This window comes from Symsagittifera roscoffensis, chromosome 5 (genome assembly GCF_963678635.1).
Source record: "Symsagittifera roscoffensis chromosome 5, txSymRosc1.1, whole genome shotgun sequence".
NCBI lineage: Eukaryota > Metazoa > Xenacoelomorpha > Acoela > Convolutidae > Symsagittifera > Symsagittifera roscoffensis.
Window position 1 is genome coordinate 594838 of NC_087066.1, and position 72089 is coordinate 666926.

Sequence of the window (72089 nt, forward strand, 5' to 3'; positions counted from 1 at the left end):
TGGCACCGTTCGAGGGTGATATTTGATGGTTTTTGTTTTCTTCTTAAACTTTGAAGAATTCTCTGAAAAAGACAGATAAAACTGTCACCCAAGATAAAACTGAAACTGTGTTTTCTTCAGATTCTAAGGCTCAGTACAATATTGATCTTAAATTTGTCTGCTTCGTTTCCTCTGATGCCAACGAGTTTTTTTTCTTCCTAGGCGATTCTTTTTCCCTCTGCGACTTCGTAAGCTAGCACAGCGCCTTTGGTCCTGGCCTCCCTAGTTTTCCCCTGTTTTTCATTTTCTGAATCTTGGAAGCTTCAAAGGATTGGTATTTCTGTCTCCGTTGCCAGTTGGTTTTTTCTAAGTAGGCTACATCTAAATTTTGTTTGGCAGTACATGCAAGATGAAATCGATCGATCCAGTTTGACCGTTGGGTGGGAGGTTCTACAGTATCATTTGGCCAAAAGGCGTGAATTACCCACAGATTCGAGTGTGCCACATAAAAGAGTATTCTAATACCACTGGTATACAAACAAATTACTGACTAGCGTTAAAAGAATAAAAGAGAATAGTTAGGACAGATGTCAGATGTTCGGGTAAACGTCAGAAGATATTCGGAGTAATAAGTTTTAATTGGAGATGATTTCGCAAATAGCTGACCGACTTTTGTTAAAAAACTCAAACAAAAAGTTGTTAAAATTATGAAGAAGAACCAAGACAACCAAATTTGAAAAAGATTGCGACATGCGACATTGAAGAGCATTCGGATAGCAACGTTTGTTCAGATATGAACGTTTCAACTCTGTTTCACTGGAAGAGAAAGGCAGTAGTATTGAAACTAACTTTCTGATAACCAAAGAAGCAGCTTTTTGTCATGGCGCGACCTTCGTGAAGTTGGAACCTGCTTCCTTTTATCGGCGAAAAGTTTTATTTTAGCCATCCTGATTTTAGATCAAGTTATGGGAAAAACTAAGGAGTTATGGACAGGTTGAAGCATCTCGAGTTCGTGTGGATCAGACCGATCTCTTTTGAGTCAGTACATTAAAATTGCCGCATGTTTAGCTTTCAAACCAAAACTAGGTTTGAAATCGCTATAAGAATAGGTTTCTTCTTATTGATTTGAATTTTCCGAGCAAATGCTACAAATAAAACTGAAAGCAGCTCGAAATATGTTCTCAGCATATTGGATAAAATCGGTCAGCCATTTGTGAGTCGATGAATGTCCGTTGCAGAACTTGTGGTCTGTTTTTCCCGACTTTGGTCATTTTTGGTCCACACTGGTTGGTCTATTTATCGATTCTGGTCAAAACAAGTTTTTTGGTCGACCTAAGTGTCTTAATTGGATGAAAAACTCATCCACCCAACTACTCGGGATATAAGTTATCGAGAAGTATCATCATAACTTCCAACAGTGAAAGAGTTTGAGGTCACTTATCTCTTATTCTCTTCTTTCTAATCTTAATCTGGTTTCTAATCTCAATTCTATTTACCGCATTCTACCCGAACTGATTCATTATAAAATAAATTTGCTATCGATTCACATTACAAATTGACAATCACAAATTCAACATAAACAGACTAAGGGTGATTGGGGGGGGGGGGGGGGGGTTGGTTTGTTGTTAGAGTGGAATGGAGGGAGAGGCACAGCCACCTTATGGTCATTTTCTGTCGAAAGGAGACAAAATAAAACTCCATCGAATAATTTATTGTTTTTTTTTTATTTCAATATCTCCATAAGTCTAACACGTCAGGGTGACTTCTTTTATAGTTTCATATGCACAAAAAAGTAGAGAAAAAAAAAGATATTACAAGTCGTTGAATAAAATCATTAACGCTTATCTCGCTGAAAAGTGAAAACAACACATTTTTTCTCTTTTCAAATTGATTTGAGGATGGATTAATCAAAAAGCCAAGCAAGGACACTTCCTCCATTTATCTCATGCATCGAGCTTGCGCCAAACGGGCATGGAACATTTATGAACGAATAGAATACATCTAGGTTAAGTTATTTTTACAAATTACTGATTGAAAAACCGAATTATTAGAATAGAGTTATGCGTGAGCAAAAGATACTGAGTAGAAATTCCAGCTAAAACATTGAAAACAACAAAAAACAACAACTGCTTTGGGTTAAGTGAGCCAACTGAAGCAATGGGAGTTCATTGTGTGGTGTTACTTTAGAGTAATATGATAAGTAGTACAGCTGGGAGCTTTTACAGCCACAAATGGTCTGGTTGTCTGCGGTGGGTTGAGTCTATTCTGCTATGATGGCGCTTCGTTCAGTTCCTCCTCTGCAACATTTTCACTCTGGGGTGCCAGAAGGGATCATCTAGTGTACAGGGACATGCAGTGAAATGATGCCAGATAAATGCCAACCATGAAGCCCAGGGGGGATACTTATCTGGTGCTGTTTCTGTTCATTTACTGCTGCTGGAATTATAACCCAATGATTATTTCGGGCGGCGCTCTTAATTTGTGGGAGCAATCTTCGAACAAGAACGAAGAAGGGAGCATTTTGTGATGTTGTGTTGTTGTTCTCTTTGACACTATAGTGTGTTCCTTGTCTGTTCACACTGTTTGTCTTATGCTGGTATGATGTAATTAGTGATCACATGAGTGTTTGCATGATGAGGGAACAGGTCACTGCAGTTGAGAGTGAGAGCGACAGGGGCACTCGTGAGTCCACACTCTTCAGCGTCGACTGGTCTGAACGAAAAAAAAATACTGTTACTCAAAAACTTTCACCAAAATAAAGGAAAACACCAGCTATTTGTTTTCCAAAAATGCTTGCTCAGATTTTTATCAGTAAAATTAAAATATGAAACAAAAACTGCCCAAGTTTTGTGAAATACCGGGGTTGACCAAAACTTCTACTCATACAATTACCACAAATAAAAACTTTGGTCACAACTTTCCGTAAAAATCCATCATCACAATATATTATATGAAACCTATGATAAACATCTTGCCAATCATGAAAATTATATGATCATTCAAATAATTTCACCAATCATTCAGATAACAAAATTTTTTTTCGTGTTTCGCTTTACACTTTCATGTTTAGTTGGAAAACCCAAAAAACAGAAAGCACAGGTTGAGTAGCAAGAATCTCAAAGATTTATAATTGCTTATAGTTAACAAAATATGCTATTCGACGAATTTATAACCTCGTATAATTGTTACTTTTTCCACGAAATTATAATATTCTATAACAAATTATGGATCTACCTAACAATTCCCCCCCCCCTATGGTACCTAATTAAGAATCTCTCCCCCCTATAATTGAACAAGGCAATTTAAAAAAAGGCAATATTTCTTCCCTAAAGTTCATTTTACATGATTATTTGCTAAGTGTAACAGCTACAGTGCTGCTTTAAATTATCCGGACAAAACGAACAAATTTCTAGAAGGGTTAAATTTCCAAAATTTGTATGAGAGAAAATATTTTTGCGTGATAGTCAAGAAAAGTGATAAAATATTTATTATATATATTATATATTTTATATTTACTATATAAAACCCAAAATTTTTGCTTATAAACAATTTTCAAACAATTTACTCAAAGTTTCGGAGATTTAGCCTTTGTAGAAATTAGTTGGGCTCTGTTTGAGGCTTCTTGTGATATATATTTATCATCAATTAACAAAGTAGTTCCAGCGTAACTTTTGATTAATTGAAAAAAGCCAAAATTAACCAATTTTTGGGTGAAATTGTGGTTGAGAATTTCGGTGAAAAAATGCACCATACTAATTCTGTTGAAACTCTAAGCAAATTTTGATCTCTTCACTTTTGTCTAATCTTAACCCAGTTTGAGGAAAACTCAAGTTTGTTTAAAAGTTCAAGATTTATTCGTTTTGTCTGGATAATATAAATCAGCACTGTATTGCCAATTAGAACTTTCTCGGTTTCAGAATTTGCTGCTTTCTGATTGGCTGAAAATTCGACTAAATTGCTAGTAATTTGCTAGCTGAACCTACTTAACAATTTCCCCCTTTTGTAAAAGGGGGGATTGTTAAGTAGATCCCAAATTATAATTGATTTTAGTTTCAACAAACTTTCTCATTAAAACAAGATGACTGTTTATAATCAATTTTTTCTCCAAACGATATCACACTAAAAGATATCTAATAACGAAATGAAAATTTGCTGTCAAAAACAAAAACTCTAAACGTGAGATGTCTTGTCAATCTTTGGTTCATCTGAACAAAAAAGTTTCCCATGAAACAGAAGTCAAAGACATCACTTCATTCAAATGGTATATAAACGCGGTAGATGAAAAACGACCATTTTTAGAGGGGGATTGCCCTCCCCACAGGGATTTGACCCCCTACCGACCCAAAGGGTCACCCTTTGTCTTATTTTGAGACATTCATATTTTGTTGCGGACACTAAACATTTTCTAAAAGCGCCTCTGACGCCAATATACACTAACTTTGAGTGGGTGCGCACGACAAAAACGCAATCTCTGATTGTTCGTCTCTGATTGGCTAAGTTTAACTAATCAAAATTAAGCAACATGCCTAGGAGTCTCAATCAATTTTTCCAGCAAACGAAAATCAAAACGGACAAAGATCAGTATATTGTATAAAGCTCTTTGAATTTTCAAAACAATTAGGGATGAAATTAACCCTTTTTGAGAAAACATGTTCGAAAAATAAAGTTTATTATCGCTGTCATACCCACTCGTCCTCTCTGTCCCCGCGATCGGCTCTGAAAGCCAACCCGACCAGATCAGCGTGAAATTGTTCCAGGTTTTCCGTTTTCTTCTGTTTTCAGAAGATAAAATTGTGTCTTTCGAACGCGACAATTCTGGTTGTTACGAAATTGTCTTCTAGTGTTGTAATTAGCTCTCTTGTTGTCACCCCGTGTAGTAAAAGACCTGGGCGTTTTTGCTGAATTTGACGTTGGCCCTCGGCTCCTCCCAGGCAACGAAAAATGTAACTTCTTACTTTAGCGTCTGCTTCATCCCATCGGAATGAGTTGCATAGGACTCCCTTTTCTCGGGCTTTCACCACGTGGTTTTCCCAACCAACTCTCTTTTCTTGATTGCGAACCTCCCGATTTTTCCTCTGAGCGTCTGTTTCTCCGTTTATTTTGACCTCATATATCGGTTCTGTGGGCTCGACGAGTGGAGGTATATTTCTTTGAAGATTTCTTACTTCGATCTGGTCTTTGGCAAATAATGCCATCTCAAATATAGCTGCCCACTTCGACCATTCCAGTGGTGGCTCGCTTGAGGCTTTCTCCCAGAATGGGTTGATACTCAGAGGGTTTTTCGAGTATCCTGCCGACTGCGCCATGCCGTACCTCAACGTATGAGCGTGAGTATAATGAATCCGAACGGATTGATAAACCTAGTGTTTTTTTGAATTTGAATAAAACAGCTGTTGTTCAGAAACATAAATTATCGTCTGAAACCTGCTCATGGACCTTAGTCGGCATGCAGCCGTATCAAGGTTAACTGACCAAACAATATATAATTGAATACGTTAATCGAATTAATAAATAACAGCGATAATAAGTTTATCAATCCGTACCGGATGACACTCCGTCTTCTTTAGAGATTTTAAGTTTCAATTTTTTGATTTCTATAGTCCCTTGAGGACTCATATGCATTTTCTCCCTCTTGTCTACTGTTCGCTATTTCATTGGTTCCTCCACTTCTTGATTTTCCATTTATAAGATGTCCATTTTGTTCGGGCTTTCATCTGACGAAATGGGGTCGATAACTTCGTCCGTTTGTTTCGCCTTGTTTTTTGGGCTTATTGCATCCAGAATATTCATGCACGCTTGATATTCTGGTCATTTGTCCGCGAAGCCCATTTCTTGAATGAGCGATTTGAGGCTTGGATTCGTCGGTGGGTATATTTGATCTGATGGCGAATCAATGTTGAAATTTACAAGCTTTTTGTGTGTGGCTGACTCATCAATGGTATTTATCGATATACTGTCCCCAAAAGATTTTGCCAAGGTTGGGTGACGTTGGCGAGTGGAGCGTCTCGATGGTGCCATGTTCGCCTAAGTTGTTGCTGGCGGTGTTTTTTTTGTTGGCGATGGTTCGACGACTTGTCTCCGTGTCACTATGGGTGTTTGTTTCCGTGGTCGGGGCTTGGCTTTTGTGCTTTTCTTCAAAGAAGAAAGACTCATTCCTCGCGGTTTGTCACAGGGACGTCCACCCGTCCTCTTTCCCGTTGGTTTTCCCCGCCGTTTGGCTGGGCTGTTTTTTTTTGTTACTCTGCTCCTTTAGCTTTGTTTGCTCATTGCTTGTCAATTTTGATGTCAGCCCTGTTTCTTCATCTTCCCGGAACATACTATGTTGAGGCGCTGTTGGTTCTCGATGTCTAAAAAACAAAGACAAGGCCCTGATCTTCGTGCCGATTTGTAAGCTACGTAGTCACTTAACCGTGATGGTCAACACGGTCCGTAGAAGAAAGGATTAGTTACAAAACCAACCGCACTATTCCCTAAAAGTATAGGTTGTTTCCCGAATGCCTGTACCCATGCTGTATTTGGTGTGTGTATGTTAAAATTTTTTCCATCGGTTGTTTTATATTTTTGTTGGAAATATTTTACTTTAGTTGCGATTCGGATCGTCTTTCTTGCCACTTGTTCTGATCGTTTGCTCACGTTTTTGTCTGTGGGTTATTGTATTCTTTTAAACTTATTGTTTAATTTATCTATATTTATTCCTATGTTACGTTTGCGTTTCGCACCTGGTGTTTGTTTTGATGTCTTGTCTGCCACACTTGGCCAGTTGGTTGTGGTTGTAGTTGCTGTCGTTGATTGATCGAAACTTCATCCTCCGACCAATGTTGCAAGTCGTGCATGTTTTCAGCTGGCAGAGGCGGCTTTGATAGATTTTTTCGATCTAAACATGCGTGTTTTGCGTTTTCCCAGTTAAGATCGGTGGGTGAACTAGTTGTTGCCAAATGTGACAGAGGAGTATTTGGTTTTCTGCCTATGCGTGATTCAAAAGGTGAAAATTTGGTTACACCATGTGGTGTTATGCGCAAAGTTTTTATTTTTCCAGCAACCTCCGAAGCTAATTTGTATGGTATAGTCGCCGGATCTATTCTCATACCCCCTAAACGACGTTTTAATGTTTGTATCAATCTTTCTACCACCCCTATGGTTCTATGATTGTCAACCGGTGCAAAAATTAACTTATAATGATTTGTGTTACAAAAAAGTTGGAACTTTTCCGCTCTAAATATTTGTGCTTGATCACATATTAGCCGACGGAGTACTCCATTATTTGAAATATACCGTTGCATAAATTCTATGGCGACATCTGCTGTAGTATTCAAAACAACCTTTGCTTTCGGAAATTTTGACCATTTGTCTATAGCAACGAGTATGTAAGCGTCCTTATTTAATTCATCGGGGAGGGGCCCGAAAAGTCTAAATGTACTTCCTCATTTGGTTCTACTACCGAATCCAATTGGATTGAATGATATTTTTCTATTCTTGGTTTGAGGTTTTAACCCTGTTCTCTACAGTGCTCGCAATGTTTCGCCATCTGGACGATTGATCGGTGGATGTGTGGAAACCACACGTTTTGACATAAAACCAGCATTGCGGCCGACCCTGGGTGTGTCAAGTGTAGGCTTTCCAGTTTTGTCTGGCGCAGCTGTGTTGGTATAACGATGCGTTCGTCAATCAGCAGACAGTCCTCCCGTACTTGTAGTCTGTTACGGACTTTCAACCAATATTGTCCGTAGGCGGATTTTGTCGCTTCCCAATTCCCCTTTTTCATAAAAAAGATAAGCGGTCTGAGATTTTTGTCGATTTTGATAGCTGCGGCGATGTAGTTGAGCCCCAGAACCTTCTGCAGTAGTTGTCGGAACAGCGGTGTATCCTCCTCTGCTTCCGTCATTGTTGTCTGATTAACGGTTGCTACTATCCCTTCTGTAATTTCATGGTGGCTAGCTTCCAGTTGTGTGGCTTTCGGTTGTGTTCCTGACATCGTGGGCGGTTCTTCATTTGGGGCACATTCCTCCTGGCTTGCGATGTCGTAGTTTATTCTACTCACAAACACCTCTTGTGTCTCCGGCCGTTCTTCCCTATAATCTGTTTGATTTGCCACCAACATTTTATCGTTGTCCGTCTGTATTGCCACTGTTGTCTTCTTTTTTGGGAAGCGCTGTTTTACTGGTCGTGGATTTTCTTCAGTAATTGTCCGGAAGTTTTTGACTGGTGGTGGCATTGATGATATTAATTCTCTGGCAGCCATGACGTTTATTTGTGTAGTTGCCGATGCCAAAGTGTTGGCTTTTGCTTTTTTTTCATTGGTTGTCGTTTGTGCCACCAAAGATCAGAGAGGATTTCTTCTCTCATTGATGTCCCCTGCCAGTTGATTAGTTTTTCCTCCATTCGATCACGTGTGTTTAGTGATTTCAGTTCGTCCGGAATGAATCCGCCTTTGCGTTGTTTGAGATCCGGTCTTCTATTCATAATCGGTTGTCTGTGGATGAATTTGACGAAATTTGTTGAATTTTTGAAAGAAACTGGTGAATTTTGTCTCGATCTTGTTTTTTTTTGCGTCAGAGCTGACCAATTTGCAGAGTGATTTGAGCAGAGCTGATCCAGTTTTTGTTTTTGCAATTGACTGCTTGCGGAATTTTTGAAAAAATGCTTATTCAAATCAAGTTTTGAAGTGCTAATTGTTGTACTTTTATATTCCGCGCGCTTTTTGATCAGCTGACACGGTGCCAGATTCTGATTGGCTCACTCATGAAGAATGACGTTGTCAATCACCTCCAAGGTATTTATGAATGTATCAATTGATGCAACAACAAATTCCTCATCATACTCGCTTGGGGGTATTGCCAATCCAACTGGACTTCGTGACATATAGTCAATTAGTCCCATTTTGTTACCGGCTAAAAGTTTGATATCGAAATGGAATGGGATCAATCTGGTTAATCTACTTTGACTGGTTTTTGATCTTTCTCTTGCGTTTAAAGAGCTGATTAAAGCTTGGTGGTTTGTGATGACGGTGAAATTTTTCCCGTACAGATAATATTTGTAGTGTTCAATTACCCACACTACACCGAGTAATTCTAGTTCGTTGACTGATTTATTTTCCTCGAGGGAATTAAAAACTCTTGCAGCCTAAGCAATTGCCACCCAACCTTCTGGTGAATATTCTTCGAGTGATGCCCCTATTCCTGATGTAGAGGCATCAGTTACTAAACGTGTTTCTAGATATTGGTTAAAATGTTTTCGTTTAGTTATTTCAGATACTAATCTTTTAATGTTCTCAAATGATGTATTGTGTTCCGGTTTCCAGTTAATTGGTTTATTTTTCAGTGTGTTTTTCAATAGTGGCCTCAATGCTGCTGCTGTTTGTGCTAAGTTGGGGATATACTTGATGATGTGGTGTATAGACCCCATGAATCTTTTCAATTATTTTAATGTTTTTGGAGGGTAGAGCTTCTTAATTGATTCTGTTTTTCTTATCAAAGTGTAGTGCCCTCGCTATTTATAAATTACCCTAGCCACTCATCTTGTTTACAAGCAAACTTACATTTGTCCAACAATATGACGAGATTTTCACCATCTAATTTTTCCAGAATCGTTTGTAGTTTTCGTTTGTGTATATCGATTGACCACAATCAATATGTCGTCTAAATATGCGTAGGTGTTTGAACAGTTTGTAAGTGTGAGATCGATGGCTTTTTGAAATTTAGCCGGCATAACCATGAGGCTGTAATATCCCGTTTGGAAATGGTAGGTTCCTGTAGCGTTGCCACCAATTAAATTGAAATTGCATTGTTCCCGAGTTGGTTTGTCTAACGGGATTTGTGAATACGCGTAGCGCAAACCCAGTGTTGAGAATAGAGTTTGCTGATTGTTGTTCGATTTAATCCCTGTGCTTTGTTGTCTATTAGTAGATCGATGGGCATTTGATATTCAATCTTGAAAATAAAATTATTTATCTTTTTTGAGTTTAACGCCAATTTTACCGTCTGGTCTTTTCTTACTGTAATCACGATTGGACTAATGAATTGTCGATCGGAACATTTATCCAGTTTTATTATGTGTTTTTGCTCCATGAGTTTTTTGAGTTCTTTGTCTACTCGTTCTTGTAGATGAACCGGGACACGGCGTCCTTTCTGCTGTATCGGATTAAATCTTTTATTGAATTGGGTCCGCATTACGTGCCCTTTGACTTTGCATAGTTGTGGATAGTTATCTTTTACCCATTGTTTGATTTCTGGGTTTGGTTGTTCTTGTTCACGTATATTCAGCACGTCCTTTTGTTTCGGGTTTTCTTGTACTAGTTTTATTCCAATTTGAACGAGGATGTTCCTGCCTATGTTGTTTGCTTTTTGGTTATCTACGATGAATGGAGCAGCTCTTATTTTCTAGCCTCCTGATTCAATTGCCACTATCAGTCTTCCTTTTGCAACAATTGTTTCGACAATGTAGCATGCTAAGTTCCGAGCCGTATCTTCCGGTGGAATTTGTTTCAGTGTTACGGTTTTTTTATTTCCTTGTAACTGCTGGGCGGTTTTTCCGTTTAAAAACGACATTGGGCTTCTGGAGTCAGCGATTGCAAGTAAGTCTTCTGGTTTTGTCTTCAGCTTAATGATGTGTCCGTTTAAATCCTCCTCGGACAAATTTATTGCGTGCTTTAACAAAATGCTTCTGATATTGAAATCACTGAAAAATTGTCGACGTGATACTCCTCCCAACCATTTTTGACGTAAAATCAGCAAACGCGACTGGGTCGAGTTCGGTTCCTTGACTCTCTGATTCGGTTTCATCTTGTTCCTCTTCGTTGTTACGGTCTCCCAGATAGTTAACAGTTCTTGAGCGACACACTTTGGCAAAATGGGCCCGTTTGGCGAATTTAGAACAAATTTCATCCTTCGCGGGACATGATTTTGAGTGGTCTTGTCCGAATTGGTTACCACGTTTGTAGAATTGCTTTTGAGTGTTAGAATATTGGTTTCTTTGCTGTTGGGACTGACCTCGTGCATTTTGTTGACCTCGAGGTTATGCGCGTCCCCGAAAATTTCCGCGCCTTCTTTGAGGTATCTGATTGTTTGCAAAATTACCTCGTCCCCGTGTGGTGAAATAGTGTATTGGTTCCTGTTTTGTAGCTGTTATCTGATTTCCCAACGGATTGGTTTTCATTGGGCGGCTATGTCGATCCCCTTTTCTCTGCGTATAGCATACTCATACGCCTCTTGTAGGGTTCTTGTTTGTGCGAGTAACTCTTCGGCTATCTTTTCCTTGTGCATGTGTGCCGTAAACATGTCTCGCACCTACTCGTCCTCTCTGTCCCCGCAATCGGCTCTGGAAGCCACCTCGACCAGATCAGCGTGAAATTGTTCCAGGCTTTCCGTTTTCTTCTGTTTTCTGCAGATAAAGTTGTGTCTTTTGAACGCGACAACTCTAGTTGTTAAGAATATGTCTTCTAGTGTCGTAATTAGCTCTCTTGTTGTCACCGCGTGTAGTACAAGACCCGGGCGTTATGCTGAAATTGGCGGTGGCCCTCGGCTCCCAGGCAACGGAAAATGTAAATTCTTACTTTAGCGTCTGCTTCATCCCATCGGAATGAATTGCATAGGACTCCCTTTTCTCGGGCTTTCATCACGTGGTTTTCCCAATCAACTCTCTTTTCTTGATTGCGAACCTCCCGATTTTTCCTCTGAGCGTCTGTTTCTTCATTTATTTCGACCTCATACATCGTTCTGTGGGCTCGACGAGTGGAGGTATATTTCTTTGAAGATTTCTTACGACCCCATCTTTGGCAAATAATGTCATCTCAAATATCGCTGCCAACTTCGACCATTCCAGTGGTTGCTCGCTTGAGGCTTTCTCCCAGAATGGGTTGATATTCAGCGGGTTTTTTGAGTATCCTGCCGACTGCGCCATGTCATACCTCAACGTATGAGGGTGAGTATAATGAATCCGAACGGATTGATAAACGTAGTCTTTATATGAATTTGAATAAATTAGCTGTTGTTAAGAAACATAAATTATCGTCTGAGACTTGCTCATGGACTATAGTCGGCATGCAGCCGTATCAAGGTCAACTGACCAAGTAATATATAAATAAATATGTTAATCAAATTAAAAAATAACAACGATAATAAGTTTATCGATCCGTACCGGATGACAATCGCAGTGAAATCTGACAACTATTTCGAAACTAGAAAACGATCACCTTTTATTTGACTCTTTCCTGTTAGATTGCGGAATTTGTCTTGATTCTAGGGAAACAATGAATTTCAATTACAAAAAACGCAAAAATGAAACCACAAAAATTTAAATTTGAACCGGTTTTTCCTCAAAAACATCAAACCATCACTAGCTATAAAATGTCCAAGGAATCAGCAGACAGCATAAAAATAACTGAGCTTGACTGACTGATATGTTTCAAAAAAGACAGAATTTTTTCCAGATTATCCAACTTTTATGCAAATTTGAGAACAGATGACGTATATGAGTCACTTAACAGCCAAAAATAACTAAATATGCCTCTTGATTTGAAATTGATGCTAAATTGATGAAATAACTATAACCAATCAAATTCAAGCAACACGGTCAAGTTTTTCAATGAATATTTCCGCCAGGTGAACATACTAATCGAAAAAGATCAGTGGAATGGCTTCAGTATAACAAAAATTCTACTTTTTTGGTCAAACTGGCTGACAATTTTAATGGCTTGAAGTTTAAATTGAAGTACCTGAGCATTTAGTTCGAGTTTGATTGACCAAGAAGCCGTCCAGGTTCAACCAATATAATCATAGTTCAAGATGATGAAGAAACACTGAATTTTGATCATTTAGTGCATAACACCCCCGTATGGCAACAGTCAAATTTGTATTAAATGATAGAACTTGTTTTTGAAGTAGTTTTTGCAATTTGAAAAGAAACGCGGGACAGAAGCTAATAGTTTAAACTTTATAATGATCACAAGACTGCTCGTATTAGGGCAAAGCCCTAAATGTTCCGATTGCCTTTTAAAGTCTATGGAAGCAGTAGTAACTTGAAAAAAAAAACGTTTCGTGAAATGTATCCCCCCACACGCCCTATAATTTATAAAGTGATAGATTTTGCTTCTAGTAACAAACCAGTTATGGCAAATAAGCTTCTTTCACCCAATTTGGAACGAATTCTAAGACATGTTAAATCTCCGAAATTTGTCAGAACCCACCCCTAGCACAAATATTCCATTACCTTCGTTACAAAAATCGGAACAATTACAACAAAAAAGTTCATCAGAGCAATCCTTATCTAAACAATACTTCTCATTTACCCAAAAGAACTAACTTTACGCCAAAATTCCTAGTTCCAATACGAACGTAGCAATTTAAATGCTTGCCCGTTAAACTCAAATGCTAGGTCGGTAAACTTCTAAAAAAACGAAAACCAGTAAATAAATGCACAGAAACAGAAACTTGATTGCAAAATGTGCTGAATTTGAATCTAGTAGTGTCGGTAACCGAGCCAACCGCATAAACTTCGGACTAGATACGGTTCGAAATTTCGATATACGAATGCTGTTAACAAAATAATTGGGCCACGTAAACACTCCACCAATAGGCTAAACGAACTATCGCCACCCAAAAAATCAAAGCTCCCGTTCGAAATATGCCATTCAGAAAAATTAATAATTTTTGTTCAAAATACTAAGTTGATCGACAGAAACATAAACTGAATAATTTCAATTTGGTAGAAATTTTTATTTTTGTTCGTAGTTGTTGAAAAGGTATCAATTATATGGTAAGATTAATGACCAGCAAAAAAAAGAAAGACACGTTTTGAAGCAAATATGAAAAACTTCGGCTTAAAAAATTTCGGGTCTGAAGGAAAAAGTCATCACTTTTCAAAATTTTTTGAGTTTCGTTTTGCTCAGCTTAAATGATTGTTACTGGCAGTGACTCAAACCAATTTGCCTGCACTGAATTGCTTTGACACATTCTTTCATTGCAGCTCAGAACTTGACTGATAATGGTGAGTGGTGGGACAAAAGAGAGAACAGAAGAGGTTATATGAAGCATAGTGTGGTCTAGTTGACAACAATTGTGCGAATAGCGGGTGAACAGATCAGAGGTCACATGGAGGGGGGGGGGGGGTTAGATTGCATACTAAAAGACATAAACTGACCTGTCTTCTCTGAAACACACCCTACTCCAGTTAGAATGAACGGATTGGGGCAAAGTGTACTGGCTGCTAAAAACCCTCTTATTCAACCACACACGCCTCTAAAGAATTCATTAAGAACTGGCACGCGCATAAAAATATCAGTTTCAGATCAGCCCAACTTTATTTCTCTCTCTCTCTCTCTCTCTCTCTCTCTCTCATTCCCAGATGGTTAGAATGAGCTATTTGGCCTTGTCTGACCATCACTCTGTGCTGATCAAACGAATGTTCAGTGTGTGAATGAGTGAGATGATGACTTGCCTATTAGGTTGAAGCTCCTGCTGAGTGTGTTCTCAGAGTTGGGGAGGGAGAGGGAGCAGGTGTAGCATCCCTCCTTGTCAGAGTCGAAGTTCTTGATGGTGAGGGAGAACACTGTCACAGTCTTCTGCCCCGCCCCCACTCCTCCCTCGCCCATTCTGCTGGTGGGGACCAACTCAGTGTCCTCATCCGGTACCACTTTCTCCTCACGCACCCCCTCTTTTCTCTTCATGTCACACTGAGCCCCACCACTCACTCCATCCCCATCATCCTCCCCACCCATCCCTGTCTGCGGTGACTCCACCAGAGTTCTCTTCCACTGGAACAAGGCTGTCTCGGGCTCCACAGGGGGGTTTGCCTCGAAGGCACAACTGATGGTAGTGGAGCCAGTCAATTCCACTGCCACAGGGTCCCTGTTGTCTGTCGATTCTGCTTCCAGGAATCGAGCCGCAAACTTAACCCCCAGAGTTTTCTGCTCGGAGGGGAACTCTCTAATTTGGGGGTAGTCGAACAGACACCGGAATTGGGCTCCATTCAAAGCCTCCTTCACACTGAAAGTGAACTCTGTCGCCCCATCTTCTGGCTGAGGAACAGTGGACGGCACTTGCCTGGAAAAAAGGAACTAGAAGAGACCTAGAAGATAAGAAAGTATCCCTGTACAATATCCCTATAATATTTGTACAATATCCCTATCGCGAAAGAGTAAAATTTTGAGTGAACAAAACCGTGCTATTATTCTTGCTAGACGAGTGCTCTCACCATTTGACAGTGGGCACAATTTTGTCCCCCAGCCGTGTCTCTTCCGAGGGGGGAGTGCAGGTGAGAGTGACTTGTGATCCAACTTCTGCTGCTTCCAAGGGCATGCCGGATAGAATTGGCTGGAAGTTAGCGGGAAGCACCAGCACTCCAAACGCTTTCTCCGCGCTAGACTTGTAAGGACTCCCATGGAACAGTTCGCAGCAGTAGAAACCACTGGAATCTTTCGAAACCTTGTCCACCACCAGAGCACTACTGGACCCAGAGCCAACCCTGTACAACTTATCGTTCCGTTGGCTGCCTGGGATGAAGATGGGTTCAAATATGACTCCCTCAGAGTCTGAACTGCGCATCCACTTGAAGTTGTCATCAAAAGAGTTGGAAGTGTCGCAAGGAAGAGTGACTGACCCCTCCTTCTCCCCCGCCACCGCCAGCCTCGCCTCCAAACTGGCCCCCGCTACTAGTTCGTGACACTGCTTCGTATCTGAAACAATCTACAGCTAGATCAACTGAAGCCGTGTAAAACTGTTGAATAACTACTCTAAGTGGAAAACAAGAGGCTTAGTCTGCAGACAATTGGATATCAACAAACACACAAAAAAAAACGAAATGTTTGCTTCACTATGAAGTTCACAACAAAAAAGTCTCCTCATTAAAATTTCAAGGTTTTGCAGGTCGCCTCACTTTCAATAAAAACGTATCTGAGATAAACGGCCGAGTTTGAGACCAATGGGTCAAGGAATTTCTTTTTTTTTTTACTGGTAACATTTTGTATTTTGTTATTGAAGGCTATGATTCACCCTGTAAAGTAGCAAATGACATAGAATGTGAGCATAACAAAGCAAAAATCAAAATGCTAAATTACAAATCCTAGTGTGAGCAAACTTTGAGACTTTTTCCTCAAAACAAAAAACCACGTTACCTGAATCAGTAAAAAAATTGATCTCTTCAATAACCCGTAAAAAGCAAAACTACCAAAGACGACAGGTGTTAAATGGATACGGGAATCGGAAAATACTGCTGATTTAAATCAACAATTTCAACTTTTGATTTTCAAAAACAAGACTACAAAAATTAAAAAGCTTTTGAGTTTCGAATATTTTTTAATTGATGAAATTACACGCGTTGTTTAAGCAAGCCAAATTTCAAATTATTGTAAGCCAATGGTAGCCAAAATACAATTTATTGTAAGCCATTGGTAGCCAAAATACAATTTATTGTAAGCCAATGGTAGCCAAGTTACAATTTATTGTACGCCAATGGTAGCCAAAATACAATTTATTGTAAGCCAATGGCAGCAAAATTACGATTTATTATGAGCCCATGGTAGCCAAAATACAATTTACTGTAAGTCAATGGTAGCCAAGTTACGATTTTTTGTAAGCCAATGGTAGCCAAAATACAATTTATTGTAAGCCAATGTTAGCCAAAATACAGTTTATTGTAAGCCAATGGTAGCCAAGTTACGATTTTTTGTAAGCCAATGGCAGCCAAATTACATTTTATTGTGAGCGGCCAAATTACAATTTTTTGTTCCGACTTTCAAAATCATCATATTTATGCTTGGGGAGAACATTTTATTTGGTCAAAGTTTTCCAATCAGGCTATCAGTTTTCATTCAAAAACATCATACCCCGCATTGGAGATATTAACTTAATTTTACCTTCAATCATATTACCTAAGTTTTACCTTCATATTTTACCTTCAATCATTTTTGTTTAGCCTTGCGGGTTTGAAAATTGCCAACTTGACTATGCGATGGACTAGAAATTGTGCGCTGTGAAAATTTCATTTATGACGCTGACCCGCACGGAAGTTCTATAGATAATAACGTTAGAATCGATTTTCGTAACCAAAAAAATTGCTATTATTTTCGACTAAAATTACATTCAGGGACCACTCAATCGATTATAATCCATTGTATTGAATTATTCTTAAATGAGTCACATCAATTATAACTCATTTAAAAGCCATCGTAACGGATTTTAGGGAACTATAGCCTGTTTTAATTTTTTTACCAAGTTATCTGCAAATTGTGCAGTTTTTTAGCTTTACTCAAAGCTTACTCCATTTCTAAATCTACTAGCCCCCAATTTATGAGGGGGCGGAGGACTTACCGGCACTCAGTAAAAAGAGAAAATGGTCGATTAAATTACAATTACAATTATACTTTTATCAAAATTATAATTAATCATGAGCACCAAATTTAGATGTTTAAACGATTTATAATCCATTATAATTGTAAATTACTATTAATTTTATTTGATTATAATTTTTCCGAAAGTTTCTCATAATCTCCTATAATAGATTAAAATCTTTTTCTTTGTCAAAATCGCTAAAAAAGAGATGTCTTGTCACTTTTTGGTTCATCTGAACACAAAGTTTTATAGAGATCCCTTCATATTAGATGAAAGTTTCCCGCAGTAGGTGAAATATAACTCTTCCAAATAAATTATGAAACTAAAGCAGTGTGCTGATAATTTGGTGGTCAAAGACTTTTAAAGTGTGCATCAAGAAATCACAATCAAAAAGAAATAAAAAACAAAAACTATATGAGTTTGAATTGATTTGAAAACGGTTAAAACAATTTTCTCAATTTTTACATAAACCAACGTCTACGAAAAGCATAAAAATATATATAAACAGTACAGGTCCAAGGTTGAAGACAAAATAGCAATCAAAAGGGATTATAAACGATTATAAGTGATTAAAATCGATTTTTATAGCAAAATAAATGAGTTAAAAATTTGGATAAAAATAATTAATTATGATCAATGATAACGTTTTATAACTGACAAAATATTATTTCAAAAGAGAGATTATAATCGATTATTAATTGATTAGAATCAATTTTTTCTCAATTAAGGAAGACTGGTACTGAAATCAAGGTTCAGGTTCTGAAGATACAAAAAAATACCGAAACATATCAGATTATAATCGATAATTAACGCTTGAAACTGGATGCGGGTTGATGTGCATGGGGCGTCATTGTGTATCGGGGGAGGGATAATAATACGTAAGAGGGTAAGTGTATGGATGGGGTAACAGAAGGTGGCACGGCAGGGACTGACATACGATTTTTTCTCAGGGAGGGTTGGATGTTCACCATAAAATATTAAAGTTTTTCGATCATTTCTAATTCAAGCCAATTAAATTGTGTTTCTGAGCTCCTCAAATTCACAATGATAAAGACTTCTTTTTGACTAAATTCTAGGTGGGAGTAGAAAACAAGTAAAAGGTATTACAATGATTTTTTCTGCTGCGGCTAGATATAAACCTCAATTTAACGGCTGCTACTTGAAATGTGTTGAAGTTAATGGTTGCAATGTTCAAGTTCTGAAAATATACAGAAATGCTTGAAAAGACCCAAGCATTTACCTTGAAACTTTATAAACTATTAACAGCCAACGGACAGTTGGACCAGAGTCAATGAACACAAGTAAGCTGAAAAAAAACCTGACCTGTTTCTCTTGTCTCAACTTTTGAACTTCCAAGCAAAAAAGAGATAGCCTTATAAATTTTCGATTTTTTAGGCAATTTATGATTGACACTTTTTTTTGATAAAAGTCACCCAATTTGAGAAATAAATAAATAAATTAGGAACCTTACGTTACTGGAGTTCGTTTTGCCGAGTAATCTGATAGTTAATTTCAATTTTCAAATTTAGAGGTTGACCACGTTTTTCGTTTTATTTTAAATGTTTAAAAAAATTGAGAAACATTAGAAAAAGAGTTGTTAGAATATCATAGCTTTTTGAAAGAGGCAATAGAGGCTAAGAAGCGAAGTGTGAGAGTTGAGAGTCTGGTAGAAAAGTGCAAAGCTGTATTTGAAAAGTTGATCTCGAAGAATGAATCTTTGACAAAAATAGCAAAAACTTGTCAATATTCAAGCAAACTTTTAAGTGAGTTGGAAGCTTATTTACACCGGATAACTGTATAACTGATCAAGTAATCCAACAGGCCAGGTCTTACTTTAATTAACTGTCTTCAGATGATAATCTGAAGCAAACTTCTATCGATCAACAGCCCCCGCAAGATCTCTAAAAGCTGCGCCTCTACGATCTAGTCGTCTTCATAGTAAAAGATCTAAGGCAAGTTCAATGACTCCCAGCTAAAGAAAGAAAGAGATTCTGCTTGCAAAGCTGCAAAGAGGGCAGAAAGAAAGACAAAATGAGGCATCTTTGAGATTGAGAGAAGAGGAAGGCAGACTAGAGAATGCGAGAATAGGAAAATGGAAGCTCATCGTCAAGAGAAAGAACGGGAACCGGAGCTAAATTTTAAGGGAACAAAAATATCAGGAACTGCAATATCAGATCAGCAGAGAACAAAGTAGGCTTCAAATCAAAAAATTAGCTGAAGAGAACAGGAAAAAGCTAGCCGAGGCCAAAATAGCAGAAACTGAATTTCAAGATGACATCACTGAAAGCAGGAACTGCAATACCAGATCAGTAGAGAACAATGTAGACTTCAATTCGAAAATTTAGCTGAAGAGAACAGGAAAAAGCTAGCCGAGGCCAAAATAAAAGAAACTAAATTTCAAGATGACATCATTGAAAGCGATCACGATACTCGCAAGTCTGAATTACCATTTGTCATTCAATTATCAGGGGCGATCGGTGAGCGAACTGCTGATTGGGTTGACAATACAGTAGCGGAGACTGAATATGAAACTCTGATAAGTCCAAGCTGTAATGATGGACTGGACATTCGATGGTCAATTCAACAGTTCTGGTTAGTTCAGTTGATCCAAATTTTGCGGGTATGGCTAGCGCTTCATCTGAAAAAAGCGTGCCATTCTTCGGAATGACAACAGCAACACCTAGCGTTTTTATTCCTTTACAAAGCGGTTCGTCGGTAGCTCCCTGTTTTACAGCGTTTGTGACGTCATGTTTACAAAATGTTCCGCTGTCTTCCTATACGTACGTCTCCAATAATGCAGCTAATAGTGTCTTTTCTCAAAGTACATCTTTCATTCGACACTCGATGTGCATTAAAGCATCTGCTGCTTCGAACTACCTAATGAAATCGGATGCATTTATTTGCAATAACATGAATAGCCAAATGCTTCACTCTCAAATTCCTTCAAGCACTCAACCGTCTTGCTTTGCATTCAACTACCAACCTAGAATTTCAAACTGCGTGCCTGTTGCTAGTCAATTTTTGGATTGTACGTAAAATAAAAGAATGCTGCAAAATGCCGGACCGGATAACATGAACGCTTTTACACCCTTCACAAGCGTTGGCGCTGTATACTATACTGCACCTCAAAGTATGCCACAAAATCCGCCAGGTTTCCAACAGCCTGCTCAAAGTCCAGGCTACATACTCGTACAAGCAGTTTCAACAGACACACTGACTCGTCTTTTTTTGCAATCTAACCATGTAACGCTCGAAGACTTAGCCGCCATTTTTTCTATGAACAGGAAAGGCCCATTACCTGAATGAAAGCTTACCCAGTTTAATGGTGATCCTCTAAGCTGGCATGAGTGGTTCCGAAAATTTAGGAGCGTAGTTGTTTCCGCACACTTGACCAACGATGTACAGCTTACTTACTTGAAAACTCTTGTTACAGGTAAGGCAAAAACCGCATCGAAACTTCTGAATTTGCTTTTTGTGGTGACTTGTATCCTGATGCTCTTAAAACTCCTGAGCGTAATTTCGGTCAACGTCACACAGTTGCGAGCGCTCATTTAGATAAACTGAGCAGCTTTCAACCACTTCAGATGCACAACTCCGAGTGTGTGATTGAATTTGCATTTACGATATTGAGCTTGGTGGCAGTATTCAAGTCCTTTTCCTACTACTCACAGCTTGAGAGCTCGTCGGTCCTCAATCAAACGATCGCAATATTACCTCCTAGTATGAAAAAAGCTTGGGCTATGCATGTTGTCAGACGACATTTGTCCCGACCATCGTTAGTTGAGTTCAATGAGTGGTTACAGGAGAAAGCGGACACACACAAGCGTATGCGCACATTATCAGGTAAGCCGAGAACTGAATAAAATACCAAGAGCAAGACCGCTACTAATCTGTTCTCTTCGACTGTGCGCACAGAAACCAGTGCCAGTTTTCTACATTTTTTTGCTTGCAAGGGCAAGCATCAATTGTGGAAAAGCAGCGTTTTTAAAGAGAAGACAGTCACGCAAAGAGCCAAGCTGTGCATGGACAATAACGTTGTTTTGCTCGCCCAGAAACATACCCGTACTTGCAGCCCTTAACATCAGTCTTAAGATATTCAGATGTAGAGACAAGATGTTTAGTGTTTCATCAGACTTTTGGAGTACTTTCATAGCCGGGATCAAAACTCTCCTCTGGCCATTCATTTAGCCCTTGGTTGGGTTTTGAGTGGTCGTTTACCTTCCACGTCTGGTTTAGTCTCCTCTTGCTTCAAATGTAACATTGAGGATGTAACTCTGGTCGATCAAGTCAAGTCCTGATATGAAATGGAGTCATATGGTACATACAAAACCGTTGATGCCAGATCATCAGCCGATAAAAGAGCCACTAGCATTCTTGAAAACACTATGAAATGCTTCGTGCAGATGATATTGTCGAATAACTTTTTCTCCGCACTCATTCAGCTCAAGCCATTGGAGAAGCGCTTAAGTAAAGACTATTCTCTGCGCCTCCGTTATCAGAAAACAATATTTGACCTTGAAAAGGCTTATGTCATTCAAGTCGAAGCGCGTGACCCAAAAGCGCGCGTTAATCGTGAGTGGTACCTACCGCACCACCCAGTCATCAACTCAAACAAACCGGGAAAGATCCGAAGAGTGTTGAACGAAGATTTCAACTTTCATGGACTTTCACTCAACAAATCGCTTCTTGTCGGTCCAGATTTGTGGCAAAGGTTACTGTATGTCTTATACAGCAAATACAGCAAATAAAAGAGATAAATTTGCTGTATTTGCCGACAACGAAGGAACGTTTTTCCAGGTCGGAGTCTGTCCGGACGACCAACCATCTTTGCGTTTTCTATGGTGTGAAGACCCATCAACTGAAGTGATGTTATATCAATACACTCATCAAATATTTGGAGCGCCTTACTCACCAACGTGCAAAAATTTCGTTCTACAACAAACAGCTAAAGAAAATGACTCCAAGGAACCTACAGCCGCAGCAGCTGTTTGCAAAAAAGTTTTCATGTATGACTTCTTCGACTCCATGCCGAATGCTGAACAAGCCGTGAACCTAAGTAGAGAATTAGTAAAGAAGTTTACTAAAGGAGGATTTTAGTTGACCAAATTTATCAGTAATGCTCCTGAGATCTCAAGGAAGCTGAGCTTGACTAGTAAAGAAATCCAAAAAAAGTTAAGGAAAAACTCCTAAGTTCCGATAGCTCGTCTCATGCCTTAGGCCTGAAATGGGATCACATAAAAGACACCCTGGTAGTAAGTCGAGATAAAAGTCTTGATAAGCAGAAAAACATCACACAACGAACCGTCCTTAGTTTTGTGTCATCATTGTTGGACCCCATTGGTCTTGTTGCGCCGTATACGGTACAAGCTCAGCTAAAGAAAATGACTCCAATGAACGTACAGCCGCAGCAGCTGTTTGCAAAAAAAGTTCATGACTGACTTCTTCGACTCCATGCCAAATGCTGAACAAGCCGTGAACCTAAGTAGAGAATTAATAAAGAAGTTTACTAAAGGAGGATTTAAGTTGACCAAATTTATCAGTAATGCTCCTGAGATCTCAAGGAAGCTGAGCTTGACTAGCAAAGAAATCGAAAAAGTTAAGGAAAAACTCGTAAGTTCCGATAGCTCGTCTCATGCCCTAGGCCTGAAATGGGATCACATAAAAGACACCCTGGTAGTAAGTCGAGATAAAACTCTTGACAAGCAGAAAAACATCACACAACGAACCATCCTTAGTTTTGTGCCATCATTGTTGCGCCGTATACGGTACAAGCTCGCCTAAATTTAAAGGGAAATTTGGCGTCCTAAAGTTCAACAATTGGACAATCTTTAGACTGATGACATTAAAGACAAGTCTTTCCAGTGGCCCTCACGCTTACCATTGCTAGGAAAAGTGACCATCCCTCGCGCTTATTTTAATGCGCCTGTAGATACGGTAGAACTAACTATGTTTGGCGACAGTTCGCTGGAAGTATTTTGTGCGGTTGGGTTTCTTCGTGGTCGCCTGTCAGAACCTCAGGAGACAGAGGTCAGTTTCGTGTTTGGAAAGGCTAGCCTAGCGCCAATTAAAGCCATGTCTATACCCAAGCTCGAACTGCAAGCTGTCTTATTGGCTACTCGGCCTTAAGAAGACATTCATAAAGCCTTGAACAGTCAGATAGCCCAAACATTCATGTTTCTGACAGTACAACTGTTTTACAGTGGTTCGTCACAGATGACAAGAAACCCGTCTTTGTAGCCAATAAAGTTGGCGAGATCTTAGAATCAACAACCGTAGATAATTAGTATCACATAGCAACCGGTGATAAACCCGCAGACACAGGTGGTTCACGTGGGGTTGCATCCGAAGCGCCTCGTGAAAACTGAGGGTAAAGGGACCGAGTTTCTCAAAAACTGCTGTCTGGCCATTTCAACCATATGTAGATGTTGTAAATTAAATACGCCACAAAGAATCAGCTGCAGATGTTGTTGGATTCTTTCTACTTATTAACAAATCAGATACAGGAGCCGATAGTCCTATCATTAACTGGGAAAAGACAGTTTTTTTCCTAAACCCTTGCGCATAGCAGCATATGCTCTAAGGCTTGTTCCTAAGCACGCTCACTTCCGTTCGTCTGATAAAAGTGTAACCGACCCTTCGGAGCTTGAATTACTCGAGGCAAAGCGTCTTCAGCTCTCCCAAATCGATTCTTTCCCTGCAGAAATTAAACTGCTCGACAAAGACAAATCCGTAAATAAGTCCAATCGAAAAGTGGTTTGTTCGCCATTCATAGTGCCAAATGGTTTTTTACGCTCAATTGGTCGCATTCGGCGTCTTGTTGAAACCAGTTTCGAAGCAAAGCATCCTGTGATACTAGATGCTCGTCCTATCTGGTTAAACCTTTAGTTCGCTATCTTCATTTCAAGTATCACCATCAGTCGTTTGATTATATGCGCGCAGTCATCCAATCTCGGTTTACCGACTTCAAAATGACATCAACCCATCGTGAAGTTGAAAATAGATGCATTCCATGCCGAAATTGCAAACTTAAGCGCGTCAACCCCATGATGTTGGATCTCCCTCTAGAACGTTTAGGGTACCAATAACCTGCTTTTTGTTACTGCGGAGTTGATTTATTCGGCTCAATTTATGTATTTGTCCGTAGGATCTCAGAGAAGTGGTGGTACTTTCTCTTTACTTGCCTGACGACACAAGCGGTCCATATTGAAACTGTACCTTCTATGGATGACAAATCGTGCGTCATGTGTATTGAGATGTTCATTGCCCGCCGCGGAAATCCGTCTGTCATCTGGTCGGATAACGTTACAATTTTGTCGGCTTCAAGAAGGAACTGATGAAATGCATCCAAGCTTGGAATCAGCAGGCTCCCAGCGAATTAGTACAAAAAGGCATAAAATGGAAATACAGTCCATCTACTGCGCCTCGTCTTAGTGGCTCATGGGAGCGTCTGGTAAGGTCCTTTAAGCGTGCATTCTATCCGATACTGGGAACACGCAAACTAACGCCAGAAGTACTCGATACAACTTTCTGCCTGGTCGAGCAATCTTTAAATGCGCTACCACTGACTTCAAAAAACAGTGATCCGGATAAATTGGAAGCTATTATGCCTAACTACTTCCTGCTTTGACAGCCAAGTGTAAAATTCCTCTCCTTAAGCTTTGCGGAAGATTTCAACCACAGAAAACAAGACAGACGATTTAGTGTGGATAGTAGAGTCAGCCCACCCCCGAGGTTTTTATCCTTTAGCACGCATTAGAACGCTTAACTTCGGAAAAGACGGGGTGGACGATTCCACCGTGCTAAAAATCTTGAATGGTGACATTGCCCGTCCGGCAGTAAGACTCGCGCCCGTCCTCGCTTCCTTGGGGACGGAGGACGTTGACACGCAAATACCCTCTCATAAGCGAGAAAATAAAACCGAGTAAAATGAACTAAAGTATATTAAGGCCAGCTGGCTGAGTAGTTTCGAACAAAGCCTAAAAAGCTGAGCAGACCGCTTCTGCGTATGTTCGAGGCTCTTTTTTCTCTCCTCCCCCCTACCTCACATGAGCATCAATTTTATGGTCTAAAGAGTGCTTTTACAAGGCTTATTAAGAAGCCCAAATATGTTTGTCATGGCCTAATTTATTTGCATGTCAATTTTCATGACAATCGGACAATGCAAACAGTCATTTGAATTATAAAAAAATTGCAGGTGGGCGGAAAAGAAAAAAGAGCTGGTTCGAGCCCCCCAAAAAACTAGTGTTTTTAAATTGAACCAAAATGTATGTATAACTAAAACTAATAAAAAACATAGCAAAATGACCTTGTCTGACCTTGTCTGACAGGTTATTGCCGTCTGTATGTGATTTACCATATATCACAAAAAGGCTGTTATGTTAACAATATGTTTGTCATGGCCTTTTTTATTTGCATACCAACTTTCAAGACAATCGGACAATGCGAACAAAATTTTTAATTATAAAAATTGCAGGTGGGCGCGAAAAGGAAAAAGAGCTGGTTCGAGCCCCCCAAACAACTAGTGTTTTTAAATTGAACCAAAATGTATGTATAACTAAAACTAATAAAAAAACATAGCAAAATGACCTTGTCTGACTTTGTCTGACCTTTTCTGATAGGTTATTGCCGTATGTATGTGATTTACCGTATATCACAAAAAAAACTGTTATGTTAACACGTTAAGCCGTGCCAATTTTGTTGTTTGATTTGTTTGTTTATATCGACAAATTCTGCGATTTTTGCCGTTTCTAGAATTAATTAAATTTGGTTAAGTCATGTTTTACTTATTTTTTTGTGAGAGGGTTTGAGTTGAGCGCGGTCACAGTAATCATTGCAAGACTCTGACATGGTTTTTCCCCTGGCCAGATCTGGCTGCAGGGATGGCTCCAGGGATGGACTTCCATGGACAGGTAACCCGGGCAATGCTATATTCTGTAACTTGTTTTGCTGATCAAACTTGGTTTTTCTCCGTAGTGGCTTTTTCTCCAGCAAAAACTGAACTATATGTTTTCTCAAATTGTCTACAATAATTTTCCATTTTATTCAACCAGATTTTGCCCCATGTGTTTCACATTTCCTTTTAACTCAAGCTTTCTGGCTTCTCATTCATGCTGGCAAACGTTTTACAGCTATAAAACTGTCGCATAATTTTTACAAAAATTTCCATGCAGGATAATGTTCAAAAGCATAATAATAACTAATACTTATATTAGTTAGACCATAAGTTACATGTGCATCCTAATGTCACAATGATACAATGTTACAATGTGCACAACGCTTCTTGAAATGACACCCAATTTTGCAAAATGGATTTCACGATTGCACACACGTAAGCTTTTCAGGATCTTGTTTTGAAGATACTTTTTCCACTCAGCTCTTCCGCGCTCAAAGACACTTCGATGGATGGTACTGTAGATATTTCCATAACAGCGTCCGTAACTCTAATTGCCTTCTTTGTGCTGCAAAATTTACTTGACTTAGCTGACCGATTTGTAACTCAATTCGATAGGTGATCCCTCTTTGCCCGTTTGCACGCCTCTTTGAAATAATTTGCCAGTTTTTCTTCAATATTCTGTATAGTAGAAGTCATTTTATCATCAAAAAATGATCGTTTCTAGCAAACTTATTCCGAAATTATTCATTGAAAAAATGGATCCGCTGCATATAAATCATGAACAAACAAAAAAGATAAATTTTACACTTTCTAAAAACGTTTTAAATTTCTCTTCATCTGAGAAGTCATTATTGCATCACCAAAATCCGATTAGCCGGATAATGTCAGAGTGATTGATTGCAGCACTGATCTTTAAGTGGCTGTTAAGTACCACGGAGAGCAATTTAACAACTCAACCCATTAGCTTTCGCCGGGCCATAATGGAGCTGAAGGCAGATTAATGGAACCATATTGCGTCATTAATAAAATCTTTTGACGTAGTACGAGAGTGGTGCAAATATTTCGAAGAAAATTAGCGTATGTCAAAAGTTTACCAATTGATTTTAAGTCGAGCCCCCCGATTTATCAAAGTTAACAAAGCACTTCCCAGAAACTTACAAAACAACTATTTTGTATTTTATGTAGTTGCAATTTTTTGGAAAGAAAGCACTCTATCTTGTTATAATAAAAATATACTTAGTTTTTTGTAGATTTTTTATTTAAAAAAAAGTGGAATCAGAAAAAAATTGAAGTGAGCCAGAAAGTTTCAATGCTTCTATTGAATCAAAATTTTTCATATTTATCTTAATAAAATGCAATTTAATTTTTCAAATGTATTTTTCTAGAAATTCTTTTTTTTGAAAACTGTCATAAACTATCATGATAGAATTGCTTTTGAAAATTTAGCCATAATCAACATCCAAACCTCCCAAGCTAATTTTTGAGAACAGCACATTCTAAAATGTGGTAGATCGTTTTTCATTATTGTTATTCCGACTACTGGTAGAAAAACTGTCGACATGCGTTTTTTGGGAAATTGTATCAAATATGAAAAAAGAACAAAACTCCAAATCGATGCTTGCCCTCAAAAAAGTTTTCACCATCTTTTTCAAATGGACTAACATCGGGGTGACCAATTGTGGGTTGTCAAACTAAACTTTTTTACGTTGTCTGAAAAGAAATTTTTTTGCCGCAAGAGGATGTTTGTCACTTTTTAGGCTGTAAGAGGGTCTAAAAAAGAGTCCTTCAGTTTAAAATGAAGCTCTCGACGTTTGTATATTGTCAGCAAAAAAGAGTTCTTTAACCAACAGAAAAGCTTACATACATTTTCTATGTGGACAGGTCTGAGTTAAAAATGCATACATTTTTGCACCAACAGTTGTAGTTTACTTAGTCAGTATGTTCAGAAAATTTGGTTTTTCCTGCGATTAGAAAACAGAATAATATATTTTTCTCGTCAGACTCCGTTCTCGTATCAAGGTCAATCGACCAGTACACATCAATGTTATATAATATCAAAACATAAATGGTACATAAATACATAATAAGTTTTGTATGGAGTTTTGTCTATCCATGCCGGATGACATTCCTCCTCCTCGAGAAAATGGTTAAGTTTTATTTGAGTTCTAACGTCCCCGTAGGACTGTTTATCCTGTGTTTTTTCTATCTTTATTTCCCTCCTCTTTGTTCTCCCATGTCGTAGTCATTGATATCATCTATCGCGCCGTGTTCCTCTTCATTGTTTAGTTGTTCGTTTTCTGGATCTTCTATATTTTTTGAAGCTTTGCTATATATAACATCATTGTCCATCTTTCCGACATTGGCCTCCGCTGGAGAAGTTAATTGCCTGGATGAATTGTATGCAGGCTTTGTATTCCGGGGGTTTTTCGGAAAATCCCAATTATTGGGTTAAAATTTTCAGGCTTGGTGTATCTGGCGTTTTCTCGGGCGGTGAATCGATTTCAAAATGCTTCGTCCCTGCTTTGCTTATGTTCTGTATAGTGTTGATTTGGATAGGGTTTCCTAAAGCTTTTGCTAGAGTCGCCTGTCAGGCCCTTGTTGACTTCCTTGTTGCTATTCCAGGCGGTGTTATTTTTTGGTTCTGTCGCATCGGTGAGGGTGAGTTATTTTCCTCCGATGTGGAAGACAGGTCGTCTTCTTTTTGTGGATTAGTTGTCTTTTCGGTCTCCGTTTGGAGACTAATTCCTCTTTAGGTTTGTATGTTAATTGTTTGAAACATCCATTCAACAACCCCAATAGCTCTATGATCAACTACAGGTGCAAAAAGTAGTTTTATGTTGTTTGACCTACAGAAAATTTGGAATTTTTTCCCTCGAAAAACTTTAGCTTGTTCACATCTCAATCTACAGGCTACCCCGTTATTAGAAATTTATCGTTGCATGAATTTTATCGCAATATCTGCTGTTGTGTTTGAAACAACTTTTGCTGTCGGGAACTTTGACCATTTATCGATTGCTACTAGAATGTAAGCATCTCTATTTAGTTCGTCTCGTAGAGGCCCCGCAAAATCTAACTGTATTTTCTCATTGGGTTCGACTACCGGTTCCATTTGGAATGACGAATTTTTGCCTAGGATGGGTTTTAAATTTTTACCTTACTCCGTGCACTGTTTGCAGTTTTGTGCCATCTGCACAATTGCGCAATGGATGTGCGGAAACCAGATATGTTGGTTCAGATTCAACATGGCTGCCAATCCCGGGTGTGTAAGATGAAGACTCTCCAGTATTGTTTGTCGGAGTTGTGAAGGGATTACGATCCTTTCATCGACTAGGAAGCAGTCTTCTCGAACATGGTGGCGATTTCGTATATTGAATCAGTACTGGCCATATGAAGCTTTGATGGCATCCCAGTCCCGCTTCTTGACGAAGTTTATCAGTGGTCGCAAGTTTCTGTCCTTCTTGGTGGCGGCGACGATGAATGGGACTCCTAGCACTCTTTGTAGTTTGCGCCGAAACAAAGGTGTGTCCTCCTCCGTTTCGGTGGCTTTCTCCACAATGGTCACCACGGTGTCCATTATTTCCGTGTGGCTGGCCTCAAGTTGTAGTGAAGTAGTCATTGTCTGGGGTTCTACGTTGGGTGATGTTTCCTTTTGTAGGCATACAGTAGGATCCACGCGGCTGACATATTTTTCTTGTTCCTGCTGAATTTGGTGTTACTATTTGTTTGAGTTGATGTGGAGGATTTCTCGATTTCCATCTCGTTTTTCGGCGTTGTTTGTGTAGCTGTTGTTGCCTGAGTTATCAGTGGCACAGTTGTTTGTGAGCTGCCTCCTTTTGTTTCTGTTTTGGTGTCTTCGGGAATTTTGTAGTTTTGTCCCTGTGATCAGATTTCTTGCGTCGATCACTTTTGTGGTTGGCGTGTGTTTCGGTGACGATTTGTTTTTCTTCATTTGCCTGTCCTTTGTTGGTGGTCGTTTGTGCCACCTTGGGTCAGAGAGACTCTCTTCTCGGTCTGAAGTATTCGTCCAATCGATCGAAACTGCACGACCGCGTGCTTCGTTTGTTTTTAACTCTTTCGGGATGAAACTGCCTGTGAAGTTTCGCGTATGTTTTCGACTCATGTTTTGAAATTTTATCGTGTTGACCGATCGCTCGTTGTGTTGAGAATTTTTGAGTGTGAGAGTGTTGACTGATTCTTAGCTGAAGAAAATTTTGACTGATTTTGAACAAAGTTTGAATTAGACTGAATTTTGTTTTTGGGTGGCATTTAACCGTTGGTGGAATGTTTGTAATGTTTAGTTGTTAATTGAGCGTTTGTTCTAGCAGTTATTAGCCCTTTTTTCCGTGCGTTTTTTGATCAGGTCATATGGTGCTTTGTTGTGATTGGCCAATGGATTTAGGATGACATTGTCAATCATTTCAAGGCTGTTTATGAATGTGGTATTTGCCGCAACTACAAATTCCTCATCATACTCGCTGGGGGGTAAGGGATTTCGTGACATATAGTCTAATAATCCCATTTTACTCCCTGCGAGATGTTTGATATCAAAGTGAAATGGTATTAATCTATCAATCCAGCGGGTGAGACGGCTTTGACTTTTCTTTGATCGTTCGCTGGCGTTTAATGCGCTAATTAGTGATTGATGATCAGTGATGACGGTAAAATGTTTGCTGTATAAGTAGTATTTAAAGTGTTTTATTGCCCACACAACTCCTAATAATTCTAACTCATTTACTGAATATTTCTCCTCAAGGGAATTTAAGAAGCGTGACGCATATGCTATAGCTACCCAACCTTCTGCTGAATGTTGCTCTAACGCTGCACCTAACCCTGTGTTAGATGCGTCACAGACGATGCGAGTTTCTAGATACTGATCAAAGTGTTTGTTTTGTGTGGTTTTTGCCACGAGTTGTATAATGTTTTTAAAAGCTGAGTTGTGTTCAGGTAACCAATTAATAGGTCTGTTCTTTTCAGCGTTTCTTAGTAATAGTCTACTGTTTATGCTAAATTTGGTATATATCTTGTAAGGTGATGAATGGACCCCTAGAAGATTTTGAGTTGGTTAAATCTTTTGGGAGGCAATAATTTTTCAATTGCTTCGGTTTTCTTTATGAGTGGTTTAGTTCCCTCGCTATTGATGGTATAGCCCAACCACTCAACTTATTGGCATGCGAACTTACACTTGTCCAATAAAATTGCAAGATTCTCCTCGTCTAGTTTTGTCAGCACCGTCTGGAATTTTTGTCGGTGAGACTCAAGTGTTCCTTTTGTTATGATTAGAATATCATCAAGGTATGCATATGTATTGCTGCAATTTGTGAGTGTCAGATCCACTGCTTTTTGGAACTCTGCCGGCATATCAGTAAGACCGTAAAATCTTGTTTGGAATTGATATATGTCCGGTGGCACTTCCCCCAATTAGGCTGAAGTTGCAGTGTTCTCGTGTTGTTTTATCCAACGGGATTTGTGAATATGCGTATCGCAGATCAAGTGTTGTGAATAGTGTTTGGTTCGATTTGTCGTACTTCACTACTTGTGCAATATTGTCCAGCAGGAGATTTATGTTTGGCATCTGATATTTCTTTTTGTGTAAATATTTGTTTATTTTCTTCGAATCCAGTGCTAGTTTAACCGTCTGGTCCTTTTTGACAATGATAACTACTGGACTGATAAATTGTTTGTCTGAGCACTTATCGAGTTTAATAATATGTTTTTGATCGATCAACTTGTTTAGTTCAGCTTCAACTCTTTCTTGTAAATGTATGGGTATGCGTCTGCCCTTTTGATGTATTGGTTCAAAGTCCATATTGAATTGGGTTTTCATTACATGATGTTTTGATTTTCCGATACGTACGCATAGTTGTTGAAAATTATCTTAAACCATTGTTTAACCTCATGGTTCGATTCGTCCACTTGTTGTACGTTGAGTACCTTTTGAGTTGGTTTGTCCTGAATTAGCTTGATGCCAATGCGTGGTAGTAAGTTCCGTCCTAATATTTTGGCTTTTTGGTTGTCCACTATAATGAACGAAGCTGGTTGAATTTTCCATCCCCAGACTCAATCGTTAATATCAGTCTTCCTTTAGGTTGAATATATTAGCCATTATAACACGCTAAATTTCTAGCTGTATCCTCCGGGGGAATATTTTTGAATTTTGCCGATGTACTGTTTTGTTGCAAACTTTGTGCCGTCTTTTCGTTGAGAAAAGACATAGGGCTACCTGAGTCAGCAATTGCGAATAATTATGTTGTATTTGTTTTCAATTTTACAATGTGTCCATTTAAATCGTCTTCTGATATTGTTTTGGTGTCCTTAATCTCAAATGATTCTGAAAATGCCATTACCGAGAAATCATCTATTTGGTAATCTTCCCAACCATTGTTTGTTGTGAACTCGGAGTAAGCCACCGGGTCGGTATCCGTCCCCGTGCTCTCTGTTGCTTTTTCTTCTTGTTGTTCCTCATCGATGCTGCCGAGATAATTGACGTTTGTGGAACGACAAACTTTCGCAAAATGTCCACATTTTGCATTTTTAGAACAAATTTTGTCTTTTGCTGGACAAGATTGTAGATGTTTTGGACCATATTGGTTTCCACATTTGAAACATTGTTTTGAATTATTGTTCCGTTGTTGCTGTTGATATTGTTGACCCCTTGTGATTTGTGATCCACGTGGATATTGACGACCGCGAAAATTTCCCCAGCCTCGTTGATTATTTTAGTTAAGTTATATTGTTGATTTAGTCTGCCACGTGTATTGACATAACGTATTGGTTCTTGTTTTGGGGGCGTAACTGTTTGCCCTGCAATTGGATTTACTTTCATTGTGCGGCTGTGTTCAGTTCCTTTTTCGCGTCGAATCGCGTATTTATAGGCCTCCTGCGGCGTATGCGCTTGGGCTAATAATTCCATTGCAATTTTCTCATTGTTCATGTGGTCGGTAAACAAGTCCCTTACCCACTCACTTTCTCGGTCGCCACAATCAGCCCGCGAAGCTAGTTCTACTAGATTCGCGTGGAACTGTTCTAAACTCTCCGATTTCTTGTGTTTACGACAAATGAAGTTATATCTTTCAAACGCTATTATCCGTGTCATGACGAATATATGTTCCAAAATTGTCAAGAATTCTTGTGTAGACGCCGTTCTCGTATCAAAGTTAATCGACCAGTACATATAAATGTTATATAATATCAAAACATAAATGGTATATAAATACATAATAAATTTTGTATGGAGTTTTGTCTATCCATGCCGGATGACATCATCAAACGGTTTTTCTCATAACAAAAAAGTTTTGGAATTACACAGCTTCATTTTTCGTTTGTGTTTAGTTGCATTTGTTTGGCTTCTAAAATTGTCGACTAGTAAATAGGAAAACTTTTGTACTGTTAAATTTTACTTTTTCTGCAATTCGAATCAAAAACATAAAAATTCAGTTTTGGTTCAATTTTGCCGCATTTCGGCAAATAATTTTGTGCCTAATTGTATCACTTAAAGTTATATTTACACACGTGTCATAAAAATAATAGAAAATTTTATACGTAATTTTTTTTTTCAAATTGTAAATTAAACAAATGAGCCCAAAATTCTTTTGAAACTTATATTTCGACACAAATAAAGATGCAAAAAACAATTAGTACATTGTGAGAGAAACCTAAATTGATTATGCAACAATTTTACAAAAAAAAACAATTCAGTTACGCCGATGATTTTTTGAAATACTGATTTCGAAGTTGTCCTTTATGGCATTTTTTTCTACCAAGCGCCGACATGACAAAAAAAATTTATTGGGACCCTTGAAGCACGTGGTTTGTTTGAAAATAGCGAGCAAACAATAGGCAGACTGAATTTTTTTAATTGAGTGCAGAGTGAAAAATATTTAGAACTCGGAATTTCAAAAGTCACGAATTATAATAACATAGGTCAAATGTTGCGCTTTTTACTGAAGTGACTGCTGAGAAAGTGAAAACCAGGAGTGCGCATGAGTGCTTTTGAAATGGTACTTGGGTACGAGGGGTCCTTTGTGAAGCAACTAACAGCAACAGAAAAAAGCAACTAACAAAAAGCAATCATAAGTACTTAGGTGCAGAAGAGACTCAAAGTTTTTTTAAATGCCAGTATTTGAAATTGCACTCTTTAAAACCATCAAGGAAAAACAAACTACACAATGGATAATGGAGGCATAGAGAGGAGTACATAAAACAACCAAGAAAGCATCCCGGGTTGACCAAAAATGCTAACCATACAATTTCCATATATGGAAGAATGCTAATCATGCATTTTTTAGCAGTTCCATAATTACAAAAAGTTGCATGAGAAGTATATGATAAGTAATTTTTCATGAATGGAAAGTGTATGACTAGCAGTTTCCCATAAATCAAAAAAAAATTCAAATCAATTTTTTCAAAACTTATGCGGTGTGTTGGTAACCGATCACAAGTGACAAAAACCATTGGTTCACTCAAAATTTAGGTAACTAAAGGTTTGACTCTCTAGCATTTACAATGTATCGGAAAAGATCTGAATCGTCTCAGAGTCGTCTTACACAACTGATATACTGGAAGAATCAAACTTATAAATTTTGGCAAAATGAGCAATACAAAACTTTAAATTTTTCAATACTCAGACATTGATCAAGGCAAAAGTAAACATACCATAGAAACGAAAAGGGAAATTTGAGCATTTTTGAGAAAAAAAATCTTGAACCGATTTTTATGTCCAAACAAGGAAATAGTTGATTTGCAATTTCAGACTAAAGAGGTCAATACAGGATAGTGTTGGGTGATAAAAATCTGAAAAAAATTTCAACAACTACAATAGCTTGCCTGACAAATTATCCGTACCGCAACTCATTTAGTGCGAGACTGCGTTTTATCTCACAGCCGCACTGGAGGCCTCAGCTTCCAGTGCGGCTGTATACCGACTGGATTTTGAGCTTGAGTTCAGCATTTTCTTTGTTTTATTTTATTGAAGCATTATTGGACTTTTCAGATTCAGTGCCTCTCGTTCAAAGGAACAATTCAGACTTAAGGATGCCGGCTATTTCATCTTTCTGACTCTTTACTTTGGTCTCATATGCTCAAAGTTTTTCAAATTCAGCCTCAAGTATAAAACTACCATTGATCGCTGATAGTTTGTGCAGCCAAAGTTCTTATTAAGGTACGTTTTGTTGGGGTCGTCAATTTTTCTAGCCAACAGAAATTGTTCCTGAAATCTTTGTAAAAATTACTTTTTGTCCCTGCACTCGAACAACTTACTTGTCTCATTTGCATATTTCTTCCTTGCTTTCACCGACTATTTTTTGTTCAACGAATTTTTTTATAATTTGAATGCAAAGCTCAAAGAAATCGGTGTATGACATAAGCCGTCAGCAACTATGACTCTTAAAATTGTCATCTTCACGATAATTTTTCTTCAAGTTGAACTTAAGGGGAAATTGTTTTCACTTCAAGAAAGCCGATAAACCGACTACTCAAAAACTAGCTAGCTTAGAGGCATTGAAGGGCGGAAAAGCTGACTACCTATTGCTTCTGCCTTAAGCCTTATTAAGCCATACACTTTACTAAGCTTAAGGGGTAAACGTTTCAGTTTCTTACAGATTGTGAGAGCACTAAGATCAGCACTCTGACGTCTTAGCAAACTGAGAGTTTTAACTCCAGACAGAGGGACTGGTCAAGCTCCGTAAGCTTCTCAATAAGCACCTGGCCTTTAGCCTTACGATTAGAAACGAGAAATAAAGCCTTTGACCACGTTAAAAACAAAAATACCGGTTACAATTAACTCCTTTTCTACATTCTCAAAACTTTGATTAAGATCATCCATACTGTTATGCTCTCTATTTGATGGCATCGTGCAAATATCACGGTCGTTACGTGACGATAGAAAGTGATGTAGATAGAATTGAATTCGAGGTGTATTGAACTAGCTTCGGGAATGAACACAAAGGCCACAAAACAAAATTTAGATGGTTTTTTCAATGCGTTTGAAAAATACAAAGGTAGATTGAATTCAAACACACGCACGGAAACAAAACGGAGGCTGAAATTATTTATAAAAGAAGCAATCTTTCTGAGTTTACTCTACCACGCCACTTAACCCGCTTTTGATATCAAACAACAGTTTTATTAAACTCTGTGGGAAGTTTTGGAAACTATCGAGTTTTTTTCATACCGGTTCTGGGTATTTGGTTAGTAGGTACGATTTATACACAAGTTCAGAAACATTTTGTCTACTTTCCGAAACCGTTGTCTATTTTCCGTTTACAATATTTTGCAACCCCTGATTTTTTATCAAAAATTTTTGGCATCGAATAAATGTTTGGAAGAAGTTCACGAACTGCAATTGAATTGAAATGACCCAAAAAAGTCGAGTATCAAGAAAAATTAACAACTTCGGTTTGATCAAACAGACAAAAGTTTTCAGTATTGGGGGAAATTAGAGCTAAAAGCTTGCTATCAGTAGAAAACAGTATAAAACATCGTTATCAAATTTATAGCATCAAGTTTTTAGAAGTTTTGGAACGGTATTACAAATTTTCAGGTTGAGCAATCACCGAGATTCTGAATTTTATGTCGGGAAAAACACATCTGAACATAGTTTCGAAACACTGCGACAATGTTCCAAAGCACCTCTAAAAACTGCGCCTTTGCGCCAAAAAAACATCTTTGAACACTGCGTCTGTGTCCGTAAAACTATCGGTGATTACCGCGTTCAAGTTCCAAAAATCACATTTGAACATTGCATTTGTCTACACACCGCGTTTGTGTCCGGAAAATCCCCTCTGAACACTGCGTCTGTGTTTCAACCCCCTGCCGACCAAAAGGGTCACCCCTTTAGTACTTTTTAAGAAATTCATTTTTGGCCGACCGACTCTAATATTTTTCTGAAGGCGCCTTTGGCGCCAATATATATAACTTTGAAGGGAAGCGTGCACCAAAAAAACGCAATTTTTTTGTCAAATTTTTTCAAAAAGTGCCCAAAAATGGCTTTTTTGACCTGTTTTTTTTTCAAAAATTTGCCTGCGGCGCAGAAAGTTTCTTCCAAACACCGTCATTTTACTGCTTTAGGAGACCTCCGAAAATCAGTTTGGTCGATTTAAAAAAAGTAGTCAAAATTTTCAAAAACTTGTTGAAAATCCCCCTCCCCTGTCGAGAAAATCCTAGATCCGCCCACTGGAACTTTGTCTCTGTGTCAAATAAAAACAATTCTGGGCCCTGCTTTTGAAAAACAGCTCTAGAATTGTCTCGGTGTCGGGAAGAACAGCCATGGACCCTGCCTCTCTGTCAAGGAAAAGAGCTCTGGGCACTGTCTTGGTGTCGCGAAAAACAGCTCTATACACTATCTCTGTGTCGAAAAAAAAACAGCTCTGGATGCTGTCTCGGTGTCAAGGAAGTCAGCTTTAAGTGCCTTGTGTTCACTATCGTATCCATTGTGGGCACCAAAAAAGCTCACTCTAATCTCCAAATTGTAGAAAAAAAACAAAGAAAGGATAATAAAGAACAAGTCTTTGGTAAACAATTTTCCAAAACGGGAAGTTCAGACATTTGTCATCTATCATAACATCAACAATTTATTTCTCAGGACTGAAAGGAAGCTCTCAAAACACTGGTATTTATCCTTGATGCAATGTGTTCTTTTTAAAGGTCAGTCTTAAGTCTGAACCAAGTTAGAGAGGAAAAAAGAAAAAAAAACGGGCAAATGGTGATGTAGCTCCTGCGGTTTTTACATTTATAAAGGTCGGAGAATGGGGGGATTCGAGCCCGGGTGACGAAAAAGATAGACACTTGTTGAGGCCAGTCACATTCTGATTTAATTTACTTTACTTGAGCGTGAACAGTTGAACTTTTTCGTACGCAAAATTGCATATTTTTTTATTTTACGTATCGTGTGAGCGGAAATTTTATCTGTTTTTTTTTTCGAAATTTAATCTGCTTTTTTGAAATTTTATCTTTTTAACAAAACCAAATACAGTAAAGGACAGGTAAAACATTGATAGCATCCTCTAAAGAACAGTCTTGTTGCTTCAAAATTGATAAAATTTGAAAAGCAAAGTATCTGTTTCGGAAAAAAAATATAAAAAAAACATAAGCGATCTTCAAATGAGAACCCATTCAATGTAAATTAAAAACACTTAAAAGGAAAAAAATCTTTTTGCGAGAACGCCGTGGAGAGTTGCAGCCGCTTTTCGTGCTTTTTTATTCTATACTGATTCTCTAATTCAAAATTTTAATCTTTTCTTTTGCAATTTTGATTTTTTTATACTCTCACAATTTTTCCTAAAGAAATAGTTTCCAAAAGCCGCCTCAATTTAGGCGAATTGGTTCTAATTGGGAGTTATCTGCCGACAATTGGGCCATCATAGCCCCGTTTTGTAAAGTTGGCTCAAAATAACGCTGTTACATGCCGTTATAGGTTTGAAGGTTATTGTGGCGCATTATTAAAACTGGTATTATTTTTTATCTTTGTGTCGGATCAAAAGGATTTTTTTTGGCCTGAGAACTATCAAAAAAATTATCGAACAAGCAATTTTACTTCGACTGAATTTCTTTTTCGAGCTTCACCGATATTGAAATTAACAAACACTAAACAATAAACAAAGCGGCGCCGAGGATAAATAAGGAAAAAAATGCCCCAAAAACTTTTTAGAAAGTTTTAGGACTGTTAGGAATATTTTTTTCTTTGCATGAGGAAGCGTTACACAAACACTGTCGTGATTTTTAATGCGAGACAATTTCTCAAACTGTGTAATTGACCAGGGGCGGATCTAGGATTTTCTCGAGGGAGGGGCTGATTTTCAAAAAACTTTCAATAATTTTGACAACTTTTTTATTAGGTCGACCGAATTGTTTTTCCGAGCTCTCCCAAAGCAGTAAAAATACCCTGTTTTGGCCAAATTTTCTGCGCCGCAAGCAATTTTTTGAAAAAAAACAGGTCAAAAAAGCCGTTTTTGGGCACTTTTTGGAAATTTTTGACAAAAAAACGCGTTTTTTGGCGCGCGCTCCCCCTCAAAATTAGTATATATTGGCGCCAAAGGCGCCTTTAGAAAAATTTTAGGGTCGGTCGACCACAAATGGATTTCTTAAAAAGTACCAAAGGGGGGACCCTTTGGGTTGGCAGGGGTTCGAATCCCTGAGAGGGGGCGTCCGACAAACAAACCCCCCCCCCCCTAAATACGCCCCTGTAATTGACCATTCATGCCATGAAAATTTGATGAGGCGCCCGCATGAAACCTTCTCATACAGTTGGTTCAGCCGTTTTTTGAAGAGACGCAGAGCTTTTTTCCTATTTATGAAAATTCTAGCAAGAAGCCAAGTCGACTTTGAAGGTTATTTGTTAAAGAGCCCATCGCCCGATAGAAGTGGCTATCTGGGTCTCGACGTGCTCACTCTGTGTTTTGACTGTCGAATTCGAACTTAATGCCAGTTCTACCGACCGAAAGTTCTAAGTGGAGACATGAGTTTGGTTCTAGCATAGTTGGGTCATAGAGTGGGCATCTGCACCCTGGTAGTTAAGTTAGCCCGAGTGAGGGAAAAGTGTGTGAATGTGTGGGTGAATGATAGACTGACCTTGGGCGGATGAAAGAAGAGGGAGAAATGAGATGCACCCCAGAATAGGAAATAATGAGGAGAGGAGGAGGATGGAGGGGGGAGAATGGACCGGCAGAGACATGCCACACAAGTTGCACCGTCTGTGATGTAATTAAAGAATAATCGCTGAAGTCAGTGAATCGAACCAAGATGCCGATGATACTTCTATTGTCGTATACTTTTACTCCTGTTCGGCAAAATATCCAAAAAGCGAAGCAACTGACAATCTGAGGATGTCGCAAATAAGAATTAAATGCAAGTTGAAAGACGTGATGGCCTCTGTGGTCTCTCAATCTGAGGTATCAACTCCTCTCTTCAGAATGTCACAACTCTTTATTTTATTCTTCGCCAATAGAGAAGAAAAGCAGCAGAACAATGTAAAATTAGGATGGTCAACTTCAGATCGACAGCAGATAACACAATGGGGATGATGGCCACTGTCTTCTAGTATGTCTTCTACTGCTTCAGTTTAGGAGGTGATGATGATTTGGTGTTGCAATGTAATAACATACAAATGTTAGACCAGTGCTGATTAAAGCGAACTGTGACTGTGAAACAACTCGGTTGCCAATCGTGCCAAAGACGGATGGACTGCTTCTTTCTTGGCCTTCTTTCTCTCTATCTCTCGTGGATTGACCGCAAATTACTGCAGTCTCTCGTTTCTCGTTTTGTTTCCCCCAATTTCTTCTCCCACTCTGTAACCCCACCAAACAACCCACTGCTTGTCTACTTGGGGAGGGGCTTTGATCTGTTCTTTCTCTGTTCTTTTGTCTGTCTGTACCTGTTTGTGTCCCACTGCGACTGCTGTGTTCTCTTCTCTTCTCTTCTGTTCTATCTCTTAGTGGTGTCTGTCGTGACCTGTGCTGTTTGTCTGTCGAGTGTCGATCTGAGACGTTGTTTGATCTATCAACAAACTAACATATCACTCACTCACTCACTCACTCTTTCACTAGACTGACTGACCAACAACAGAATATATAGCAACCAAACACCAATGAGGCTGTATGCCACAAATGGGCGCCAAGTAGAGTATCCTCAGAATATTCTTCTCAGATCGTTCCTTTCCTTCTCTTGATCTGTTGTGCTGTGCCTACACAAAGTATCAAAATATAAAACTTCGGCTTTTATCAGAAATAATGAGTTTATAACGAGGTCCAACGAAAAACGTCAGCGAGTTTTTTGCTAAATTTTGTACCTCGCAATTGCCGATGTTTCGAATTTGTTGTACAAGTGATTGAGCAACAATTCAGTGCAGGCAAACATTTTCTTCACGCTTTTCAATGATCTCTGGTCTGAGTTTCGAGTTCAGTTTAAAAGTTTTCACGATGAACTGATCTAAATTCATATATTTCTCTGAGTTTCGAAAAACACTGATGGAATATCTCAAACGAATTTTCAAGTTTTTAGACTGAAGTTTCAATCAAAATTGAAAAAATAATAAGCTTCAACATCGGCCGAGAGCAAGCAATTTGGACTAACATCTATTAAATTAGTTTAAAAACTAATTTGATATTGTATGCAGTAAGCAAACTGTTTACAGGGATAACCGGTTGCCATGCAACTAGCACAGTAAGTTCCGACCACGAAATTAAACAAGTGCTTAATAAGAAATTGTGATGATTTTTTGCTCCTCGTTCGGCTTCGAGCGGATCTGAAAAAAAAACATAGAAATAAGGAAAATTGATTTTTTTTGGGTTTTCTAGACTTTTTTGTAGTCAAGAATGCGCTAACATACGCTTTAAAACTTATATTTTTGGGGTAAGTAATAGCTTAATTTTTTTTCCGTGTTATAACAATGTTCGCTCGCAATATTCACTCAAAATTTGACAAAAAAAAATATAATTTTTCTCTAAACTGCGGTTCTTTTTTGGGACTCTTTAATTCGGGTTCAAAAAGAAATTGCGAAAGATTCAACGTAGTTTATCACTTGGCCCCTTCCGACAATTATTTGTGAACCTGATTTTGCATGGATAACAACAAAAAGCAGACAAAAAAAAATTAAATATACCCGAATAAAAAGTTCCTCTCCATTTTCAGTTGTGGGAACAAAAACGCTGGAGTTTAAAAGGTTTATCATTCTAAAGGCTAGCATTTCTCGCTGAATTTTTTTCGAAAATTGTGAAAACTTTCTCGTGAGCAACGAGACGAGAATTAGCTCAATTTGCTGGGAAGTTTTATTGCATAAAACAAAAACTGGCTTTCTCAGTATAGGAAAAAAATGTAAACACTCAATACCAAAATTACACATCACAAAAATTAGCCATGATGATTTGATGGTTTTTCCAAAGGTTTGTTCTTCTGCCAAAAATTGAAATGATAGTATTTTTGTTCAAAATCCAAATAAAAATAAGGATTTAGAAAACAATTTGAGATCAATAAAAAGTTCAACAGTGACTGCGATCAATTCTAAAACCCTATTGCGACTTGAAAACTTCCCCTGCGATTTATTCATATTATATAACATTCGCAAAAGTTTCAATCTTTCCTAATGGAATAGAGAGTTTGCTAAATTGACCCTGTGACTAGTTATTATCATTTCAAATTAACTAGAGACTAACTAACCGTGAAATTTTTAGTTCAAAGCCAACTAAGCAAAAATGATAAACTTAAGATCATTCCATATCAGCAAAAATTTTGATTTATATTTGAACGATGTTTCAAGAAAAAATTTACTCTTCTTATATACTTTGAATGGATTGTTTATTTCGAGCAAAAAAAAACAAAAGGTTTTTTGTCAAGAAAAACAAGTCACTCAACGAGAGCAGTTTTTTTGATGCAGCCTATGATTCAAAAAAAATACTGGGCACTCAATTGAAAAAAAGGGCTAAAAGAAAAACGGTTATATGAGTTTACTTCTTTGTAGAACACAAATTACTTCAAAGCAAATCGATGACTGATTACTGCAAAATTTAGTTATGAGAAAAACATCGGGGGAAAGATCAATAAAACTTATGAATAAGCGTCGTTCATTTTTTTAGCTTCGTGTTTCAGTTTGACTTTAATTCCCATCATTAGCAAAAATGGGTCAAAACTTTCGATTATTGAAGGGATTTTCAGCACAGTTTCAGTTTGACTGAATTCCCATCAATCGCAGGAATGGTTCAAAGTTTCCTATTATTGCTGGAATTTTTAGCACAGTTTCAGTTTGACTAAATTCCCATCATTCTTAAGGATGGGTCTAAATTTTCTATAATTGCTGGGATTTCTAGCTTAGTTTCAGTTTGACTAAATTCCCATCATTCGCAAGAATGAATCAAAACTTTCTATCATTGCTGGGATTCTTAGCGCAGTTCAGTTTTACTAAATTTCCGTCATTAGCAAGAATGGGCAAAATTTTCTATTACTGCTGGGATTTTTATCACAGATTCAGTTTGACTAAATCCCCGTCAATCGCAAGAATGGGCAAAAATTTCTATTATTGCTGGGATTTTTTATCACAGTTTCAGTTTGACTAAATTCGCATCAATCGCAGAATTGGTTCAAAGTTTCCTATTATTGCTGGAATTTTTAGCACAAATTCAGTTTGACTATAATTCCCACCATTCGCAAGAATGGGTCATTATTTCTATTTTTGTGGGGATTTTTAGCACAGTGTTAGTGCGACTTTAATTTTATTATTCGCAAGAATAGGTCAAAACTTTCTATGAATGTTGCGATTTTTAGCACAGTTTCAATTTGGCTATAACTCCCATCACTCGCAACAATGGGTCAAAACTTTCTATTATTCTGGGATTTTTAGCACAGTTTTAGTTTGACTAAATTCCCATCATCCGCAAGAATGGGTCAAAAATTTATTTTTTTGCTCCGTTTTTAGCAGTTTCAGTTTGACTATAATTTTTATCATTCGCAAGAATGGGTCAAAATTTTCTATTTTCGTTCCAACTTTTATCACAGTTTCAGTTTGACTAAATTCCTATCAATCGCAAGAAAGGGCAAATTTTTCTATCATTGCTGGGATTTTTATCACAGTTTGAATTTGACTAAATTCCCATCAATCGCAGGAATGGTTCAAAGTTTCCTATTGTTGATGGAATTTTTTGCACAGTTTCAGTTTGACTATAATTCCCATCAATCGCAAGAATGGGTCAAAAATTTTTTTTTTGTGGCAATTTTTGGCCCAGTTTTAGTGCGACTTTAATTTTTATCATTCGCAAGAATGGGCCAAAACTTTCTATTGATGTTGCAATTTTTAGCACAGTTTCAGTTTGGGTCAAAAATTTTTATCATTGCTGGAATTTTTAGCACAGTTTTAGTTTGGCTAAGTTCCCATCATTCGCAAAAATGGGTCAAAATGTTTTTTATTGCTCGGTTTTTAGCACAGTTTCAGTGCGACTATATTTTTTATCATTCGCAAGGGTCAAAACTTTATATTATTGTTCCGATTTTTATCACAGTTTTAGTTTGACTAAATTGCCATCAATCGCAAGAAAGGGCAAATTTTTCTATCATTGCTGGGATTTTTATCACAGTTTGAATTTGACTAAATTCCCATCAATCGCAGGAATGGTTCAAAGTTTCCTATTGTTGATGGAAATTTTTGCACAGTTTCAGTTTGACTATAATTCCCATCAATCGCAAGAATGGGTCAAAATTTTCTATTTTTTTGGCAATTTTTAGCACAGTTTCAGTGCGACTTTAATTTTTATCATTCGCAAGAATGGGCCAAAACTTTCTATTGATGTTGCAATTTTTAGCACAGTTTCAGTTTGGGTCAAAAATTTTTATCATTGCTGGAATTTTTAGCACAGTTTTAGTTTGGCTAAGTTCCCATCATTCGCAAAAATGGGTCAAAATGTTTTTTATTGCTCGGTTTTTAGCACAGTTTCAGTGCGACTATATTTTTTATCATTCGCAAGGGTCAAAACTTTATATTATTGTTCCGATTTTTATCACAGTTTCAGTTTGACTAAATTCCTATCAATCGCAAGAAAGGGCAAAATTTTCTATTATTGCTGGGAATTTTATCACAGTTTCAGTTTGAAAAAATTCCCATCAATTTCAGGAATGGTTCAAAATTTCCTATTAATGCTGGAATTTTTAGCACAGTTTCAGTTTTACTATAATTCCCATCTTTCGCAAGAATGGGTCAAAATTTTCTATTTTTTTGGCAATTTTTAGCACAGTTTCACACCGACTTTAATTTTTATCATTCGCAAGAATGGGTCAAAACTTTCTATTGATGTTGCGATTTTTAGCACAGTTTCAGTTTGGCTATAACTCCCATCACTCGCAAGAATGGGTCAAAACTTTCTGTTATTGCTGGAATTTTTAGCACAGTTTTAGTTTGACTAAATTCCCATCATTCACAAAAATGGGTAAAAATGTTTTTTTATTGCTCGGTTTTCAGCACAGTTTCAGTGCGACTATATTTTTTATCATTCGCAAGAATGGGTCAAAACTTTCTATTATTGTTCCGATTTTTATCACAGTTTCAGTTTGACTAATTTCCTATCAATCGCAAGAAAGGGCAAAATTTTCTATTATTGCTGGGATTTTTATCACAGTTTCAGTTTGACTAAACTTCCATCAATCGCAGGAACGGTTCAAAGTTTCCTATTATTGCTGGAATTTTTAGCACAGTTTCAGTTTGGTTATAATTCCCATCATTCGCAAGAATGGGCCAAAATTTTTTTTTTTATGGGGATTTTCATCACAGTTTCAGTGCGACTTTAATTTTTATCATTCGCAAGAATGGGTCAAAACTTTCTAATGATGTTGCGATTTTTAGCACAGTTTCAGTTTGGCTATAACTCCCATCACTCGCAAGAATGGGTCAAAACTTTCTATTATTGCTGGAATTTTTAGCACAGTTTTAGTTTGACTAAATTCCCATCAATCGTAAAAATGGGTCAAAACTTTCAAATTGACTATAATCCCCATCATTCGCAAGAATTGATCAAAGTTTTCTATTATTGCTGGAATTTTTAGCACAGTTTCAGTTTGACTACAATTCCCATCATTCGCAAGAATAGAACCAAGTTTTTTTTGCTGGTATTTTTAGCACACTTTCAGTTTGATTATAATTCCCATCATTCGCAAGAATGGATCAAACTTTCTTTTTTTGCTGGGATTTTTAGCACAGTTTCAGTTTAACTATAGTTTTTATCAATCGCAAGAATGGGTCAAAATTTTTCATAATTGTTCCGATTTTTAGCACAGTTTCACTTTGGCTTTAACTCCCATCACTCGCAAGAATGGGTCAAAACTTTCTATTATTGCTGGAATTTTTAGCACAATTCCAATTTGAATATAAATCCCGTCATTCGCAAGAATCGGTCAAAATTTTCTTTTATTGCAAGGAACTTTAACACAGTTTTATTTTGGATAACTTCCCATTATTCGCAAGAATGGATCAAAATTTTCTATTTTTGCTGGGATTTTTAGCACAGTTTCAGTTTGACTATAATTAACATGATTCGCAAGAATGATTTTAAGCTTTTTATTTTTGCTGGGATTTTTAGCACAGTTTTAGTTTGACTAAATTCCCATCATTCGCAAAAATGGGTCAAAACTTTCAAATTGACTATAATCCCAATCATTCGCAAGAATTGATCAAAGTTTTCTATTTTGCTGGAATTTTTAGCACAATTTCAGTTTGACTATAATTCCCATCACTCGCAAGAATAGAACAAAGTTTTTTGCTGGTATTTTTAGCTCACTTTCAGTTTGACTATAATTCCCATCATTCGCAAGAATGGATCAAACTTTCTTTTTTTTTGCTGGGATTTTTAGCACAGTTTCAGTTTGACTATAGTTTTTATCATTCGCAAGAAAGGGTCAAAACTTTCCATTACTGTTCCGATTTTTAGCACAGTTTCATTTTGGCTATAATTCCCATCACTCGCAAGAATGGGTCAAAACTTTCTAGTATTGCTGGGATTTTTAGCACAGTTTCAGTTTGACTATAATTTTTATTATTCGCAAGAATGTGTCAAAACTTTCTTTTATTGTTTCGATTTTCAGCACAGTTTCACTTTGGCTATAACTCCCATCACTCGCAAGAACGGGTCAAAACTTTCTATTATTGCTGGAATTTTTAGCACAATTCCAATTTAAATATAAATCCAGTCATTCGCAAGAATCGGTCAAAAAATTTTTTTATTGCAAAGAACCTTAACACAGTGTTATTTTGACTAACTTCCCATTATTCGCAAGAATGGATCAAAATTTTCTATTTTTGCTGGAATTTTTAGCACAGTTTCAGTTTGACTATAATTCCCATGATTCGCAAGAATGATTCAAAGCTTTCTATTTGCTGGGATTTTTAGCACAGTTTTAGTTTGACTAAATTCCCATCATTCGCAAAAATGGGTCAAAACTTTCAAATTGACTATAATCCCCATCATTCGCAAGAATTGATTAAAGTTTTCTATTATTGCTGGAATTTTTAGCACAGTTCCAGTTTGACTATAATTGCCATCTTTCGCAAGAATAGAACAAAGTTTTTTTTGCTGGTATTTTTAGCACACCTTCAGTTTGACTATAATTCCCATCATTCGCAAGAATGGATCAAACTTTCTTTTTTTTGCTGGGATTTTTAGCACAGTTTCAGTGTGACTATAATTCCCATAATTCGCAAGAATGGGTTAAAATTTTCTAATATTGCTGGGATTTTTAACACAATTTCAAATTGATTATAATCCTCATCATTCGCAGGAATTGATCAAAGTTTTCTATTATTGCTAGTTTTTAGCACATTTTCAGTTTGGCTATAACTTTTATCATTCGCAAGAATGGGTCAAAACTTTCTATTATTGCTGGGATTTTAAGCACACTTTCAGTTTGACTATAATTCCCATCATTCGCAAGAATGGATCAAACTTTCTTTTTTTTTTGCTGGGATTTTTAGCACAGTTTCAATTTGACTATAGTTTTTATCATTCGCAAGAAAGGGTCAAAACTTTCCATTACTGTTCCGATTTTTAGCACAGTTTCATTTTGGCTATAATTCCCATCACTCGCAAGAATGGGTCAAAACTTTCTATTATTGCTGGGATTTTTAGCACAGTTTCAGTTTGACTATAATTTTTATTATTCGCAAGAATGTGTCAAAACTTTCTTTTATTGTTTCGATTTTTAGCACAGTTTCACGTTGGCTATAACTCCCATCACTCGCAAGAATGGGTCAAAACTTTCTATTATTGCTGGAATTTTTAGCACAATTCCAATTTAAATATAAATCCAGTCATTCGCAAGAATCGGTCAAAAAATTTTTTTATTGCAAAGAACCTTAACACAGTGTTATTTTGACTAACTTCCCATTATTCGCAAGAATGGATCAAAATTTTCTATTTTTGCTGGGATTTTTAGCACAGTTTCAGTTTGACTATAATTCCCATGATTCGCAAGAATGATTCAAAGCTTTCTATTTGCTGGGATTTTTAGCACAGTTTTAGTTTAACTAAATTCCCATCATTTGCAAAAATGGGTCAAAACTTTCAAATTGACTATAATCCCCATCATTCGCAAGAATTGATCAAAGTTTTCTATTATTGCTGGAATTTTTAGCACATTTCCAGTTTGACTATAACTGCCATCATTCGCAAGAATAGAACAAAGTTTTTTTTTGCTGGTATTTTTAGCACACCTTCAGTTTGACTATAATTGCCATCATTCGCAAGAATGGATCAAACTTTCTTTTTTTGCTGGGATTTTTAGCACAGTTTCAGTGTGACTATAATTTTTATCATTCGCAAGAATGGGTCAAAACTTTTCATTATTGTTCCGATTATTAGAACAGTTTCACTTTGGCTATAACTCCCATCATTCGCAAGAATGGGTCAAGACTTTCTATTATTGCTGGAATTTTTAGCACAATTCCAATTTGAATATAAACCCCGTCATTCGCAAGAATCGGTCAAAACTTTCTTTTATTGCAAGGAACTTTAACACAGTTTTATTTTGACTAACTTCCCATTATTCGCAAGAACGGTTCAAAATTTTTTTTGCTGGGATTTTTAGCACATTTTCAGTTTGACTATATTTCCCATAATTCGCAAGAATGGGTTAAAACTTTCTAATATTGCTGGGATTTTTAGCACAATTTCAAATTGATTATAATCCTCATCATTCGCAGGAATTGATCAAAGTTTTCTATTATTGCTGGAATTTTTAGCACATTTTCAGTTTGACTATAACTTTTATCATTCGCAAGAATGGATCAAAACTTTCTGTTTTTGCTGGGATTTTTAGCACAGTTTCAGTTTGACTACAATTCCCATCATTCGCAAAAATGGATCAAACTTTCTCTTATTGCTGGGATTTTTAGCACAGTTTCAGTTTGACTACAATTCTCATCATTCGCAAGAATGGAACAAAATTTTTTTAATGCTGGGATCCTTAGCACAGTTTCAGTTTGACTATAGTTTTTATTATTCGCAAGAGTGTATCAAAACTTTCTCTCATTGCTGGGATTCTTAGCACACTTTCAGTTTGACTATAATTCCCATCATTCGCAAGAATGGATCAAATTTTCTCTTATTGCTGGGATTTTTAGCACAGTTTCAGTTTGACTATAATTTTTATCATTCGCAAGAATGGGTCAAAACTTTCTACTATTGCTGGGATTCTTGGCACAGTTTCAGTTTTCATTTTTCAATAACAAATCATAAGTGATCGATTGCGGTGCGCATCATATGTAGTGCATCCTCCTTTTCAGCCTAACTCTGGGAATAGAAATGTATCAAAAAAGATTCCTCATTGACCAAAAATACTCCTTGTTGTTTTTCATTGCAGTGATTTAAGCCTTTTAAAAGTCCGTTTTCTTAAAATGTTTAGCTGTTCTTGTTCGTTGGTCAACCCCAAAGCTGAAAAAATCTGCGCAGAGGGTGATTTATTTTCCTCAAAAAGTGCAATACGGCAGTAAATTTTAGATGAGTCGAATGACTTTCTCGTTTTGAAGTCTCTATTTATTATTTAGTTAACTTCCTTGGTTGACCAAAACTGCTTATCATACACTTTCGTTGTATTTTGCGGAAATTTTTAGCTCTGTTTCAGTGCGACTTTAAATTTTATCATTCGCAAGAATAGGTCAAAACTTTCTATTAATTTTGCGATTTTTAGCACAGTTTCAGTTTGGCTTTAACTCTCATCACTCGCAAGAATGGGTCAAAACTTTCTATTATTGCTGGGATTTTAGCACAGTTTTAGTTTGACTAAGTTCCCATCATTCGCAAGAATGGGTCAGAATTTTCTTTTATTGCACGGTTCTTAGCACAGTTTCAGTGCGACTTTATTTTTTATCAATCGCAAGAAAGGTCAAAATTTCTATTATTGTTGCAATTTTTAGCACAGTTTCAGTTTGACAATAATTCCCATAATTCGCAAGAATGGTTCAAAACTTTCTATTTCTGCTGGGATTTTTAGCACGCTTTCAGTTTGACAATAAATCCCGTCATTCGCAAGCATGGGTCAAATTGTTCTATTTTTGCAGGGATTTTTAACACAGTTTCAGTTTTACTAACTTCCCATCATTCGCAAGAATGGATCAAAGTTTTCTATTATTGTTGGAATTTTTAGCACGTTTTCAGTTTGACTATAATTACCATAATTCGCAAGAATGGGTTAAAACTTTCTATTATTGCTGGGATTTTTAGCACAATTTCAAATTGATTATAATCCTCATCATTCGCAGGAATTGATCAAAGTTTTCTATTATTGCTGGAATTTTTAGCACATTTTCAGTTTGACTATAACTTTTATCATTCGCAAGAATGGGTCAAAACTTTCTATTATTGCTGGGATTTTTAGCACAGTTTCAGTTTGACTATAATTCCCATCATTCGCAAAAATGGATCAAACTTTCTCTTATTGCTGGGATTTTTAGCACAGTTTCAGTTTGACTAAAATTCTCATCATTCGCAAGAATGGAACAAAATTTTTTTAATGCTGGGATCCTTAGCACAGTTTCAGTTTGACTATAGTTTTTATCATTCGCAAGAGTGTATCAAAACTTTCTCTCATTGCTGGGATTTTTAGCACACTTTCAGTTTGACTATAGTTCCCATCATTCGCAAGAATGGATCAAATTTTCTCTTATTGCTGGGATTTTTAGCACAGTTTCAGTTTGACTATAATTTTTATCATTCGCAAGAATGGGTCAAAACTTTCTATTATTGCTGGGATTTTTAGCACAGTTTCAGTTTGACTATAATTCCCATCATTCGCAAAAATGGATCAAACTTTCTCTTATTGCTGGGATTTTTAGCACAGTTTCAGTTTGACTATAATTCTCATCATTCGCAAGAATGGAACAAAATTTTTTTAATGCTGGGATCCTTAGCACAGTTTCAGTTTGACTATAGTTTTTATCATTCGCAAGAGTGTATCAAAACTTTCTCTCATTGCTGGGATTTTTAGCACACTTTCAGTTTGACTATAATTCCCATCATTCGCAAGAATGGATCAAACTTTCTCTTATTGCTGGGATTTTTAGCACAGTTTCAGTTTGACTATAATTTTTATTTTTCGCAAGAATGGGTCAAAACTTTCTATTATTGTTCCGATTTTTAGCACAGTTTCACTTTGGCTATAATTCCCATCACTCGTGAGAATGGGTCAAAACTTTCTATTATTGCTGGGATTTTTAGCACAGTTTCAGTTTGACTATAAATCCCGTCATTAGCAAGAATGGGTCAAAATTTTCTATTTTTGCAAAGATTCTTAACCTAGTTTTAGTTTGACTAACTTCCCATCATTCGCAAGAATGGATCAAAATTTTCTATTATTAATGGGTTTTTTAGCACAGTTTCAGTTTGACTATAATTTTTATTTTTCGCAAGAATGGATCAAAACTTTCTATTATTGTTCCGATTTTTAGCACAGTTTCACTTTGGCTATAATTCCCATCACTCGTGAGAATGGGTCAAAACTTTCTATTATTGCTGGGATTCTTGGCACAGTTTCACTTTTCTTTTTTCAATAACAAATCATAAGTGATCGATTGCGGTGCGCATCATATGTAGTGAGTCCTCCTTTTCAGCCTAACTCTGGGACCACAATTGTATCGAAAAAGTTTCCTCATTCACCAAAAATACTCCTTGTTGTTTTTTATTGCAGTGATTTAAGCTTTTAAAGTCCGTTTTCGCAGAATGTTTAGCTGTTCTTGTTCGTTGGTCAAACCCAAAGCTGAAAAAATCTGTTGCAGAGGGTGATGTATTTTCTCCAAAAAGTGCAATACGGCATTTAGATGGGTCGAATAATTTTCTCGTTTTGAAGTCTCTATTTATTATTTAGTTAGCTTCCTTGGTTGACCAAAAATGCTTATCATACACTTTCGTACAATTCCAAATACAAAAAAATGGTATGAAAGTTGTATGCTATGCATTTTTTTCACAAACAAAAACAAAAATTTGAGGCAGAAAAATTTTAATCCCTTTTTTGGCTGCAAACTTGCTTCTGTGCTGAAATATAAATTTTACGAAAAAAAATTTTGCATGCAAAATTTGACTTTTTTGTGTTTATTAGGTAGTCCACGATGATTTTTTTACCCAAAAAGTCCACAAATCACAAGGAAGTGTTTTTTTGTAAACACGATTATCTTTTGTTTCATCTGCTAAGATAAATAAATTTGTATAAAAACAGGCCTTTTTTCTCAACCACCAAAATTTTCAAGTAAAGACTATCCAGCCATATTCAAAAAGTTAGTTTTTTGGTATATAATTCCATGTGAAATTGTTCAGATTTACTTTCATGGCTAAAAGCACCAAATGCAGTTTATCTACGTGGTAACTGCCAGTTACACTCTGTAATTTTTATGACAAATAATCCTTGGTTAGTTTTTTGGTTGAAACGCAAAATTTCGCTTTCATATTTTCATTTATGGAAAAAATGCTTGTCATAAAATTTCATTGTATGGAAAAAATGCTTATTTTGCTATTTTCATACACTTACTTTTTCTCTATGAAATTGTATCAAAGATTATGGTAAACATTTTTTTCATATATGAAAATTGAATGATAAGCATATTTTGTCAACCCGGGTGATAACCAATTTTCTTTTTATGAAAATTGTATGACAAGTAATTTTCCACTCGAGCAAGCGTTTCTCTTAAACAAGAATACCATAGGTTAAGAGGCAAGAATCACACCAGTGAAGTGTATCGAAGATTCGCCGAGAAAATTGACGGGTTTAATAACCTCATAGTAAACTATAATTCAACAAGTACGCGTCAAGCAATTATAAATCAACGCTAAAAACGTAGATGTAATCTCGAAAAGAACCACTGGAAGTTTTATTTGCATTTCAGTACTTTTTATATTCGAATTCCAGGTTTTGTTTAGTTTTTAGGTTTTCGGCTACAATTTTCAGTTGCAATTGTTGCAGCAATTGCTTGCTAAAGATTTTCCCAATTTTTATAAGAATTAGTTTTTTTGTTCTTTTATTTTCCTAGGAGCTGTTTTATAAAAAAAATACACTGTGCCAATTTTTTTATTTAATTTTTTTGCCGCATTGAACATTTGTCTAACTCTGGCAATGAAAAATGCGCTTGACATAAATTAAGATTACGACATGAAAAAGTAAGTCTCGTGCATGAAATTATGGCATCATTTTAAAATAAACTTAGTGCAAATTAAAAAAGGGTAAACAAGGACTTTCTTTCCCAAAAAAGGGTAACCAATAGTTGTTTACAATGCTCCGAACTCTTAACTTTAGGTGGGGAAGAATGTCGCATGTCGAAGAAATTGCACACGCTGCTTTTATCTATCTATTTGGAAATGAGCTATACTAACAATAAATGAACAGCCACGAAGCAGACAGATGGTCAGAGGCTCAGTGGACAGGTATGTCGATCCAGGTGAGCCAGGGCGAGAGCTGGGTTATATGTAGAGGAGAGTTGTATTGGGGAAAGTGTGTTTACTTTGGGTTTTGTGAGGGCGGGGCCCTGTATGCGACTACGCACTTGGTTGTCGACAGCAGCCGAATGATAAGTTTGAGTTGACAGGCGACAGTCGTGTTATACTCTTGATGGTTTGTTGACCAATATTGAATTCAGTGAGTGTTGATAATAATCGTAAGCAGACTTCTCTCTGGAAGTGGAGGTTGTTGCGACTACAGAGAGAGGCGAACGTGAACAGCCGCCGGCTAACCAAATTTTGACAGAAAGCAAGATTGCACGGAATATATATTGTGTGTATGTATGTGTATGTGTATGTGTATGTGTATGTATGTGTGTTGTTCGAATGTATTTTGTGTCGAGTTGGGGGAATTGAGCATATAAGGAATATGGGAATAATGAGTGGCGTTTATAATCAAAATAAAAAGAGACTATATGGAGCAGAGGGTTCAGGCTACAATTGTTGTCTGGAAGTGCACATAGAACAGCCCTTGTTTCTACATATAGACACAGCACATAGCCACTATACTAGTAGTAAGCTGCAGTGCTATAACACTATACACCACACGTGAACACACAGGTAAGCTCAGCAGGGCTCTTCTTAGGGTAACAGTTTATGCCGAGATTTACTCTGTGTCCCAATTGGTGTGTGTGTGTGTGTGTGGAGACAGGGAGGAAAAGTGAGGAGCAATATATGCAACACTAGTTTTAGCTGCTTACCTGTTTTCAAATATTAGCTGCTTAGTTAGTTCTGTTATGAATGGTTAGAAAAAGTAAATTCCTGAAATTTGAGACAGAAGCAGCTAAAAGGCGCTGTAAAGCATATTGCGCTAAATATATGTTGAATGGAACAAGGAAGGTGTATGTTTAGTGCTTGTATATATGTTGAGAGAGCCACACAGGAAAAAGAGGGAAAATGTGAAAACGTGTATTTTGTGTGTGTGGGATGTTAGATTGCTATTCTGTTCTCGTCTGTTCTCAATAGGCAGAGGCAGGGGCAGAGTGCCCATGTATTAGTGTGTGCGTGTGTGGCTCTCATGTGTCCATTGCCACTGCGGATATACGCATGTATGGCCATGCAGCTTCTTTTCCTCCCTTCCCCATTTCCACATACCTCTCTCTCTCTCTCTTCCCTGATGCGGTGGCCATAGTACATGAGTGTAAATCAGTTACTATCTGTACAAATAGCAGGGCAGAGAAAAAGGGGAAAAGAGGGAGAGGGATATGCGACCACCACCCACAATTATACTTCTGTGTTGCCCATCACATACACACATACACACACACACACATGCAAAATACAACACAACTAAGGTCTTACTGTTTGCCTCTCTCTCTCTTTTCTCTCTCTCTGGAGTCTCGACTGCGCAGCTGTGCTGTAAAAATGTGGTGGAAAATAGCGGAGCCAGGATGGAATTGAGGAATGAACAGAAAGGGAAAGTGTGGTTTGGAATAGAAAGGAAGCGGTCGTACTGAAACACACTATAATACTACAGTTTAGGCTACTGCTGCTGCTGCTTTATGGCGTCTCTGTCTTTTTTTCTCTCTCGAGATTTCGTTGAGCAAAATGAAGAGACGGCGGCGGCGCGGAAGTATTTGGAACAGAGATGAAAGAAAAAATGCAGGGGAATATTCCACACATAGCATAGCAGACACACACAGTCAATGAGATGACACAATTGAGCCACTGCTGCTCACCCACACAACAGTTCTGGAGTGGAAGCACAGCCATTGCAGGGGGAGGGGGTGATATTGTGAACATTCCACGCCATATTTTTATAGAAGATGCCATAAAAACAGGGAAAACAAACTGCGCAAATCTATCGGGTTATTACATGCATCGCATCTTTGTACATTGCAGAACACCGCTGTACGTATGTTCGTATTTCCTCATCCGGAAATTCTATCTGGTTTGAATTTGGCTCAAAAAAGCTCATTTTAGGACAAAAAGGGACTTTTGTAACAACCGCGCATAAACAATCCTGAGCTTTATTGTGATAATGGTCCCTGTAGTTTTCTTTGCATGAAAAGGTTATGAAATTAATTTTCCGTCAACTTTCGTATCAGAGCAAAGCCCTGATTGTTTCGACTACCTTTTAAGGTTTATGAAGCATTGCTCGGTTGAAAGAATTTTATGTTGAGAATTTTTTAAAGACCATCCAGCCACACGCCGTACTTTTTTTCAAATTAGCTTCTAGTTACTTAGCACTTTTGACAACTAGCTTGCTTCAACCAATTTGGAATAATTTCTACGACGGATTAAATGTCCGCTGATGCGTTAAAAGCGCGAAATATATCGCGCTTAATTGTCCCCAATTGACCCTATCGGCAATCTTTACACCCCCATACTTTTACAAAAAAAAGGTAAAAATTTTCCTAATTTTGAGCACCAGACAACAATACTTTTCGGATGATATTAAAAAACTCCTTGTTAACAACTCGAAATTTGTCTGGAGAAAAAAGTCACCCGAGCCCAAAAACCACCCCTTCGAAAGTCGGAACAACACGTCTGCTCCTGCATCAGGGTTGTATTTAGCGTCCTATGTCCTACTAATGAAACGAATTGTCTTGCCTCAATTCAATTTGGAACGCATTAATCCTCCGCGTACGCGTGTTAAGAGAATAAAAAAATGCGCGCAATTTACCCCAATTTTCGAACTCCCATCACTCTACGGAAGATACTCAAAGGTAAAATATCTCCTCAAAGTTGGGCTATTTTTCAAGTGGTAGGGAAAAAATTCGGTATAAGCATAAGCATAAGTATAAGCACGAAAACCGTTAATGAGTGTTCTTTGCAAAAAATTTTTGTGAAAAAAAACGTAGGCCTGTGACGGGTTTTCTTTCTTAAGCAATCATACTTTTTTAATCCATTCGTACAATTAATGGATTCATCAAAAACATAAATTTTTTTTAATTACACGTTAGCACACAAACGCGAATATGACAGAATTTTTAGTGATTACACTAACGCCTCAATTAGGAAAACTAGAAAAAAAAACAGCATCACACCATTCTCCAAAACAGTGAACAGTCCTAAAGTTCAGAGAGTTAGCAGAAATCACAACAAATTCGGAATTGGAAAACTTGGAAAAAATTATTTCATAACAAGTAGCACGAATTTCACAAAATCACGTTTTGCAGGCGAACAACATGAAAGCATCAGAAACAATTAAAATAGATCAAATCACTAAAAAACTCATCACTAAAGTACTCATTAGAGAAACCTCAATGTCAACAGCAAACAATCTTTTACGAAATGCAGCTCAATTTGCAGACCATATGGAAACAGCGTAGCTGAAGGCGTTGTTGTGATTGTGCTTTTCTTCCATTTAAATCTTGAGTTTTAGTTCTTGATTAGGTACCTGCCTCTCATTGCTATTCGAAGTCCATTGGGCTTGGCATCACTTTTTGATTGACATAAAAAGCAGTTTCAATTCAAACATCTTTATGTTTTTCTTTTTAACATTAGCATATATAGTTTTATTAAACCAGTGGTATTTGATCCTTCTATATTATGGCGCAGTCATCGAATTCAAACTTGCGGGAATTTCTGCTTTTTGGCCAAATCACACTGTTGAACTACCCAACCCATTGGAGTAACTGGTTAGATCAATTACACTTGGCAATAATCGCTAAAGAGAATATTGACATTGATAACCTAAAAGATCCAATCAGAAACGGTTATCCCAACTTTAGAAGGCGCCCAAGATTCAGAAAATGAAACAAAGAGTAAAGCCAGGAAGCCCAGAACTAAAAAAAAAAGTAATTGTAATTTATGATAACGCTGAGCATAAAAGAATCGCGGATTAAAAATAGAAATTCGGCGGCATGAGAAGACTCGAGACGGATAAAAAAAATTATGATCGGTTTTTTACCTAGTGCTTGGATCCGAAAGGTTTTTTCAGAGAAGCATCCTGGAGTGAAAGTGTTTTCATTCGTTTTCAAAAAAATTTTCGATCACCTTGAAGCCGTATTTGTAAAGACTGCTTATATAACTTTCGAGAAGTACAATTTTTTGAGCCTAAAACAAAAAGATAGAGAGTCCTATGAACATATCTGGTGAGCACTATCTGATTTGGCTAGAACTTACGAAATCGAGTTGAATGCTGAACGGGAGTGGACTCGAGACGTCTTTTTCTTCAATATGAGAAACTGCAAGAGGCTCCTGTCAAAAACTTTGAAGCTAATGGGTGCTCCAACTCAGGCAATCATCGCCGAAAAAGGATATTTTAGTTACCAAAAACTAACCAACATAACGAGGGCTAATAACAGCTTCAATAAAAATTGCTAAATATACAAAAAACTTGATCCTGTAAAAAGAAAACCAAGCCTGAACATAGAAAAGTCAAATTCGTGTTTGAAATATGGAAGGATATTTGAACGTTTGCCCAACATATGTCATTATTTGTAATATCTGTAAACACAAGGGACCTTTTGGCAGATTTTGTGAATTCAAGGCTAAAAAACCTACTGTAAATAGTGTAGATGGAAATTTATTTAATCAGAATTGTCAATTATCTCCTTCAGAACCACAACCAGCTCTGAACAAAACTTTTTTGAGTGTATAATTGACTGGTCAGAAGAAGGAAATAGCGACAATTACGGCTAATTTTTTTGAACATAACAAGAATTTATGAGGATGAGGGTTTAGAGACCAAAAAACCTGTTTAATATCGGGATTGGCAAGGACGCAATTGTGAACTTGAATATACCAGCGGAAATTGCCAGCCTAGTCAGCTTCTTGAAATTGCATTGCAGCATTGCTCCAAATTGTTTTACAGTGATGGAGATTTGCAACTGGTGATGATCGTTGTAGTCTGTTTTCATGATCTCAACCTTGTGCAAAGTTTGGATTGGCACCCATTTGTGCTCAAAAATCTCCAGATACCGTTTCTCGCATTTGGACTCCAGTAGATCAGGCCAAAATTCTATCGAGCCCATAAGCTTGTTCTTTTACACTGAGAAACTCCTTTCGAGTTATACATTGAAGTATTGAATTAAACAAAAAAAGGAGTTTGAACTATTTCGAGCTGAAAGAGGAGATAGATAAAGTTAATTGAGTTGAATTGAAACGACTTTTACCCAAGAGTAATTTCAAATCAAATATACGGGTTAAACCCATCCGAATAAATTTTCCTTTTTTGGTCTGTAGTCGTTTTCAATCAATCTTCAGCTTCCTCTCATGGAGTTTTTTTAAAGGTCGTGTTGAAATAGAATTAATGTTCTTTTCTAGAAAATTTTTACACATTGCCTGTACCAATCAAAAAAAATACCAATCTTTGTGTTATGATTGCTGTATCCAAAAAAATTTACCATTTAAGGGCTTAATTATTCCTGCGAAAGTACACACAAAAAATGACCACAAATTGTTTGCTCTAAAAATAATAAACTGTGACGATATAAGCAACAAAAGAAAGACAATTATAAAAAAATTCATCAAATCAATTAATTTTTTGTAATTTACCAATTAATTTTTCTCAATGACAAATTCTGCAGAAAAGTAAATTTTTCTATCTTTCTTTCTTTCGTTACTTATGTCGGCCATATATCTGAATTTTTCAGCAAACAACTTGTGGTAATTTCTCTTTGTGTTTATTGTGTGTATTTTCAACTTGTAAGTATTTTCAGTTGGTTATAACACATGCAAAATGTAGCATTAACCTTAGCCTTTTTTACATTGGTGTAGTGAATCTTGAAATATGGAAACTTCGAGCTCCGAAAAAAATGAAAATTGGGAGCCAACAACTCTGGAAACTTACCATCTTACAACTGAAACTCTAAAACCTGTTCCCTATCTTATTACAAATCTGGGAGACCGGATGATCAACACCCTATCTTAAAACATGGCGGTCCACCAGTTCCCCCTAGCTCTCCTCACTCATATACAACTGATAACAAAGAAGAACAAATAATTAACAGTTAACCACAGACAAAACAGACAAGTTAACACAACCGCTGTCATTCCTAGTGCATAGCAGCCAATATCCCCTTGACGAGCAATCCCGTCGCCCATTCTGTCAATGGAAATTGAAGGTTAAACGATCGTATTTTTTGTAGTGTATCAAAATGACCAGCCTTATTTTCAGCACTCATGAGCATTTGATTGGACAGTGGCTTCTAGAGCAATGGTTTCGACCTTTAACAGCAAGCACAAAAAACATGCATATTCGGACAATAGTTTTGTTGCAATTTGGTATAAAAGAGCAAATTCGACCCCCTGCCGACCCAAAGGGTTTTTAAGAAATCCAGTTTTGGCCGACCAACCCCAAAAATTTTTCAAAGGTACCTTCGGCGCCAATATATACTTATTTTGAGAAGGGAGCGCGCACAGAAAAAACTTGGCAGAAACAGGGAATAAACCGGGAGAAGGGAGAAATCAAAAAATCAGTTCGGTCGAGCTAAAAAAAAGTCGACAAAACTTTCAAAAACTTTTTGAAAATCCACCCCCTCGAGAAAATCTTAGATCCGCCTCTGTAGAGAACTACACCCACCAACAAAAAGAAAAGACACGAAACCTTATGAGAATACAAAAATTTAAAGTAAATAAGTGTATAAAATCTGTAATTAAAACTAGGTGTTTTTTACAAGAGACTACGACAAAAAAATCTAATTTAATTAGTCAACCGAAAATATATAATTAGGTGGAGAAAGAAAACAGCTTGCTTCCGTAACATTTTCTGTGTTTAGGGCCTAGAGTTCGACAATTTCTTCCAGCAACCGTACTTACTCTTACAGAAGTTGAATGTCTAAATTGAGGATAGAAACATCCAACAATTTTTCCCACTGATCCTTTTAAAAAACCAATAAAACTCTTTAGACTTTAGAAAGTCAGTTCCAAATAAACCAGTAGTATTGTATCGTGTCCCGGATCCTAAGGGGGGGGGGGGGTCCTTCCTAAGGGGGGGGTCCTCACGTAAAGCAAAATCCTAGGAAAGGGGTCCTTAATTTTTTGGAGGACCCCTATTCTAGGATTTTGTAAATGATCGCAAGTTCCCACCCCTAAAGTAAAAGACCCCCTCCTTAGGATCTTGTTAAGCTGAGCTCAACAACCGGGACGCGATACAATAATTCCTTCTAATTCCTTTTAAAGCGGTCCCTTTTCCCGCGATAATTAAAATTAATCGTCCTAATTCCTGAACTTTTCTTTTTCGTCCTAGTTTCATGTGGATATCATTTCCTGGCTTTCTTTCTTTTCGTCAAAGATTTGTCATGCTATTAAAGTTTGTTAACAAGCCTTAGGATTTCACACATTTGTTTGAATTAACACTTGGTTTGCGTCTACTAGTTTATTTGCCTGAAGCTATTTATGTTAAAATAGTGATTGAGCTCAATACGAGTATTTTATTAGTTGTAAATTGGTAAAAACCAAAACATATACAAGTCGAAGTATAAAAAGGACGAACAGTAAAAATCATCTGAAAATATATGTTTCAGACTTTAATGTTTATTGTTTTGGTTTTCTTTGCGTTGTTTTTTAGATGGTCGTTCTTCTGAAGCTTCAGATAAAATAAATGGGTTTTTTATAGGGGGACGTTCACGGACTCGGCTACTAGAAGCTTCTTCTTCTTCTTGCAGCTCTGCTTCTGAGTAGGGCCGCTGTAAAAATCCCCAATCCGGAAGTGTAAAATCGGGAGAACTGTTATCAGTTTCATTGTATGAGTTGGCCCACTCGGTGTCCATGTAAATGTCTTCTAGAAAAGCATTTTCTTCAGCGGCTTTATGGCCAAAAGGCACTGTCGAAATTCCGTCGAAAAGTAGAAAACGTTTTGAGTCGAATGGTGATAATGCAAGTTTGTTTTGTTTCACTGTCATATTGGTGTGACCTTTCGAAACTATATTATAGTTGTATACTCTCATTGTTTTTCCAGTGAATAATGTGTCCCTGAAGGTTTGGTGGACCGGTTTTCTCTGTGCACTCCGTTTAATTCCTTTGGCACTCAATTTTTGAGTGCCTTCTAAACAGAAGCAAAATTATTATTCTTTTCTACAACGTTGGGGATAGCTTCATTTCACTTCAGCAACTCAATTTATACCGAACAAAATTTGATTCATTTTACCAAAAAAGAGCAGAAGACTCTAAATTATGATTAAAAAAGAAGAAAAAAGAGGGAATATGTTGTCAGATAAATCAACGTTTAGGCAACATTGTATAATGTTGCCTAAATCAGCTAAATGCCCATAGTTTAATGCAACAAATTAAGGGGTGTAGGTTGGTTGGTGGTGGTATTTTTGTTCTGTAAAAGGTAGGAATGGGGGTGGAAGGGTGGCTTAAATTTTATTTACCATTAAGGACGACCGAATATAGTTTCGGTTTTAGGGCGATGAATTCTCTGATCGGCTTCCCACCAGTCTCGTCTTTGAACTTCAGCACAACTTTCTTGTTGGTATCCTCGAACAAGAAATGGTCCTTATCGTAATTTGAAAAGTCGAAATCAGCTTTTATTTTCTCCAAGTCTCGGTAAACGTCATCAGTTTTTATAGCATAAATAAAACTATCCGTGTCGGAGTAAAGGAGTTCCAAGTTTAGATTTGGTTTCATTTTTTGATAATGAAACTGAAACATGAAACGCTTGGCGAGGTCTAGGATGGTCGCACCAACTATCATAGGTTTATCCCACAATATTTTTGTTACTGAAAAGCTAATTGTGGCTAATTGATCGTCAATGATTTGAAAGCTTTTCATTGTGCTCAGAGCTGTTTTTTGTAAAAGTTCTCTCTCATTCCTTACAATCTCCAGCTTCTTTCTTCCTAACTTAGACTCCATTGTCTTACCGAAAGCTGAATTAACAATTAGCTTGTAGAAGTTCTCCTGGAATTTATTTACCGCGGCTTTTCGTAGGCGGGTGTTGAGGTCGACAAAGGGTGCCATCCAGTGACTTTGGCGGAACTGAAGAACTTTTCCGAGGTGAGTTATTTTCATTCCCAGCTCATGGTACAATTTTAGGGTAAGGTAGTGCAAAACATAACCTTCTTTAGGATGCAAGGTCTGTAGAAGCTTTGGCACTTTTGGCAGTGTGGTGATTCCCAATTTTCCCAACATGTCGACTTGCTCGTTGCTCATTGCACCGATGTCCACTACTTCACGAGAGGGGGCAAGGGGGTAATCAGCAAAGAAGTCGTGAAGCTCTTCGGGTATGGTTAAATTGACTTCAACTATATAACCCCACTCTGAGGTTTCGCTTGTGAGCAGTATGTCTGCCAGACTTTTTTGAACTATTGAAAAATCGTTTAAGGGCAAAGGGCAGTGTTTCATTATCCCCCCGTACAAATTGTTTGCATCAAAATTGAGGATGTAGCTTGATGGTTCTGAGGGCGAAAAATCGTCGAGGTATTTATTGTTTGCTTTGTAAAATCGGCGCGCGTAAACTGACGACATGCCTCCTCGTATCATTCGCTGCACAAGGTCTAGATGTTCACGGTCCGTTAAGAGTTTCAGTTCGGGCTTACAAACTTTTAGAAAGGCGTCCCCGGAAAGGTTACTTGCCGTGAAGTAACAGGCGCAATCCAGCCCGTATGTTTGATAGCAAACTTCACGAAAAGCTTCGAAAACGGAAGCAAGCAATAGCACATCTGTAGTCAAGTACAAGTCGTGGTAATCACCAAGTGAGCCACACTTCAGTTCGGTGAAAACTTTAAGGGCATGATTGTACTCGCTTCTTGAAACACTCACATCCCCTCCTGTTAGACTATTTTTCCACATTGCTCGTGGGGGAAGGCGAGTTTCTCGGAATTTTTCGAATGAGTTGAAGTATGAGTAGGGGTAATGCCCTTTCTGTTTCAACAGACTGACTTTTTCACGTGAGTGGCCGAGTTTTTCAAAATAGTTCTCCAGCAGAAAAAACTTTTCGTTGGGCAAATTATCGACAAGTTTTGCCAACGATGCTAGCATGAACCTATACGAATCGATGAATCTCAGACTTTCGTAGAGTTTTTTGATTTTTCCGTTTTTGTCCGTGTACGTTTTTATGTAGACTGAGATTGTCAAGGATATATATTTTTCTTCAGATGCGGGTGTTACGGAAAAAGTGTTTTCCGAATCGCTTTTTGCCAGCGCTTTGATTATAAAGTGTAAATCATAATTTGACAAATTATGAGCTACCACTGGTATGTAATTTGTTGTTTTTCTATTAACGTTACACTCATTGTGTGCCCAACCCAGAAACTTGTTGGTGTAATGGCAATGATCAAGTACCACTTGATCATTGTCGGAAAAATCATTCTCGCATATCCAACAAATTGTAGCATCTTCCCGTTCCTGGTCTGTTATACCAGTGAAAGTGTAATATTTCCTTTTTTCTACGTAAATTTGTCTCGCTAACGATTCAAGGGAGCTAATTAGCTCTTCCATCACATTCGGTCCTCTTTTAAGCTCAAACTTTAACAGGTCTTTTTTCCCAAATTCGATTACTGCTAACGCGTAGCCGCACGGTTGATGGATTTCAATTGTTTGCGTGCTAGATTTTTGCGGATCAGGTTGCGGTCCGTATACTGGTAAGAGCAGTGACTCCAAATCAAAGTAGATTACTCTGGGTACGTACCAACGAGCTGTTAAGTTTTTGAACTTGTGGTCATCTTTTCCCGGCTTGGGCATTGTTATGACGACATCTTCGTCTTGGTAGCACAGTTCTTGATGTCTTCTCAGAGTTTCGAATGAAGCGCATGTGTGGAAACATTTGCGACAAATCTCAGATTGAAATCGGTGCACTTTGTGCCGCACGTACTCGACCAGTTTCTGGAGATCACTTATCAACACATAGTGATATTTTGATCCATCTGTCAGCAGCAACAAGTCCACAATCAGGCTAGTAGTGAATCTGCTCGATACTCTTATGGGCAACAATTCGCCATCGTTGTACCTGAACAGAAAAATAATTTTTATACCTAGGTTTGAAATGAAATAAAAAGGGTGTTTGAATAGGTGAAGAACATTATTGAAGGAATTTTGAAATTTTTAGAAGGCAATTAGAATTTGCTTACCGGAAGACGTTGATTTGACAATTGTTCAATTTTTCAAATCTGTCCATATCCATCAGACCCATTGGCATTTCGTATTCCCCATTGATTTTCACAATTCCTTCTTTGTCGAGATTGTAGGTTGAGACTTTGTTTTTCTCCAGCCACCGTCTAGATGTGGGGTAGAGGGCCGGCTCATTCACATTGTGATATGCGGCAACAAAGCAGTAGAGAAAGCAACGGTCATCATCTTTAGTGTTGATATTTGTGAGCAGAGTAGATGCTGCGCTGAGTGCATCAGGTAGCTCGAGGTAGGATCCTGCTCTTATTGGTGAGAAGGCCGCGAAACTGATTTGCAATTTTTCAATTCTGTTTATAATCCATCCGCTACCATGAGAAGAGAACGAATTGACTTGGTTGACCATATGTTCAATCAGTTCCAAGAATTGAACCCCAGCTATTCCCTCGAAGTACACTGTCAATGTCTTAGTGTTCAGAAACAGCATGGTCCTTTCGAAGTTTCCACTGTCCCCGTCTTGCACAGTGGGAATTTTGATCATTCCCACTTCCACATGGAATTGCACCTTGTTCGGACCCTCTTTGACCCTTTCCAGTATAAGAGCATCTATTTCCTCCTTGTTTTGCATCATGACTTGAAGCAAATCCATTTCTTTTTCACCAACTTTGAGATCGTATCGACGCAATTTGCCTCTGAACGCGCTTTCCGTTGGGGCAGCGGAAGACGTCGTATCAATGCCGTCCCAAACTGGCAGTGCGTGCTTCTTCAGCAAGTGTTGTCCATAGCTTTCCGCGGTGAGAAATATTGTATGGCAATAGATACAATGACTATTCGAAGTCATGTCATGTACCAGCTCGACGTGCTCTCGGGCTTCCGACAAACTCTCGAATGACTCGAGACACTCATCGCAAACAGTTTGAGGAGGAGGGGGAGGAAGGATCTTGTGAACTTTTTGCTCATGTCTTCTCAAGTTCCTTTTAGAGCTCAGTATTTTTCCGCACTGCTGGCAAGGAACAGGTGTCGCGATAGAAGTAGAGTTCGGCATTGTTTGTTGAAGTTACTGAAGTAATTCAGGAAAATTTCAAGAAAATTCAGGAGAATTTCAAGTAGAAATGGTTATGGAAAAGCAAAAGCGAGAAGTGACTAGCACCAAAAAACTTTGCGGGTAAGGGCAAGTAGAAGCCATTAACGAGAGTTATACTTCGCCGTCTTGGCAATAAGTCTTTTCCTTTCCAAAAACAGGGTTTATTCTAGCTTTAAGCTCTATATGTCTCATCACTCTGCTCAAGTGGAGGGGTTCTGTATACTAAAAACTGATTCATTTACAGCCTCAAACTTTTGCTGTTAATTTTAAGGGTTAGCGATAAAGTTTTGGCTTTTTTTAGGGGACTGGTTTAGACTTTCAATTAACATTTCAGCACTAAATTACAAAATTTAATGCTTAGAATGATTCAGATAGAGCCGAAAACTTTTTCTGACTAATTTTAACCGTGAAACAGTAATTTCCTAATGATTTCAAGCCCACTTCTTGGTTTGCGTAAATAGGTATAATAAAAAGTAGATTTATGAGATAAAAGTATTCAGAAAGTAAAGCCCTCAACTAACTAATTAAGTTGAAAAAAAATAGTAAACTTAAAAAATGAAAATTTTGCAAATTTGACACCTTGATAGTTACCGATGCATGATAAGCATATATTGTCATTTGAATGTGTAAAAGATATCGGAATCAAAGTTTCCTTCATGTCATTCACTGTCCCGTGAAACATTTCATATCATGTCCTTCGAAATATTAAGGCATAGCCGTTTGGTTTAAGGGGCAATAGCTAACCCGGCGTTGCTCGTCGCTACGCTCCTCGGGAACGCCTCCCGTTCTGTAATTTCAAGTGAATTTTTTTTTTTCAAAATAAAGGAAAACCTCAAACTTTTTATGTTGTGAAAAAAGGAAAAGTAATGTTTAAAAAAGTGTCTTTTAAATCTATCAACAAAAAAACCAGTAAGTTTTGTGGGACCTTGAGCACAGTTCTACTGGTCAAGTTCGAAATTTAAAAAACATAATTTTTTAACTTCTTTTTTTCCTTCATTTTTAGCTTGAATTATTCGTTCTCGTTTTAAATTCAAGTGAATGTGGTTTGAAATTTTTAAGAGCTATCTGATACGTAATTAGGACAAGCGTAGAAATTAAAAAAAAAACAATTATAGCCTAATCAATGAGAGTAGACGCTTAAAAAGTTGTGATTTTTTTTTGAGAAAATCTGATTTTTGTGAAAATATTGAAAAAAAAAATTGGGAAAAAATTTTTTTTATCTCCAAATCCATTGAAACTACCCTCAATCAATTTGCCATGAATTTCTGAGCAGGGTTAAGGGTCATGTTCATTTTTCGAAAAAAAAACATAATTTTTTTTTTCTCATTTTTATCAAAAAATTGTCCGTTTTACACCCAAAACATGTATATGAATGTAATATAATGCAGATTTATGGCTTAAAACACTCTCTGTAACTTTGCGTAAGACCTGGCTAACCCCACCGGGCACAAAGTATGATGAGAGAGAGGACAGAGAGTGTTTGATAAAAAAGCCAAATAAATATGGTTGGACTACCAACAAGAAAATGTTGGACCCTTCCATATTTATCTTTCTTTTGAAAAGAAAGCAATATCCCGAAAAGGATATTCCAAATGGGGTTCATTACTGAGCAAGTGTATTTATCTCTCTCTCTCTCTCTCTCTCATTCTTTCTCAAACAACAATTTTAGCGTAAAATTATTCTCGATTTGTGATTTTTTTCTAGTTTTTCTCTAAGATTTTGCTGAAAACTTTACGGGGCAAACTTTAATTGATCTATTAAGCAAAATAAAAACTGAGACAAAAAATATACACACAGTAATGTTAAAACAGCTTAGAAGTCAAATCAAACAAAAATGAAAATATAAAACCTTGGAATAATATTTGAAACAAAGGAAAGTTTTTTGTTTAAGTTATTAGAAACCTCGAAACTGTAGTTTTCTCTTTTTTGGCGCATAGCAAGCTGCATTTGGAGGAGTGCCTTGAATGAGATCTGGGGTGACTAGATCAATTGTCTCCGCACTAGATGAAACCCGAGCATCCGAATAGGAAGTTGATTGTTCTGGAGTTGAAACTGCTCCCCTAACAAACGACTCGGGAGACATTGCTGTCGGAATATCCCAGTATGCTTCGCGCTCTGCATAGTCACGAATACATCCCTCCTGATTTTCATACAACGGCATTGACTCGCAGTCATACGCGAAGAGAATTTTTCTTGGAGACTGCTCGAGCGAGGTTGTGTCGTTTATCTCCGTCTTTTCTAATGCCGGATAGCTCTCGTGAATAGTGCAACTCTCGTACATTCGTTTTCGATTCTGTCTAAGTAGATCGATGTGATCAAGGAGGTAGTTTGGTAGCATGATATGACTTTTTGTAGTCCATTCCTCGTTTTGATTCTCGTCGTTTTTTCGGGGAGCCAAGTCATTGAACGGACTTGCTGTAGACGGAGAGACTCTCTCTTTCTGTTGATGGATGACTGCAATCGACTCTCGCGTGTATGTTTGGTAGATAATTGTTCTTTCTCGATCAGACACTGAGATTATTTGTAAAGGACTAGTCATGACTTGAAGAGGTTTAAAGTTTTGTTAAAATGAAATGACTGAACTACCGAAATGAAATTGAGAGAATGAAAAGTATGAAAAGTTTATTAATGAGAATGAGATCAGGAAAGGGGTGGCATAGTTCAATTAGGTCAAAGCTAATAACTTTTTAGGCGAGGCTATCAAATTTTATTCATTCTTTTAAGCATGACGCCTGAGGTCATGTTAGGAATGAATGTGAAAACCCGATTTTTTAGATTTATGTGACAGCTTTATTATAGTGGCTACGGGCAAAAGCACTCAAAATCAAGTTTTCATGATAGTTTGCCAGACATTCATGGTTATGCTGTTAGAAATTCATTACCATGATTCATAACAGTCATTAAAAAAACCGTCACAATAAATAACACTAGAAGATTTTTAGAGTATAGCCGGGGGAAAAAGTAACTAAATACCCATATAAAAAGAGGTTTATCGTTAAAGAAATTATATCCTTGGTGATTAAGTCTTATCAATATGGCTTAGGGCGCTCGTAAACTTTATCACCTAAATTTTTACTTTGGGAGCGCATGATCTGTCTCGTATACTGTGATCAGTCATTCTTCAACGTTCCACACTAAAAACCAGTTGGTTGTTATTCATTTATAATGTACGCTTCTCTTGACACGGATGTAGACTATTTCGATGATTTTAGGGATATATCTTCGAATGATAAACGTTTAGTTAGAGTCGGTGGAAAAACATTCGCACAGACCGGTACTTACATAACTATCAAATTGTACAAAAAAGACGAAGAGGGAACTTTCAAGTATCGACAAGGAATAACTTTGTCAACTGGTGAATTCGAGTCCTTGGCGGACAATTACACAAAAATTAAAAGGTTGACGAAAACAAAAAACTGCGACGTGACTGAAAAACTTAGAAAAAAGCGAAACAAATCTAAAAAATCTTCATGCTCTGAAAAGGAATGCGAAAGTGAAAACGATGATAACTGTCGGGTTGTGTAACATTATCAACTCGTTATTCTATTGAAACTTCAAAGCAATGGTTGAAGCAATGTATGAGCAATCCCCTGATTATTTCAAACAGTTCCGTAAAAATTACAAATTTTTTATCCTGAATCATGAACCCAACTTTTCGGGCTTCGCTTCAAAAGCAAATTTTGCAGTATCCTCCCATTCGAATAAATTAGATTTTTGCAATCATTCGATTGAAAACGAAAAACATTATCATGTGCTGGTCGAATTTACGAAAGAGTCTACCGATTTACTTAACAAGATGACTTCAAAAGCCTTCGTTGTTCCTTGTCTTCTCTCTACATTCAAATATTTAATTTTGGGTTGCTCCAACTATGAATTGTCTGGCCCTCTGATGGAAAAACTGAAAATAGCTGTGAATTATAACTCCATCAACAACTTAGATGTTAGTTGTGTTCCAGTTCGCAGACGATTGCCTCAAGTTTGCTTCGGCTCGCAGACTAAATCTGTTCAAACTCAAACTGACCTGATTACTAACGTAACAATTGAACGCTTTACTAATATTTTGAATGGTGAAAACGCTGCCGAGTTTTCTAAAATAATTGACATAATTTTAAGTTGGTATGGTTGTATGGAAATTGATTCAAACACTTTGTTTGTGAAATTTATCATGGAGAAGAAATTCAAGTTTTAAATATTGGTTTTCTTTCGCTCTTGTATATCAAAAAAAAAATGTTACTACACAAGCGGGAGGCGTTCCCGAGGAGCGTAGCGACGAGCAACGCCGGGTTAGCTATTGCCCCTTAAACCAAACGGCCATGCCTTAATATTTCGAAGGACTTGATATGAAACTTTTCGCGGTTCACATAAACTTGCAGAAAAATTTTTTTGTTGTTAATAAGAATGAATTGAAAAAAAAAACGAATTTATAAATTTTACAAAAACATCAATAAATTAATTTAGAATAACATATGTTTGGCAAATCTTATCAAATCATGATCATTAACTTTGAAACCTATTCGAAATTTGTTTGTAATTATAACATGAGCAACATAAATACAATAAAGTCCGCATAACACCGAATCAGCTGATTGTATTGGTTTTTCCAACAGTAGCTGATTTCCCTCGTGAATTGTACGTCGCATATTCTTGTACAAGAGGGGATAATCACATAATCGTTTACCTAAAGGATCTGCGAAGAATATCTGTCCTCCAGCTTGAGCAAAAAGCAACCAGTGGGTTCCAGGTTGATCCGATGGTGAGGCATTCATAATTATGAATGTATTATCGTTTTTCAGTACTGAAGAGCATGGCAAATCTGCCGGAAAAACACCTGTAAAGCGATGTTTCAAATGTTTACAACGGTTAATAATTTCTACTAGTTGAAGATTATCCATGTCTATCTTAGGTCATAAGAGTATTTTTGGTAATTTTTCTATCTGAACGCACATAAACTGTTGATGCACGCTCTCCCATAAACAATAACTCGACGTTATTACCGAGACCTGCGTCAAACTTGAGTTCGAGCGAAATAGTGCAATTGGTCAATTCAGGATGAATAAAATCGTGTGAAGCCTCCTGAGTATACGTGAGATCAAAAGCCATAATATAATGATTATCATAATTAGCGAGACTGATTCCATGACTAGTGTTAAAAACAAAATCAAGAGCCTCAAGCGTATTGTAATAAATTCTTTTATTGTCTGATGTTGAGATGGGAGTTCCGGCAATGGGTAGACCGTTTCTGTACACAATGATCTCATTCAACCCAAATTTCTGGTAATGAAAAGGGTTTGTTCTATTAGTACCCAAATATGCTTCGTTTATGCTCATTGCTACTATCATTCTTCGAACAGGTTCTTTTGCAAAAACATCCTCTTGTCGCCAGCTTTGTACTCCTGCAGTTGCGAGAAACGTTTTTGGTACTACTTCGATGTAATTGTAAATTGCCGGGTTCTTCAACAAAGTTTTTTCTATTGATGAGAGAACATAGTCAGTCACAGTCATCTTTCTGACATAGAGGTTAGCTTCGATTATTTGGACCTTGTAGTGTTTAGCTGCATCTTCAGATATGACAACAAAATCATTAGGAGAACGTCTAAGAGACAATCTTATTGTCACACCGCTAAGTAGATGCTTGTCACACGACAAAAAGTCGCAAGCAATTTTACCAAATAGCTTCAGCTCGCTCGAGGCCGCAACGAGACCTTTACGCTCCGTAACATCATCAGCTCTCCTTCCAGCACCGTCAATGGCTGATGGATTTTCTTCATAATAATAACCTTGACAAGCCAACCATGTTTTCTTGGCATCATTACCGTATGAAAACTCGGTCTCAATAAAGCTTTTATGGGCAAAATTAGCATTGGTAGTTGATATTTTTTCACCATTCAGAGACAGTGTACACTCAGAAAATAATGAAGATAAAGGATTGTTAACAAAATACGGCGTATCTCTGTTTGCCGCCTCTGTAGCATGCGTTCGAAGCACGTTTCCATTGCTTCGAACAATTCGTGCAACTATTTCCAAACGAGTACGTTGAAGATCGATGAAATTATTTCTGTCGCCGAGTACTTCAAACTCGAGCATAGGACCATCAGGAGAGTAGGAAGGTCCAATTTTTTGGGTGAATGCATTTTCAAAAGTGACAAGTAAAGGCGGTTTCTCAAATAAGTCCAAGGAGCTGTGAGTTGCTTCACTCGGGATTAAATTAGAAATCATTTTTAACCCTTGTAAAGAAATCGGAGCGACTTCTCTGTGCAGTTCGTTTTCTGGGAATGACACGTCTCGTTTTTCGTTTAAACGCCGTCGTTCTTTTCGGATGACTTTTCCGAGATCTACTTCCTCCTCCTACTTGCTTTTTGATTGTTTTTCTAACGGTGCTTTTGAGTGCCTGCTTAGGACTTTTTCTTTTTGTTGCAACTTCT

At 37.5% G+C, this 72089-nt stretch overlaps 1 protein-coding gene across 4 annotated transcripts; it reads right to left on the reverse strand.

Annotated features, from left to right (window-relative positions):
• Nucleotides 1–1494: 1494 nt before the first annotated feature.
• On the reverse strand, nt 1495–55133 carry LOC134845553 (uncharacterized). Of its 4 annotated transcripts, XM_063862489.1 has the most exons (6): nt 54933–55133; nt 53508–53826; nt 39757–40867; nt 15166–15646; nt 14410–15014; nt 1495–2691 (listed from the first exon to the last, which is right to left on the reverse strand). In XM_063862489.1, exons 3-6 carry the CDS (start codon nt 39857–39859, stop codon nt 2594–2596), a joined length of 1287 nt encoding a protein of 428 aa, XP_063718559.1. In that variant the 5' UTR covers nt 39860–40867; nt 53508–53826; nt 54933–55133; the 3' UTR covers nt 1495–2593. The 4 variants fall into 4 exon arrangements, with proteins under 4 accessions (XP_063718559.1, XP_063718561.1, XP_063718560.1 ...); XM_063862491.1 differs by lacking the exon at nt 53508–53826; XM_063862490.1 differs by lacking the exons at nt 53508–53826; nt 54933–55133 and adding an exon at nt 54332–54569.
• Nucleotides 55134–72089: the final 16956 nt, after the last annotated feature.

Bases quoted from the DNA above. Each gene is read 5' to 3' on its own strand.
- LOC134845553 (XM_063862491.1), bottom strand. From the start codon at position 39,859: ATGTCTCTGCCGGTCCATTCTCCCCCCTCCATCCTCCTCCTCTCCTCA. The intron at 15,647-39,756 runs GTCAGTCTATCA...AGATTGTTTCAG, and splicing joins TCTTCTTTCATCCGCCCAAG to ATACGAAGCAGTGTCACGAA. The intron at 15,015-15,165 runs GTGAGAGCACTC...CCTTTTTTCCAG, and splicing joins ATTGTGCCCACTGTCAAATG to GCAAGTGCCGTCCACTGTTC.